General features: G+C 45.5%; 1 protein-coding gene across 1 annotated transcript; it reads left to right on the top strand.

The window, feature by feature from the left end:
* Window positions 1-29,625: 29,625 nt before the first annotated feature.
* MSX2 (msh homeobox 2) lies at window positions 29,626-35,419 on the top strand. The gene is made up of 2 exons (XM_037397941.1): window positions 29,626-30,076; window positions 33,572-35,419. Exons 1-2 carry the CDS (start codon window positions 29,722-29,724, stop codon window positions 33,994-33,996), a joined length of 780 nt encoding a protein of 259 aa, XP_037253838.1. The 5' UTR covers window positions 29,626-29,721; the 3' UTR covers window positions 33,997-35,419.
* Window positions 35,420-71,887: the final 36,468 nt, after the last annotated feature.

The following is a 71,887-nucleotide window of genomic DNA, read 5'->3' as shown; positions in this document are numbered from 1 at the left end:
ATTATAGCATCCCTGGTAGCTCCTAGTCATTGCAAAATAATTGTTGTGAATTTTTATAGAAGTCTTTTGTGGGCTTTTTTTCACTCCTTCTTGATCTGTGCAGCTGACTCATGAAGCTGGAAGAGGAGACGAAGCAGCTAATTGCTGCGGGAACTTACATCACTGAGCTCCTGGGCTGAGCACCCAAAGCTGGTTTCGTTTCACTGAAACCATGACACTGAAACTACTGTTCTGCCGTTCTGCAGAGCAGTGGCTGGATGTCCCTTACTGAGATTGGAAACAAGCAAACAGCAACAGCAAATGAAAGATAAAATGAACAGAAAGGGTCTTTGTGTTATACAGACAGCCTTTTTAAATTTACAAAATTTCTAAGAGCTTCTTTTAAAAAAGGTCCAGTTAGTCCTTGCTGGCCTTTTATTGTCTTGGCTTTGGTCATTTCAATCAAATTTTATAGCTGCCGACACTGAAAAAAAGCTATCCATGACATCCTTCTTTCAAATGCCAGAAATTATCCCAAAGAAATAATTAATTCCAGGGTTGGATCTTCAGAGATGACAAGGGGACCACTATTAACACGATTGCATCAATATGTGCTTCGTGTACAACCACATGAGAAAGAACCATTTACCTAATTGTGTAGCCTCCTTCACTATCTTTCTCCCTGCCTCCTTTAACAGAACAGCAGCATCCAGATTTCATTCCTTCACATGCTGATGTGACTCTTCCAGATCGAGCTGATGCCTAAATGGCAGGAGAATCACCTAGGCTGTCTTGCTTGCCCACGTACTAAGAGGATTTCTGTCTGCAGAAGTCTCATCGGGACAGGTTTGCAGATGCTACCATCATCCTTTGATTTTGAAGGAAGAGAGATGTGTCACTGATGCCAGTGAATTTATTTTAGCACGTGATTAGGAGTGCTGTTGTGTCGCAGCAAGGCAGGACCTTTCCACCTCTCTAACAGAACACTTAATCACACCCTTGCTTCCACCGGGCTTTCTCACCCGGTGTGCACACGCGCTGCTCCCGGTGGTAAAAGCTGAGTGCCAAAAATCCACTGTGCCTTTATAGTCAAGTGAAGCCGTGGGACAACTGCTCGTGGCCGGGCACCCCGTGCTCTGCTCGTTCACAAGGGCGCTGTTTCTAGAAGCCAGCTTACTGCAGAGCTGGCAGCTATGGCGCTGCTGCAAAGAGGGAGTATTTTACAAATCCCAGACATTAATCCAAGCTCTCTGGCATGAGCTCCTGGAGATTCTAAAGAAGTCTGGATCCCCACTGGGCTCTGAACACCCACTGCAGCGCTAACACCACTTGAAACGTTGCTCTACTGCAGCACTGCCTCTCCCATAGGCAGCTCAATTGTGGAAAGGGAGTATTTCTGCTCAGGGAAGCAGAACTTGTACTACAAATTGCATCATAAGCACAGGTTTTCTCAGAGAACATGCCTAATTGAACAGCAGTGAAATGAATCTCTAATTCCTCGTCGGTCCTGGCCACCCACCCATTCAGCTGGATGAATCAGTTTTCTCCTGGCAGCCACAGGGGAATCAGACGTGACAATATGGTGAGAACATGCCTCACTGAAGATGCTGTTTTCTTTTCTACAGATCCCCTGTACCATTCCCTTCTCTACTCCAGGCTACATACGGGTAATACAGGCCCTTATTGATAAAAGCCAGCCAGAAGTCTGGGTATCATTATAAGGACTGGTTTCTTTGTTTAATGTTTTAACCATAGACTTGTGCTTGCACATGGCTTCCCCCATCCTGTGTTAAAAAGCATCCTATGTAGCCAAAGAATTAAAAGCTCATCTGTCCCCTGTTTTATTCTGGTTTGATTTATGATGCATGTTGATTCCATTTTCTGTCTACAACCTGTTAAATCACTCTAAGTAGGTGTAATGATAATACCTGAAGAAAGCCAGGACCTGGTGAAGCATTTTTGTAAAAAATTGCTGGGGCCAGCCCTCTTTAGGATTAGACACTGGCAGGTGGGTGGATGTTAGCTTGGTCTTCTCTATGTTATTTTAATTAAACAATACCAAAGGCACTGTGAGCAGCAAGCAGGCACTTTTAAATGTTATGCACTGCAATAAATACATGTAGTTCAATAAATTCTCTCTGATGCTTTCTGTCCCCTGCCTAGGCTAATATCCCACAAACCTATTGAAACCACTTTTCTCAGCTTTAATGGGCACTGGTTATGGCCATGTCTACCAACTCTTCATTACTCTCTTTATCATGTTTATCATTCATTTTGCCGGTAGAATGTGACTGCCTTTCCCTACACCCAGCAGCAGGGCCAGCAGTTTCACTGGAGAAATGAAAAACCAGCCTACATTCAGTCTGCTTTCGTGCCCATCATGATGGCTCATGATGAATGCACAACTTTTTCAGTTTTGAATAGGACAATATATTTTTTTAAAATGTGTTGCGCTGTCCCAGCTTTCTTGCCTCAATATACCAAAGACAGATCATACTTTGGTACGGGCAATGTTCAGTAACCTGAGGAAAGGAAAGAGGCAGTAACCTTGATAATACAAAGTATATGTAAATTAGGGTAAAAGAAATGCTTTGTTTAATATATTGGCCTTTGATGAATGAAGTCAAGACCTACGATGAGTCATAAATGTAATAAAAAATGAGTAAGTGTGCTTGGGTTTTAAGTGTGGCAGACTGAAGGCACAGTTCTGATAAACCACCAGTGGAAGATAAAGAACCAAGCTTCTGAAATTTCAACGCCTTCATATGCTGACCTGTCCAAATGACCCACAGCTTCACAGCGGGCTGGAGCAGGAACGCCAGATCCTGAGCTTCGTCCCTGTACATCTCTGGAAACCAAACCTCTTTCTAGACTTTGCATTCCTCCTTTTTAACACAGAAAAGTTGTAAATAATCCCGTTACTTTGCTGGAACTTTGACTTAATTTTCCTCCTTTTTCCTGTAGCTCTTTAACAGAGAGACCGGATAATTTTATGATCACTGAACGCTTGTGTTGCTGTTCAGGCCTGGGCACTTACAAAGGCAGAGCTTTCATGATGTAATGCGGTATTTCCCTAGGGAAAGAGGAAAGTATGTCTCCTGTTTGATGTGATATTGTACATTTTGTTTGCACTTGTTATAGGAGAATTGGGACCTGATTCTTATTCCTCTTAGATTTGATTTTTCTGGTACCACCTGTGATACTTGTATCATGAAACGTGAGCTATCTTTCATAACAGACCTGCTTATTTGATCTGAGGGTTGCATAAAAAGGGTTAGATTTCTCTCAGGAAGAAAGACAGGAATTTCTTTTAAAAAATACTGGCAAAAGGGAGTTTGAAACCCTAATTCGTATGTGTCCATGTGGCTCAGGAATTATTTTTAAACCCATTAATGAATCTTTGATTGGTGCTGAGAGTGTCTCAATGTGTTGAGAGGGCAACATGACACTTTGCCATTTTGTGATGATGCCACATCACCGTTTTACTTGAATACAAATAACGTTCAAAATTATCACTGGCTGTAGAGTCTGTCAGTGCCACCAGGCTGCAAAAGCCAGCTTGTCACCAGCAGAGCAGAGGCAGCAGCCTGAGAGCCAAGACCAGCCAGCCATGGGGAGAGCCCTCTTGGATTCTGTAGCCAGCGTAGCTCATGTCGCTTTACACCACACTCCTCGGTGCCATCCAGTGTACCCTCCAGGCTTTTCTTCACCCTCCATGATGGCAACCAAGAAGCTTTCATTGCTTCCAGCAGGAGTGGGCTCTGATCCCATTCCCACAAAAGGCAGTTGATTGTTATAGGTGGACTGCTGGTCTGAACCGGTACGTCAAATCCCACGTTAACTTAAAAAACATTAAAATGATAACTTCATCTCGAGTTACTTTCCTATTCATCTATAGAATTTCTCAATTATGTATGACTAATTTTGCACAAAGTCATTATTTGGAGCAATTTGTCTAAGTATGAGAGGCAACACCTTCAACCTTCCTGGATGGTGGGTGGGGAAAATGTCATAATCAGTTCTGCTTTGGCATGAGTTATTAAGCGGTCACAGGAGTTCAAAGGAGAGAAATAATGAACAGGTAAGTCATTACATGCAAAAATTCTTCTTCTATATTATCAAAATACAAATTAATTACAGATAAGATCAGATGAATTTTCTTTAATGTCAGTTTTTTCCCAGAGATGGTAATGAAAGCATACAGTATGTGGGAGGAAAGGAGTGGAGATGTATGGAAGGGATGTTTTATTAATGTTGGCTTGATTTCACTGGGAAGACGTTGCCTGTGAAAGCAGCAAAGGAATCAGGAAAGGCTCTGGGACATGCAAATAAAATCATTTTTATTGCACTTAGTGTGCTAACTCATGCATGATCTCATTCAGACTCTCAAAGCAATCATAAAACTATCTCCATGCAACAATTACTCCATCAGCCAATGCAATCAGCAGGTAGGGCAGCTGGCAGCCCTCGCCACAGGATCCTCCTGAATTCATTAGCTTGTGGTCGGGATACCTTGACAAGGTTTCCATTCTTGATTATTAAGGGGACAACCGTAACTAAAGTGAGCATGTGACTCAGACCCATCATCGTCAAGAAATAAAAGAGCCCACCCCACTCCCCTCCCCCCTTTTACATGCCATACTAACATTCACATGACAACAAACATTTTCAAAATAATAGTCCTATATACTTAAGACTAATCAGAGCGGGCGCCATCCAACTTGCAAAGGTAGCAATTTTCCTTCATTAAAGCCAAATCAGGAGAGAGAACTTCAGGATTCCTTAGGGCTAATTACAAGGTGTTAATAATAACAATATAATGGCAGCAATTTTCTAGCTTTGCCCAAACCCATAATCTGCCCTGAATGCCTTATAGGGTTGTCTCTGAGTTTATATAAAGCCAAGTGTTAGCCCAAAAATGTTTTAAGTAATTTAATTTTTACATCATGTCTCTTTTCAGTCTGTTTGCAGCGATGCGGTAATTGTTAGTGGAGAGCATATTTGTTGGGGAAGAGGACAAGTAGCAGCACGACAGCTCACAATAACCCTCTCCCATCTTCCCGGAGCACATGTTGTACACCAGAAACGCAGGACAGCCAGGTCAGGCACCTCTGAGCTGAAGCCCAGCCTGCCCAGAGGGACCACAGCCACATTTCCCTGGCCCCTCCTGCCCACAGCGGAAGGGAGGGAGGTAACTGATTATAGAAGAGCTGGAGACAAACAACAAACAGACAAACGTACAAATTATTTTCACATCCACCTCCTAATTGCTTTCTAAAAACCCTCTAGGACTCTGTGATCAAATGTAACACATTGCTGGAGCGGTGATGAGTCACTTGTCAAAAATTTTCAGCCTCAATAGCAAATCAGCAGCTCTGGCACAGTGAGACACGTTCAAAATACAAGAGAAGGAATTGTGTAGCTTCTCCAGGGTGAAGCCAGCAAGATCTCCCCAGGAACACATTTCACCAATGTCTGGAGGGTTTTCAAGGTCAGGTCGTAATCCCAAAACTCCTGTAGCATCACATGCACAAAGCTGAGAAGGATAGACAGCTTGATACAGGCACAAAGCAAAAAATCTGAATTGAAAATTCATCCCTTACCAGATTTGGAAGTTGTCCCACTATTGATCTGGCTGCAGTTCTCAAACTTGTGGTGATCACTTACCTTGACAATGTAATAATACAGTGTAATGTAATTTGGAGAAAATTGGTTTTAGTCATAAACTGGAGACATCAGAGACTCTGTTCTAAAGAGGAAAAATGGTAATAATATATTTGTCATTTTTTCCCGAGAAAATGTGTTTACCTACAGCATGTCAAATTTTAGCCTGAAGCAAAATGGTTTATGAACAAATTCTAAGCTTCTTCACAGATGACAAGTTAATTCTCACAGGGAAAAAAAAAAAAAAAAAAAAAGAGGAATTATGACAACACTAAAGAATGTTAACATGGTACATATTCTAATTGAATAAAAAACACCTTACAGAGCTACAGTGCAAGCCCTCATTAATTTCAAAGCTACTTACCAGCTGAGAAGCTTAAAAAAATTTGGTATTACAGATACTGGAATCAAATTTCTGTGAGCTGGGAAGCTTATCCCCTTCAGACCTTCAAAACTGAACTGTGAAACCTCACATAAACAGTTTTGTCTAGAAAATTTCTGGTGCTTCTCAGGTGACAGTGTTCGGTTTTCAGGTGAAAGCTGGAAGAAACAAGAAAGGAAGCAAACTGAGTCACTGTAAGGGGGGGTTGCCCCACAAAAGCAGGGAGGGAGGGGGACATGAGACAAATATGTCAGGGGGAGGTGAGTAGGAAATACCTTAATTTTTCCTCTTCCCAGGCTCACCTCTAATTAGGAAAGGGAGAAAAACAGTAGTAAGGGATTAAGCACAGGGCTGGAGTCAAGTCAGATGAGTTCAAGTGGAGGTTCTTTGTCTATCTGAGACGATAACCCTGAGAGAAACAAACAGCTCTTCATTTCGGTGCTGTGTCTGCCTCCTCTTTTCAAAAGCCCCACCAGCATTTATTCAAAAGTACTGCATACTTTGATGTCTAGAGATGAAAAGCGGTTTTTGAGGTAAGAAATCACAGTTTAGTCCTAATCTAGAAGAATCAGTGGCTACTAATGATGAGTAATTTAATTCCATGCAAGTAATTTTTGTCTCTTTATGGCTCTGTTTTATGAGACACTTATCAGGTCAAACAGTGCTAAGTGAATAAATGAAGACTATTTATTGTGGATAATCTGAGTAAAAAACACACTTTTTTTTTTTTCTTCCCTCACCTCCTCCCAGTTTACAATCATAAAGGTAATGGTGAGCAGGAATCATTTTCCCCTACTTGTAGTCAGATGCAATCCTAACACTAAATAAATTGAACACTGCACACCCGTTCACTCAAGTAAATTTATTCTGATTTATCTTATATACTTGTCAAGAGCTGCGCCAAGATGTATACACAAACCATTTTCTGGGATTGTTTCAAACTAATCATATTAACATATTTGCTTTATTGGCTTTGGGAGATTTCCAAGTGGAAATGATTGAAGTAGGGTCCAAAAGCAGCTTTGTTTCGTTGCCAGTTGTGGTGCTAATGTGTGCTCCTTGGACTTCCACTGTCCATCTCAATGGGCCTGAATTTCCCTATCAGGACGCTTTCAGTGGCAGCTCATCATCAGTTTATTTCTGCAAAATGCTGTGCTTAGTAAGTCAGTTATTTAGGATGTGAAAGAACAGGAAAGGGTGACGTTGAGTCTGCAAAAAGCGGTGCTCATCCACTGCAGCCAGAGGAGCTCAGGGGATTCCTGCAGGCTGAGAAACAAGTTATCTGCATAAATGTATAGGAAATGCTGCATGCAGTGAAGCAACAAATTCAGCATATCCAAGGGGAAGAAAAGATGGCATTAAAGAGTGAAGAAGTGCATTCCGTACCACAGACATCTACTTTATCAACACCCTGAAGAAGGGAAATACTAGCCTAGAGGGGTTGTCCATCAAGGCAAAACTCACAGCTTTGCCCAAGTGCAAAAGCTAAATGGGCAGAGGACAAGCACAAAATGCAAAAGTTACTGTGACAAAGATATTCTTTATTCTGCTGGTCCAACACTTTACAGCCATTTGAAAATCTAGGCTATTGGGCTTCCTTGGACTACTCTGAGCCTTCCCAGAATCAGATTTGTTGCAATCCTAGAGCAGCGGGATCAAGCAGGCCAGGCTCACAGAGACCACGCTTTGGGATGGAACACAACATCTAAACAACCCATTGGCTTATTGATGCAAGTCACAGCTTGTAGCAAACACAGTTCTAATTATGGTGAAGCACTGGAGGTGCAATTCAAAGACAACGTTAAGAAGGGCACAGATCTCTTGCTGGAGCACTGCTGAGGGTGGGAAAAACAAACAAGACATCAGTACGAAGGCAGGAGTCCATCTGCATAGACCAGAGACATCAAGCAATACTGCTGCCAAGCTTTTCTATGGAAGTTTTTGCTGCCAGGTCTCCGGGTGCTTTGCAGAGGGTTTCGGTTATCGTTGGCCCTGGTTTACAGCTAGCATCACTGTGGGCCCATGCGGTGGTGCTACTCAGCCTAGATTGCCCAGCGGCAGGATCCAGAACCCAGCTGTTCTGGACCCAGACCAGCACTCAGAGCTGCTGATACCTCTTTCCTCTGTGGGACCCTTTTTTATATTTTTTTGATTTTGAGAAGAGAGTTTGACAGATACCACCAATCGTGTGCATCAAAAAGTGCTCGTATCCTGGGAAACAAGTGAAAACAAAACAACACATGGATGATTTTTATAGAAAACAGTTTCAGCCAGCTCTGCATGTGTGGCTCCGCATCCCTGCGTGCCTGATTCCTGATAACTTACAGTGGAGAATGCTTCAGGGAAAGGGGTTTTGAACTGTGTAAGCCACCAGCACGTACACATATGCAAAATAATAACAACAGTCTTAAAAGGGTGAATCCAGTGACCTGTCCTTCCCTTGTCATTCCCTTCAGATGTGTCTCCCTTCTTTCTGCAAACCAATTTCCTATTCTTTTCTCATGGAGGTGACCGAGATTAAAGGTTTACTGTGGCTGATTATTCAGGAAAGTCCCACTTTCTAAATCTGCTTCTAATTAAAAAGGGGTGGGAGGGGAAGAAGGGAAAAAACCCTCCTTACTGTACACACAGACAGCCTAATCCATCCTGCTGACTTTCATAGGCATGAGCTTCTATCGTTGTATTAATAAACTATTTTCCAAGATTTATGTTTCTTAACCCTCTTCACCCCAGAGATTTTTTCGGATGTGATCTGTAGATGTCACTTCAAGAAAAGATGGGCATCTGACTTCAGCCTGGACATCAGTTTATTTATGAGGGAGGGGGCCAGGAGTTCAACCCTTGTGTTCGTAACAGGGCTAAGCAAACAGCTCCGACCCAGCTCTAAGCCATTCCAAATAGACGGAGAGCTGGTAACCCAACTCCCAACCATCGCTGGAGTTCACGTTTAGGTTGTGATTTTACTCCATTCCCAAATGTCACTTTATCCCTGCTTTTCAGGAGCTTATTTTCAAGGATTTATGAAATGTGAGATGACAAACCTGGTGCAATAATGTTGTGGAAATTTTGCCCTTAACTCACCCTAGAAAATACTCTGCACGAATGGTGTGGAGGTAGCGTCCGAGAACAGTCTTATTTCCCCTAGGAAAAAGAAACTCTGAGCTGTGTGCCATTAAAATGAAAAACTCAAAGAGGGTGGGAAGGGACTGAGAAGGGCATTAATCAGAACTTGTAAAAAAAAATAAAATGCAAGATTTCTCTTGCCTGGGAAAAAAAAGATGCAAAGATGTAAAAAGAAAGGAATTTCCAGGAGGACAGAATAGCTCTATCAGGATTTGCCTATAGGTTGCATAGCAGACAGCTGCCTCCACACAATTTGCCTTTACCATAGAGACAAAAAAGTTCCCATTACTTCTTTTTTGTCATTATTATTATTTGTTACTAATAGCACTGAAGACCTGAACTGTATGTACAGATTATCTCAGCCACACGAAGGATGCCAATGGCTCTTCTGTGCAGATACTGTGAACTTCAGATCAGGGGTAAGTCAAAGGTGTTGCTCATCTCTACATAACTATGTTGAAGTGGTGTGGTTTGATGAAGCTTTTTGGAGAGAGATTCCATATGAAAATGAAGCAGTTTCTCCCTCGAAATCCCCAGCTGCCCTCCCACAGCAGTTTCCCAGTATGCTGCCCATTTTCATTTCTGCAGCCTGACTCCCCTTGCTGTGTTACCAGCTGCCCCAGAGCAGAGGCCCCCAGAGAGAGCAGAGGAGGTCCCCACATATGTAACTATTAACAAAGAAAAATCACAATCAAGGAAAGAGGTGGAAGGGAGAAAATGTATTATTTTTTTCCAAGGTAATAGCTTCTTTTCCCGAGTCATTTGCAGAGACAAATAACCCAAAATAAAGCAGTCATATGAATTGCCAAATCTAATGAAATTGAGGAAAATACAAGGAAAAGTTGATCACAGCCACATTCCCAAGAGAACCCCATCTCACAGATTTTTGATGTTTTCCATCAAGGCAGGTATGTAACATCCATCACTGCTGCCCAGCTGCAGGAAATCTGCAATGCACCAACACCAGCGAGGCTGTGGGTAACAAGCTGGCAGGTAACGGGGGCATTTTCTATCTAGGTTTCTTTCTACACCCTCTCTAAATCTACTACATGACTCAGAAAAGCACTTTTAGAAGAGCGAGTAAAGGGGGCTGGATGTGTACCACCTGCAGCCACCCTGTCCTGCAGCCAACCCATAAAGTCCTCAGAACAGACTCAGCCTGTGAGCCCAAGAACTGTCCAGAAAAGCAACAAATAAATATTGTTCGCTGCAGCAAGCAGCAAAAAATAAAGTATCATCACGTATTGTGTCCTACCTAGCCAACAGAGAAACACAAAAAGAGGAGGGAGGTGGGGCTTCTGGCCCACTGGGTATCTGCTTCGAGGACACAGTAGAAAAGGAAAATGATGAAAGTGTTCATGCAGGTGTGTAATCTCCAGGCAATAGTTCCTCTTCCTTACAGACAGCAGCAGCTTGAGACAGAGAGGAGCTTTCAGGAATGCCAATATCTCAAATCCGGGGCCACAAAATTTCTTTTTAAATCAGTCTTAATCACGTGTCCAAGGTCTCTTCTCTTCTTGGCTCTTGCTATGCATATATCAGCCTGGGTTTTGGTAGCTCGTCTGTTTCTTTGAGTCTCAGCTGCATGGCAGGAGGGGTAGCCATTGGCAGCAGCAGGATGCCGATGCCCTGTGCTGCCTGAGATACCTGCAGCGGGAGAGAGCAGCTGCAATCAGGAGGGGAAACCTTCGGCTACTGGAATTCCTTACAGAGCTCCATGCTCAGAACACTGGATTGGAAAACCTATGAAAAAATGAAAAACTACTGTGAATTATCCCTAGAGTCAAGCCAAGGGAACACAGAGTACAAACAGTTGAGCTCTTTCTGAATACATGGCAGGAAAAAAAAAAGAAAAAGAGAAAATACTTCACCAGTAAGAACGTTATCAGCATCTTGGTTTCACATGTGCTTTATACATCTGATGCTTTGCTTATGTAGAGCACACCTTCTTTCCTAGCACAGTTACAGGGGAAAAAAAAAATCTGCAAAAAATCCCTTTGCTATTACTCGAATGTTTGCATAGTAGTAGTATTGTACAGCCTCTGAGGTCAAGTGGGTGAAGACATCAGTGTAGAGGCATGACAGTTGGTGGTTGCATTAAACAACGTTGGACATGTTCATATAAAAACAACCATTGGGATGTTTTCATGCCACATATGTTTGCATAAATACCTGTATATATTTATATCCCACCTCTTCTCATAAAGATACAAAGTTATCTCTCCGGTGATTTACAATGTGTATCAGTAATCTGCTGCAAGGTCAAAGCAACTGAACTGAGGTCTGTGGAGCTACTCCAGATTTACACTAGTCTAATAAAGATCAAAATCTGGCCCTGAATATTACCCTTCCTATTCACAAGTGTATTTTCATGTTGCTGTTATCTTCTGCCTTCTTACATTCCTGAAGAGTTTTCCTGCTAACATACTAGGACTACAAGATTTTTTCTCATCTGATCTTGGCTCTTTTTTAAGAGAAGGGAAAGCTGATGGAATAGCTGGGTTAAATCACAAAAATGACAGTGCTGTAATGACTATCTGTATCAGTATCTAAAAATCAATCTGAGTATCAGCTGCTGCTGAGCATCTAATTATATTAATGAAATACTATAAAAGTTTGACTTGCTTCAAAAATTTTACTGTGAAGCTAAAATTGAAAATTATTCAGAGGACAGGAGGAAATTAGTTCTAGCCACAAAATGCACTTCCAGCAGCAGCATTGACGTGTGTATGTGAGATGAAGTTGGCATTAACTTTCAAAAAATAATAAAACTCCAAAATCTTAGTGGTGAGTTCTTTATTTTTAAAAAAAATACATCATAGTTGTTGAGGTTGGTTTGGGGGGGGGGGGGGGGTTGTGAGGTTTTGGTTGTTTGGTTGTTTTTTTGTTAAAGATGATGCAGAGATCAGCTCATTGATTCTTCAAGTGCGCTCTTAGGCAACATGATTTGCAAACTTTCTGCAATAATTTTTCCTTGAAATCTGGAAGATATCGATCACACAAACATCGTCCATAAAGGAGAAAGTAATCAAATCAAGATTTTCGATCTGCCCATTAGCAAACACACCTCTCTGTTACAGATGATAGCCAAGCAACACAAGTGACCTGCCCAAGGCTCACAGGAAATTGGTTTCAGTGGCAGGTTGAGATTGCAAAAGATCCCAGAAACTGTGCACTCATCCCTTCACTCACCCATTGCACCATTTAATTCAGTCTGAAAAAAACACGTATTCATACTCTAAATGTTATTGGAAGCCTATAACGCACCTGCTTTTTATAGTTCTTGGAAAGGTTTTAAAGAAAAATTTTGACAAATTAACTGCCATACATTATATAAGAATATTCTGTTCTCTCCTGGCACAGGATGTTCCTTGCATTTCACTTTTGCATTCTGCCAATCTGTACATATGTAAGTTAAATAGCTGTGAAAAAGCTAGTTCCAGCTATAGCCCCTCTTGCCACCAGTACCTTAGCCATAGCCCAATCTATCTCATTTCCTTCAATGTAAGTGCTTGTGTTCCAAAGCCCTACCGTGAATGCCAGCTAGCTTGAGATGTAAAAATTACCAAAGAAGAAGGAATATAAAAGTTGCACAAGCATTTTTAAAAAGGATTCCACCCACCTGATTCCTAGTGAAAGATGTATCATAAATACTGGATGAGCTTTTGAACTACGTGACCTCAGGGATTCAGTACCAAAAAAAAGGAGGAGGGGGAAGCGAGTCGATTACTAAAGATGGGTAGAGTTCCACAGCCAAAGTGGCTAGAACCTTACAGGCTAATGTTCTCCGAGACACAATGAAATAAAAGTGTTATCTCTCTTTTAGCTGTAATCTCTGATTAGAACGTTTAATCAATTAGCATTGCTGTTGTCAAAACTTGCTCCCAACAAAGGATGAGAAAACCTGCCGGAGGGTTTTCCAGATCCCAGCGGCTGGCCAATTCCAAACCATGCGATGGGGTGGGAGACTCGTCCCTGCAAGAAACGTCATGTTTTACTAGGGTGCAACACTGGCTCTTGTGTCATGAGATGAGAACACTTATCTCGTATTATTCATCTCAGAAGCACTAGCAGAATGTCAAATAACCCCCAAAAAAGAAGGAAAGCTTAATGCCAAGAATTGTAAGAGTCAGATTACACCGAGGAGGGTGTCTTTTTCTTTTCCGCTTTCAGAAAGCAGGGAACCTGTGAGCTTTGGAAAGTGGGCTGCTGCTGCTGTTTAAAAAAAAAAAACACAACATGTTTGGAAGCCAACTGTGAAAAACTTGCTGCATGTTTTCCTTGTTCTATGAGTCACCTGGGGTTTAGTCGCTCAGAGCTGGTCATTGTTGGAATTCCAACAAAAATGACAAGAATTCTTTTTTTTTTTCCAGTGAGGTTTATTATCTCTCTCGTTAACCTGACCTTTGTGTTAGAGTTCTCTGAGGGCTCGGACAAGAACAGGATCTCATTGTGCTAAGTACTGTACAAACATGTAATGGCTAAAATAAACAGGCAAGGGATCAGGAGCAGAAGGAAGAAAATAGGATTGTTCCTATTTCATACATGGCAACCCCTGGCCCAGCGAGGTCATCAAACTTACTTCAAGCAAGGGACAATGTCCAGGGCTTAAAAATTCACCCATGTCTTCTGTTGGAGAGGGCGCGATAACCACAAAATTACCTTTCCCTTCCACCTACCTACCTGCTTATGAATGCACAGCCTGTCGTGAAACCCTTGATTGTTTCCTGAAACACTGCAGGGTTTCTTGTTTGTCTCTGGCCACCCATCAAAGCCCTCCTCAGAGCCCCCTGCTCTGCAGCTCCTGAGCCATCGGCAGAGCCTGCCCATCCTCTGCGCTCTGCCCCTGCAGCAAACACCGTGACTGCACCGCCTGTGCCAGGGATCGACCTGAACCGTGGACATAGCTTCAATGTGGTGTAGTCTTGGTACCTGGCCAGATGGGTGTATTAACTATGAATATCTCTTCATGAGAAATTCAAATCTAGGTCATGGTAAACAAATGTATTTGAATGGAGATCATTTATTTGGGGCCAGAGAGGCGTTTGGTGGGTTTTCAGAAGACTTTATATAAGGCTTCGTCGTAGCTACCGTAGCTAGCTATAGAAAATAAATCCCCATTTTGGGACAAGGGAGAAAGTATCTTCCTGCCTTAAAACTGCCAAGTAGCAGCCGTACACTGTAACCCCCAGAGCAAAGGAAAGACAAACCCAGGGATTGTTCTCATGTCAGAGCTGCAGAGCAGCGAGATTTAATGTGTTGGTTTTTTTAATGAGTTGCAGAAAGAAGTGGACAGTGAGGTGATGAAATTTCCTGAAGTGCTGACAGACTAAGACATTCTTACTTAGTTATGGGAAATGCTGGAATATGCATGTTAATTGGTATGACTGTTTAGGGTTGTATTCAAGCATGCAGCGTTCTTGGAAAGAACTGTATTGGTTTCATGTGCACCTTTTTGATGTGGTGTTCATTCCTGAGCCACGACTCCATTTCTTAAGGATTGGAAAAGACAAACAACCATGGCAAATATGACAAGAGCAATGCTGGAGAGGCCCATGCTGGATTAAGAGGGGTCCAAAGGGAGCTTTTATGCTTGTAGGGGGTCCTAGAAAAAAACAAGAGCAGAGCAAAAGCCACCAGGAGCAGGACTCTGAACCCCTCACCAGGGCGAGTTGACAGCTGTCATGCTCCTCTTTGCTTAAGTTCATAATTATGAAATAATTATGCACAACCCAAATTTCATGCTCAAAATCGCAGCCTGAAAGCTATGGACAGAGATCCACATGATTTCCTACCATCATATCACTCAACTCAGAAATTCTTCCATACTAGAAAAAAATTAATTAAAGCCGTCAGCATATCTATCAGTAAGATGGGATGAAATACTAGCACCACGCTCTTAGCTATTGCGGTGCAACGGCACAACTGGGACAGCCGGAGTTCCAGCTTGGATGGGCAAGCTTGAGATATCACTAAATGAGAGATCAGCTGCACGGTAGCATTCCCTAAATGTACTTGAAAAGTGACAGCCGCGCAAAATTAACCAGAACATGACAGATTAATGCAGGCTGCGGAGAGTACAGTGGGGTCATTCAGCTGCTCCAAACGCTTCACAACAACAGTTTGTGAAATCGCTGGCTGGTTCCTGAAAACAAATTGAAAACATAACCAAAAGGCTATGAGAAATGGTGACATTCACAGCAGAAATACGCACTAGAAAAATGGTTGGCTTGGTTACGACCTATTTACTATTTTGTTTGTCAGGGTTTGTTTGTTTGTTTTTTTATTTTAGGACATTTTATTCATTCACAGTCCTCCTCCAGTTTCAGCTTGTTGATATCCAAATGGGCAAAGCAACGCCTTGAATTGAAGATATTTTTGTAGCATTTGCAAATTGAAAGTTAGGATGTCTCAGACTGGCTGACAGTGCTAGAGAAAGCTTTTTCAGAATTAGGAACTCACAGCAGTTTTCAGAAGTGAATCATACTCTTAATTTTTGCAGATTTCTAGGAGAGAGACAACAATCTATTCCTGAAAATCCAGCGTGGCCCCATCCTCATTTTATTTCAGGACTTAATCTGTGCAAATCTGGACTTACTGACATGTAACAAAAGTTGAAGTACTAAAGAAATAAACTGAATTAGAGCATTTCTGCTGTCAGAGCTGGCAATGGATTAATAAAAGAGCCATATTCAAACCTCAGTCCCATGCCTTACTCATTCCTCTAATAGCTGAGAGACTGTTGTGTTAGAAAAGGGTGTAATAAGGACACATTGTCCTAGACATTGTGTTGCCTAACATTTTGTTAACTGGACACATTTTTGTGGGTTAATAACCTTGCTTGTTTTCTGATGCTTACATTCAATTGCAAAAGCAGCTGAGAGGAAAAAAAATGCAAAGAAAGACTAGAATAAAAGCCAAGAAAACCTTCTGTGGAAGTGTAGGTGTTTGGACATGATAGCCTTTTGGCAACTTCAGATGTTGGGTTTTTTGTTTTTCTAGGTGTTTAAAGAAAAGCAATTACCTCTGTGATGACACTTAATATGCCAAGACTCAGCCCTGAGCAATTTTTTATGACTGTGTTATAAACTCCAGAAACTACAGAGTACACTGGATCCACTGAAAGATGTTTCAGTGTAGCAGTCCTGACAGGAAAACTGTGGTTACACTGGCATCTGAAAATTCTTCAAAAAAGACAAATAAGCAAGCAAAAAAACAGTGGTTTGAGGGGGTGGAAATGCTGCATCATTGGCTGGAGAGGTATAATAAATTGGCTGAGATTCTTTGCCTTTCTGAAGCTTATCTTTCAATTTCGAAGCAGATTTTACCCCCTTTGCATTTGTTTCTTTGAACAGTAAACTTGATCTTCACCGAGAGGATGGAAGGAGCAAGAGAGATACTGATACAGTCAGAAAGGGTCGTGCCTTGAGGTTTGCAGACCCTGGGCAATAGCTGCAACACACAGCAGTGATTTATTCCTGTTCCCGTGCCCAGCTGAGGAACAGAGCTTTCACTCCCGGTCCCCAAACCTGCAGCATGGACACCTGATACATCCTAGAGAAAATGCTGACCACTGCAAGGCTGGATCCCAAATTAATACTGGCTAAGATGCCACTGGAAAAATACAAGTGGCTTGTGCTTCCTCAACTCCAGAGGTATATGGGACGGGTTTCATTATCGGCACAAGCTGCTGGCCGAGGTGACACCCAGCAGCAGCCAGGACAGGAGCTTTTGCAAAGCAGGAATCACCCAGACACAAACCCCAGCTACTGCCACTTCTGCTTTCAGGGACTCCTGGTGCTTTGAGCAGGGACTAAGTGTGGCTGTAAGGGCACCGGTGGGTTCCCGGTGTAAAGTAAAAAAAGCAAAACTCAGAGTTAAACAGTATAAGATCATGCGGTGGTTTCCTTTGTAACAGGTATATGGCATCAGGAAGTTTTTTGTATTAATGAATTAAATAACAGAAATATTAGTTCAAGATGGTATATCGATAAGGAAATATTTTTTCTGTGTTATGAAATTTGGGTTATGTGCCAGGGCGAAGCAGGAGATACCGGGGAGTTTCCCTGTGTTCTGACACTTACCCCTCCTGGGCTGTAAACCAGGGAAAGGGGATAATTGTGCAAAATCAGGGTTAGAACAGAAATTCCTTCATCATCCAGTCATGACCCTGACTTTCCCACGTATGTTCCCTGCATGTTTTGATCAGTATTTTCTCTGGTATTTCAATAACTGTAAACTGTCATTCTAAGAACCCACAAGTTACAACATTAAATAATGTTTTCAGATATGCTTATGTTGTTTATTTTAAGGATATGTCTAAATGGATCCTTCTAATTGCTCCATGGAAAAACAAGTTTACTTTATGGTTTGAGGGTGTAAGACTGGCTGTCATATTACTTCTGTATTTGTATGAGTGACTATTCAAATGGTTGTGATAAGCTACCGAGCCTGAAGAGCTACAATTAGATGTTTCCAGAAGCTTGTGCCCTGTCAGTCAGCACAAGGTGCTACAGATTTTGTAAAAACACTGCACTGAGCTACTTGGAAAATTTCAAAATGAAATATTTGTTAAAATAATGCCCATTTTCCCAGCATCAGAATAGCAGGTTTTGTGTTTGGTTGGGTAGGGGTTTTTTTCCAAAACTTTTTGGATGTTTTAATCTCAGGTTTTAATAAAACTGTTTAGAAATGTGCTGGAAAGTCACCTTTGTTACTTAAAAAAAAAAGTAAAAAAACACAGTGTGTGTTAAATTGTGTGTTTGAATCCATCTCTATAACTTATTTGATGAAAAACACTTCTTTCGAAAGAACAGACTCAATGAAGTGAATAGACATATGGGTACTGACTGATTTTGTTGTTAAAAGAAATGCAAAATCCAAAATGAAACCTTGTTTTCAGCACTTCCAGAATTGGAAGAAGACAGAAGTAGCTCTCCTTCCTGAAACCAACCTGCTTCATCAAGGTGCTCTCCCAGCAGTGCAAATGAAGGTGCTTATTCAAACTTGCAAACAAAATCCAGGAAGATCCTTCTGGTGTTTGGTATAAAGCCATTATGCAGGTGATTAACCCATTAATTTTCAAATGTGTACGTTGTCAAACATGACAAAACAAACGAGAGGAGGATGAAAGCAAAGTTACCAATTACGACGTTGTACGAAGGAGTCAGCCCGGATTTAAGTGACAGACCTTTCTCTTCCCTTTAGGTTAATATTGCTTAAATTGCACCGAGCAATTTGCCACATATGATGCAAGTTAAATACCACTCCTGCAAACTCCGTGGAGAATTCTGCTGGCTCAAAGCACTTACAAGTGGCAAGACTGAATCAACCAACTTCAATTGAAATGTATATTTGACTGGATATTGCATTTCCTTTGACTTAAAATGCAAATTGCAACTGACTCAGATCTAGCTCTGGATGTGGGAAATGTGATTCAAAAGTCATTCAATCAAATGGAAGTCAGGACTCCACAGCTTAGTTTCTGTTTCAACCACTGACTTTTAAAACTAAGGTTAGACAATAATCTTTTTATGCCCTTGTCTTTGTGTTAACCAGCTTTTAATTTAAGACTATAATTTTAGGAATAATTTGAGATCTCAGCAACAGAGATTCTCTTCTATGCAGTTGCTATAAATGCAGAGTGAGAGATGTACACACACACACTTTAAAAAAACTGTTTGGGAGCAGATCTCGAGGGTTAGTATGCTATTGTTTGATGAAGATACAATTTGGAGAACATAAGGAGTTTGTTTGGAGGTAACCAAAGAAACCCTGGCACTATCCACCTTACAACTTGTCAGATATCTTGAACATATATAATAAAACAAACATTTTCAGAGAGCAGCAAATAATTTTCAAGGCATCAATCTAGAGATACCAAACACCCATTACTCTGGATATCCAGATTAAATTTTAAGGCTGAAAAAGCTGTCTGGTGTTCCCCTTTAAACACAATTATGTTTTTCCCATTTAACTGGTGATCAGATTTTTTCAGATCTCCATATTATCAGTCAAGAAACTTCAGTGGAACAATAACCTAAAAACTACAAACATTTTCTCCTACACTATTACTAACACTTGCATGAGAAAGCAGAAATTTCAATCAAAAAAGTAGAATTTCAATCATCATTACTTTTTTATTTTTCTAATTTTTTTTTTTTGTACCAAGCCATTCATTTCACTTGGATCATGGAAGTAAAAAAGTTACTGTCGTTGGCATTTATACTTTTTTCTGTTCCTGGCACTACTGAATTTGGGAGGTGGTAGTGGGGATTTTAATTATGTAAGATAATTCTTTTAATTGGAAAACTTAATATCCCCCTGTTTATACTTTCTTACATTCTTGATTTCAAAAACGATGCTGTTTGTTTGTTTTACAAAATCCAAGTTTGGCCTGAACAAGCCCATAGAAGAGCCAGTTAATAAAATTACTCAGTATTTATGCTTCTCGCTACAGATTGCACAGAGCTAGCAGGAGAATACACACATGAAGGAGTGTCTGTCTCTCTCACATCCAACACGGGATGATCTCATGTTTCTCGTGCCTTTTATATTGTTGCTGGAAACGTTTACCTGGAAAAAAAAAAAAAGAAAAAAAAAGGAAAAAGGAGACAAGAGTTGATTTGCCCTCCTGACAGAGACATATACTCTGTGGCGGTTAGAAAATTCTGTTCTTCCCTCGTCTCTGTAGGTTCTGTGCTAGTGCCATCCCTCTGTTTCCAACAGTGCTCAGCCTCTGCTGCTTGTATGCTACGCAAGAGCCAGCCTGTAGCCTGGTAGAAGGACTGAAGAAAAAACACTGGAGGGAAAAGAAGTGGAATTGGGTCTGAAGACTTGGAACCCTTCTGCTCCTTGCATTGTAAAGCCCTTCCATGGGAGTTAGAGCAACCTAGCACGAGCTAGGAAAGCAGGCTGCAGCGAGGGCAGGAGGAGACAAAGGGGGGCAGAGGCTTCCCTTGGGAGCAGCAGGGAAGGCACCCTCAGCGAGGCGAGATGGGAGCTCACAACCAACCCTTCCACATCTGGGCAGCACTCCAGCGTCTGCTGAATCAAGCCCAGGGCTGGAGGCAGCGTTTAAAGCCAAAGTGGGGGCAACAGAGGTGAGTGGGGAGACAGCCGGCTCCCTGGCCATGGGCTGCTTGGAAGAGATCCTGAGTGCTCGGGAGAGAGGGAGCAAATGCCCTTCTTCCAAGCGTGGCTGCTGCTCCGCATGCCGTCCCATTCCTCCTTCTCCCTTGCCCACCTTGCGGGCATGTCGCCAGGCTGAGGAAGGCACACCTCTGCGTACAGGACCATGCTGCAGTCAAGGGTGGCCAGGGAAAAACATGTGGCAGTCACAGACCATTTTCAGCAGCCTCCTGGGGTCACCAACAAAGATCTGAAGGAAGGGGCAGCAGGCGCCGCTTCATCCAAGTGTTGTTCCATGTGGGCATTTACTACCTTATTCTCACCCACTATCCTTCCCATGCCAAGGCCAATGCAAAGCCAAGCCTGACCCCTCTGTATCCTTTAGGACCCTCTGGCCCCTGCAGCACACGCTATGCTTGCAGTGAGGTTCTGCATTAGAATCCAAGCACCAGTGGGCACTGTGAAGGTAAATCGAGGACACCTATGCCCCGTGATTTGCTCTGTGCAGTTTGTAGCCTGCAGAAGCTGCTTTTCTTGGCATCCGCCACCTTGAAAGAGAACAGTTTGCATTTGGCTGCAAACTGATCTGCAGAAGGAAAATACACACACACACCCCAAAATCTGATGTTATATGCTAGCCTTTTTGCTAGTAAAGAAAAGCAAAGGGATAATCACTAACAATAATATTACCCTTGCAATAAAGACTTACTATGAGGAAAAGCTTCTAGTGTTTCCCAGAAGGCATCAGCAACTTTCATATTTATTGAGTATAATCTGCCTTTTGCATTATCCTCTTTGAATTCTACCACACCAATAATAACTCTAATCGTACCATTAGCAATTACCTCCAAGGTTTTTTGCCAGTTTCACCTTTATTACCAACTGGTAGATGTTCACAGGAAGGCATTTCTCTCTTTTCCTGTAATCATGGGTATAATTAATCTTGACCTATTTGAAACATGACCAAAGAAATCAAAATGTTACTGATAAACTAAGAATTTGTGCTTGTGAATGATGACAGAAAAAAATATGATTTAAAGCACAAATGGAAGTGCGAAAGAGGCAAAGGGTACTTTATCTTTCTGTTGTCTATGGCAGCATAGAGATGTGTTGCAAATTTAGGTGGTACTGGTCACGCTCCAGTAGATCTGGTAGGAATTTTGGATCATGCAAAGCCTTTGTTAACATATTAGACCTTGGGCTGATTAAGCCAGTGGTAATTGAATTGAAGTAGAGTTAGGTCATAACGAGGCTGGCTTTGTTGGACCTACACCGATAATGATGGAGAAGCAGAGCCAATACTGTCACTGCAGACCAAGGCTGACTAAACTATTCTGATTACTGTTCATTTGGGATTTATCCCTTTCCAACGTAGAAAACTGTTAACATAATTTTAAGATTATTTTCTTGGCGTACATAGATCTGGCTTTTGCTGTGCTGTAAAAAGCAGCAGCCCCCTCCCTCATCCCTCTCCTCCTCCCCCTGTGCAGTGCATGTCTCTGGAATCCAAACTTCTAGAGATCCAAGTGTTGCCCAAGCTGTTATCTGTTGTGGGCCAAATGAAAATTCATTACTCAGATACTCCTGCATGCTGGAGCTCTGGTTGCTGTCTAAAAGTCTCTGTGTTGTGGCTGAGAACCATCTGGAGTAAATCAAATGAAATAAAACCTCTATTAACTGAACCTTAAATATCCAGAGCTCACCATTATCACGGTCAAACAGCCTGACATTGCAAAAATGTCTTTGCTCAGTACAAATCTCTGTTTCCCACGTTTTTTCACCATTGTCACTGCTGCTCAGGAAATCGAGACAGAGCTGGTTGCCTGCATCCTGAAATATTTTGAACCACATTGTTACGTAGCCCGGTTGTGGAAGCTGACCAGTGCCAAGCCACTGAGAGGATCAGGGTCCAGCTACAAACCAAATCCTTAAACAGGGAGAGCATCTCTGAGCATCGCGGTCTTGTTAGCACCACTTTGAAATAAAAAAAACAAGTGTTGAAAAAACAATTTGATTTGACTGTAGAGTAACTGAGATTTTTTCAGATGAGGAAATGTGGGGAGCTACTATCCAAGAATTTTCCAGTGGAACAAAGTGGTGTTGTGCAGTCAGAAGAAAATGCAGATTTTTAATAAAAAGCACACAAAACTTGACTCAGTCTATTACATGAAGCAAAAACCCACGTAACCTACTGCAGTGTTCCGATGGCAAACCCTCTCTGAAAGTGCTCCCTCCCCACAACCACTGCAAGTAGCCACCTCGAGTTAAACTTAAAGAATTTTCACTTTTTTTTTTTTTTTTTAACCTTGGAGTCTATAAACAAAGTCATTTAAAACGCGTTTTGTAAGTGCATAAGCAAAGATAGTGCTCATATTGGAAAGAGGATTGTTTTCCAGAGGGAAATTATGGAAACAAGACAGTGTGGGATATTTCTAACTACCTTACTACATGAGCAGCAATATATGTAGAGAAAGAGGAAAAGCTATACTAACAGGGATCGAAGGACTGCAAACTGGCTGTTAGTGATTCTTGTCTCTCGTTTCTGAGAGGCTGTGCAAAATAAAGCTGTAAAAAATTGCTGCATGGATTTAATTTCATCATTTGCTAAATGAACATCCTTCCAGCATCTGTTATATTCGGATTTGCTTTGCTTATTACAACTTTTCGTGCAAATATGCATATATATGTATATACACACAAATAAAAATTATTACCCTTCTTAAAAACGCTTGGAGCCGATACAATCTACAGTGGAATTAGGAGCATCCAAATAAATTCCCCACCCCTGCGTAACATTGCTGGGACCCTGACGGCATTCTCTGCAGAGCAAATATCATCTCGAAATGCAATCAGAATAATTGCGAACCCCGTGAAACAACCCTGAATGTAATTAAATAAAGGAAAAGGGGGGAGGGGGGGCGCGGGAGGGGGAATATCCCTGTAACCTTGGAGGGCTGGCTGGAATCCGGGGTGGAATGTGCTCTCTCCGGCGCTCGCTGCCCACCCCGCTCACATCCCGCGCCCGGGGTAGGAAGCGCCGGGAACGAGCTGGACAGGGCTGGGAGCACCAGCACGTTGGGAATGGGGGTTGAGCTGGTCCCAGGTCCTGCGAGGAGCGCAGCTCCGAGCTCGCACCCGGCGAGGGTCCCTCAACCACCGGGCAGAGCCGACCCCAGACCCAAAACACGGATCAGTCCCCCCGTCCTTCATTCTACCCAGTAACAATTTTAAAAGTTCTTGATCTTATGTCATTTTTTTTTTCCGGGGGGGGGGGTGGTGGGGGAATAGAAAGAAAAAAGGATGAAAATTTAAGTTTTCTGTACAGAAATGATGCTTGAGAAGCGAATAAATCAGCCGGCTGATCTCACAGACTCGGGTGCTCTCGCAGTCAATTTGTACCGAATCTAAGCCTGTACCCCAAAAGCGTTTCTCGATTTTTCTCGATGGGTTTATTATATCAGCCAGGGTGGTCAGGGAGGTGGGCAGCTGCGGGAGACCAGCGGTACATGGCAAAGCTGCCACCGTTCGGGGGGCTGGGGACAGGTTTTGAAAATAACGCCGGGGGGCTGAATGAGGAAAAACAACCGACAGCAGGTAACTGTAATTCGGGAATTGCATCCAGCGTGGGACCCATCTCCACACCGCGAATGTACTGCACAGATAATAGGATTTTCATAGCAGCTCCGTTTGGGCACGGGATAATTCAACATGTTTCCCAGCTCACAGCTCCTCTGCCTTTCCCAGATGGGTGGAGGGAAGTAGGCAAAACATCGAAAACGAATGTGTATGAAAACTGACAAATACAAGTAAAACCGGTGTATAAAAATAAACTCAGTTGCTTGTTTGTATGGGGAGGTGGGTGTGCGCAGGCAGTGTCCGGGAATAATCGGGTGCTCGAATCTGTCAGTGCAGGAGCTTTCAGTTTATAACTCTCCACACATTATTTTGCACGCTGGGGTGACTCATTTTGATGTGTTCATAACGCAGACAAGCAGGAAGGTGTGCGCGATAATTAAGATTCACTGAAGCAAGGTCGATGAACACCGTTTGCGAACGGAAAGACGGCGCGCAGGGAAAAAAGTTGGGAGGTCATGGATGGGCATTTTTTCCTCCTTTTGCTCCCTCTTAAAAAAAAAAAAAAAAAAAAAAAAAGAAGGAAGAGTGATGTGCGGAGCGGCGGGGGTGCCGCTCGCCGAGGCGGGGGGCGGCTGGCCGGGCGCCAGCAGGTGCCCGGGGTGTCTGCCCTCGGGGCCCGATCCTGCGCTCTCGGGAGGCAGCGCCGGCTGCACCCGCGTCCCGGGCAGCAGGGGCCGGCCCTGGCCTCCGGGACAGAGCGGGACCCTCTGGGCTCCGGGATCGCCTGAGGGACCCCCCCGGCACCGCAATCGGCAACCGGCACCCCCGGAGTCCCGCTGTTCGTCGCAGCGAGGGGTCGCCTATCGCCTCCGCAAACCAAGTCTCCATCCGATCCTCTTGATCGCGAGTTTCCTGCACGTACATACAACCTCCCTACCAGCGCTCTCCTCCTCCGAAGCTCTCCCGTGTATTTATTTTAAAAGTTGGTACCTCGGAGGGGGTGGGGTGGGGTAATAATTTTCAATCCTTCAGGGCAAAACTGTTCGCTGCTTTGAGCAAAAAGCCACCTGATCTCTCACAACTATCCCCTGGCTCCTGCCAAGCAGAATAAAAACCTGCTCCTAAGTGAAACCCCTGAGCAGAAAGAGGGAGAGAGCAACCCTCGGCGGGTGGGAGAGGAGACGCTCGCCTTACGCAATGATCACGGCTCACTGTGCACTCGCCGTCTCAACGAGCGGATGGCACCGGTGCGACACACAGGAACCACCGTCGGGTGACACAGAGGACAATTATAACGCGTGATTGCGCTGGCCGCGCATTCCCGCACCGAGCGCCGGGCGGCTTTGCCCCGTGGCACCCACCTCCCCCGCACCGGCACCGCGGGACGGGCCCCCCCGGGCGGCCGGGGGATGCTCCGGGGAAGGGACCCCCCCGCCAGCCGCCCGGCAGCTGGCCCCGCAAACAGCGATCGGCCAAAACGGCTTCGGAAACGGAGCCCAGCGGACTCCAGAGGAGGATCTAGGTGGAAGCGTCGGTAGCCAGAGCTGATCCCTCGGAAGCTCTGATATTCGGCTCGTTTTAATTCCTCTCTAGCGTCTGGAGATAAATGCATAATATCTATTATTACAACGCCTTTCTCTTGGCTCCAGGTCTCATCTGGAGCAAGGTGATGAGACAAAAGCCTCCCAACCTCTGACACATCAAATATCACCTCGGCGCACACCTCCTTTCGGCGTAAAACTTAAACATGATGCACATTCTGATTCCATTTTCCTGCCTTTCTCTCTAGTCAAATCGGGAGGCTTATGTTCCTTTCCTAAGGGACTTCCACACGCCAGCTTCACGGTGGCTCGTTAAAAAACCTCTGTGTAGAAAACGGCTTTATTAACCAAATCGGTGTAAAAGGAGGGGGAAATGCTTGTGGGGTTGTCCCTCCCGAAGAATAAACGCGCTCCCACTGCCCGCGGGCGTTTCGTCCCCACGAGGAGTCTGTAAAGGACATGAGCTGCTGCTCAGTGGACTGGACTGGGCATCGCTCGTCTAACGATCCGGATGGGCTCCCTCCTGATTTACACCGATAAGGGGAGTGGGGCGAGGGGACTGGAGGAATTGGACAGCCCTCCCGCCCGGCAATGCACCAGCACCGGCTACCGCACACTAATTGTGCTGTGGCAATTGGCGGTGGGGATGCTGCCCACGGCCCGACGGGTACCGGAGCGAGGATGCTGCGGCAGCGCCTGCCCGCCGCCTCCCTCCGCCCCCGGGCTGGGAAAGGCGAAGCGGAGGTGGGCCGGGGGGTGGGGGGCTGGGGGGTGGGCAGGGGGAAGGCGGAGCTGGCCGGGACGGGCCGTCGCTGCTGCTGCTGCTGGAGCCGGTCAAACTGCACAGCCACTTCCCCCAGGAGCTTCCCTTTCATCTCCCCGCTCCTGGCGCCTGCAAAACAGCCTCAGTTTGTCTGCAACGTCTCTCCTCCCCCTGCGCTCCCCCCTCCCCGTCCCACTCCAGCTGAGAGCCCCAGGACCGGGGCGCCCAGGGCCCGCCCCGCCTCACAGGGGCTGGTGCTGCCAGAGGCGGCGGGGGGGGGGGCTGGGGGGCGAGGGGAGTTAGGGGCTTTCTGGGCATCCTTGGGATCCGGCCGTGCTCCGGGCGACGGCTCCTGACGGCGGCCCGGTAGTGGGGAGCACTCGGGCGTCGAGCTGGGACACAGCCCCGAGGAGGGGCCGCCCCGAGAGCCAGGCGGCTCCCGCCGAGCCCCGACGGCAGAGCCCCGACGGCAGAGCCCTCGGGACCGCCCTCCCTGGGAGCGGGGTCTCACCGGGGACACGAGGGGGGAGCCCGACGCAGGGGAAAGCCCCCGGACTCACGTCGGTTCCCCGGGCCGGGAGAATTCCCTGCTGGTCTGAGGCTGGGCGGCCGCTCTGAGATCCTGGGCAGGGGGGAAGCCTTAATTCCTCCAAACCCGATCTCGGTGAGGTTTCCGTCCCGGCTTTCAGTGCCGTGTGGGGCTTCATCCTGCTATGTTTAACTGATAGGAGGAGGATGAAGGAGGGGAGGGGTGAGGGAGGAGAGAAACCTCCAAGTTCAGACTTTAGACAGAAAATGCTCCAACCTGGTGGTGGGCTAATGCTGGGGAGGGCAAACGCCATGAGCAAACGCTGTGATGCTCTGCCATCCCAGGCGCCCCTGTGGCACCCAAAAGCCAGTCAAACCAGGCAGGATGAGCCACCTTCTGCTCTACGCTCCACAGTGCCGAGAGAAGCTTGTCCCTTGGTCCCCCTCCGTCCTCCAGCCTCCCAAAGGATGGCAGCGCAGACAAGCCTCCCCAAGCCCACGGGGACAGTGTGGGAGCTTGCCCACCCAGACCACAGCCAGCACCCAGGGATAGAACCTGCACCCAAGGGACGTGATCAGTGTCACCATGACCTGCCCTCCTGCGAGCTCTCCTTCCCCAGGCGCCCTTCCAGCAGGCATTGACTTTGGGAGCGTGGTATAATTATCTGTAGCATTTTCAGCAGCCCCACAATGGTTTTCCACAGGCAGTGCATTGTTCTTGACACACAGGCATTGTTTCTGCATGTCCATCAATTCTCATTTACTTGTCACAGTGCAGGAAGCATGGAGAAGGGAAGGGAAGGGGAGGGGGGGAGGAGAGGGGCAAACACAACCCCACTACAGCAGCAGGGCTGGCAAGGCCGGGGCTGGCTGACTGCAGTCCTGCGTCTCTCTCAGATCTTCCAGCAAAGAGATGAGTTCTGTGGAGAAGGAGAAGCAACAAACTGAAGATAGCAAGAGCAGCTGGAAAGTCATCAGGTTGTAGGATCAGCTACTATTTTCACCCCTGGAGTAAAGCCCAAGTCAGGGCTCTGCTGTCTGAAACGTTGCAGGCTGCCTCAGCCAGATTAGTTGGGCTGAGGCAGTGAAAGGCATCACTTCTCTTTGCAGATCTTGCTTGGCTTAAATCCTTAACCCGTCGAGGTCTGCAGCAACACTGCTAGCAATAAGTAATGAGTGTGCAAACCCTACTATTAGTCCCACTGATGAGTGGGGTTTTGTAACACAGCTTCTCATACATGTCCTCCCACACTCCTCACACCTCAATCGCATGCCCCAGTCCCAATTTGACATCCGTGGCACCAGGCGAGATGCTATCAGAGTTAGGACAGGACGGGCTCAGATACTTGTTGGCTGACTGGGGTGGGGGTGAGGGGGGTAGGGGGGTTGATTGACCAGGGTTATAAGGGGTTGGGGGACCCCCGGGCCCAGTGCAGCGCACCCAGTACAGCCCCATCCTTGAGATGCTCTCTGGTTTGGCCTAGGTAGAGGAGCACAGCCCAAAGAAAATCGGCACTGGAGCAGTTCCTCTCCCAAAAGCAGCTCCCAAACTGTCCTCTAGGAAAAGGTATCATCAGCAGGCTGCAGAGGGAGTGGGAAGTCATGATTTGTGTTAACAGGACTGGGGGCTTCCAAGACTGCCACATGGGCTGACAGGAAAGTCAGGAGTCCAAATCAAGCACAAGAAGAGCTAGTGAAATCCTGCATGTTTTGTGGAAGTGAGAGAAGGAAACGTGCTCAGGGAGCAGAGTCCTGCTGCTGCCGAGGATCAAGCTGTGTCCCAGCTGGCCCTGAGGCCAGGGCTTGGGGTGAGGAGCTGTGCCACGCAACCCCTCACCTGGGCAGAGGCACTGCTGCCTTCCTGCAGTATTTTGCTTTTTAGAGCCCCAGTTATAACTTATTACACCAAAACAGTTCCCCAACTCTGCATTTCCTGGATGTTAAAAAACAACAACAACAACAAAAACCCAAAAACCCAGAGAAAGTTGCGGGCACAGCATGAAATAACGCTCGCCATAAGATTAAAATAATTATGAAAAGAACAATATGCATTTGCTTTTATCTGCGCGGTAATTAGAAACGCTTTTTAAAGGATACTCTTTATTCATACCACTGGTAGGAAGTCAAAAAGTGAGAGAATCTCTTTCACAGTACAGGTTTGATATGCCTCTTAATTAAGGGCTGCGTGCCCCTAATTTATTAAAGCTCATCCATTCATCACGTGTGTAATTGACGCTGGAAAAAAATAATAATTACAGATCTAACCTCTGCAGGGTGGTTTTGCCCGACTTGGGTCCTGATGCCGAGGGAACGCAAACAAAAAAAAAAAACCTTTTGGGATGAAAAACGAGCGGGGGGGAGCAGGGGCCCGCGTCCCCCCGCGGGGGCGTCGGGCTGAGCGGGGTCCGGCACCCCGCAGCCCCTAACCAGTGACAGCAGAAAGGATCCCCATTCCGGGGGGGGGGCCGCTCCGGGGGGGGCGTTCCGGGGGGCGGGGGCGCGTCGGTACTCGACGGGGCGGCAGAGGGGGCCGGGGGGGCCGGGAGGAGCCGGGCCGGCGGCGGGAGGAGGCAGAGCCGCGCTCTTCTGAAGTTTCTTCTTCGCCTAATCATCAGCCTTAATTACCCCGGCGGCTTTTTCTCTTGCTTCGCTATGATTATAGCCCTGGACGGCTCCTTAATGGCACAGCCCCGCTGGCTGCCCGTGTCATTAACTCCTAATTCATTTCGGAGCGGCGGGGGCCCCCCCGACGGCATCGGCCCGACAAAAAAAAAAAAAAAAAGGTTTCCGCCCTCCGCGGCCCTCCGAGCCAATGGCATGAGTCACCCCGCGACGTCAGGCCCAGCGCGGGCTCTGATTGGCCGGCGCGGCGTTTACTCCACTTCCCAAAGGAGGAAAGAGCCGGGAGCCCCCAGAGGGGGGAAAAAGGGGGGCGGCCCCGCAGCGCCTCACTCGCGCAGTCCCCGCGCAGGGCCGGGCAGAGGCGCAGCGCAGCTCCCCGGGCGGCCCCGCTCCAGCCTCCCTCCGCACCCGCGATGGCTTCTCCTTCCAAGGCGAAGGAGGTTTTCTCCTCCGACGAGGAGGGCCCGGCGGCCGGCGCCGAGGAGCACCACAAAGTCAAGGTGTCCAGCTTGCCGTTCAGCGTGGAAGCCCTCATGTCCGACAAGAAACCCCCCAAAGAGCTGCCGCTGGCCGCGGCGGGGGGCAGCGCCGACGGGGCGGCCGTGGGCACCTCCAGGAACCTGCTGCTGCCTGGTCACGGCTCCCGGGACGCGCACAGCCCCCCCGGGGCGCTTACAAAAACCTTCGACACCGCCTCGGTCAAATCGGAGAACTCGGAGGACGGCACGTCCTGGATCCAGGAGGCCGGGAGATATTCCCCGCCGCCAAGTGAGTGGCCGGGGGAGCGGCGCCGGGGGCTGCGCCGGCGGCCGGGGGGCGAGGGCGGGCGGGCGCAGAGCCCCGGCCCCGAGCTGCGCTGCTCGCCGGGCGCCGGGATGCGCGCAGCGCGCTGAATATGTGCAGTACATTTTATATATGTATTTCCATCTACATGTGTGTGAGTGGTATGTGTGCGTTACGGATTTCTTCATATGTATGTTATATCTCTGCGTTCATACAGTTACAGATTGTTATACGCAGGTATATAAAAATACATATTTTTTTAAAAAACATAGAAAGATCAGGAGCTGCCTTTCCCGACACACGTCTCGCCGGCTGCCAGTTCGTCCGTTTATGTTATCTCGATGCAAGGAGAACTGGGAATTCTCCCGGTTCCTTTCTCCCTGACACCATGCGTGGCAAAGCCATCCTGTGAGGTCGGGAGGTGTCCCCGCCAGTCCCCGCCAGCCCGGCGCGGTCTCCCGCCGGGTCTCTCCCGGCGCGGTGCTTGTCTCTCTCCTGCGTTGCCTGCAGCCTGCCAGGGTTCCCCGGGCTGGGCATGACCCCTTCAGCCCCTGCCATCCCTCCCGACCCCGTCCCCACCGCCTTAGGGACACGCCAGCCGGAGGTGACAGGTCACTTCTTCAACCCTTTTTGCTGTTCGAGCTGCGCTGCTGTGTCTGCGTTGAATTGCATTTCGCTTTTGGGGACATCCCTTAAAAAAAAAAAATCAATTGCTTCTAAAAAATAAAAAAAACAACAGTACCTTCAGGAGAAGGTGACAGCCGCAGCCCGACAGCGCTAGGCTTTCTGTCGGCACCTGCGTTAGCAGATCGATCCGCTCTCCCCGCGCATCCCCGACGTGCCTGATGCACATGTAACGCTCGGCTTTACTGAAGTTAGTGACTTTACAGACGCGGACTGTCCCGCCGGACAGCCTCGCAGAATTTGTTCCTGTAACCTAATATTGCAAGAAGGAAGTTTAGTGCTATTACAGCTCCTTTTTTTTTTTTTTTACAATCATTTCGATTTGGCTTTCAGTCGCTTCCTTTCCTTTGCGATAATCCCCAATTAATTTGATTTCTAACGTGCTGGGAGGAGAGCAGCCTGCCCGTGTCATTCCCTGCGTAGCTCCCGTTTGCGATTTCCATGTATCCCCAACTATGCTGGAAAAGCGTGAAAAACAGCGTGTGCTCCTACTCGAACCCCTTCTCGAAAACTGCCCAAACCCCAGACACAAGGCCTAATCTTTTCCCGGTGCATTTTTTTCCACTTCTAAATTCTTTCTCTATTAAAATCGGCGGTTCGTGAGATCTGCAAAACAGCGTTGCAAGGGCTTCAGTCGCCAGGGACTGCAGTGGGTGATGGCAGCGGGATTTGGGGTGAAAAGTGATGGTCAGGGAAGGGAAGGTCCTTCGGCCTCGTTCATCTTCCCGATTTCCCGGCGCTCGGTCCCTGGGAGCCGGTGTGACAGCAAGGGGCGATGGCCGGTTCCCCCCGGGAAGCCCGTCCGTCACGGGCGGTGGAGCGGGGAGGATGTGTGACGTTAGAAACAGCTCCTCGATTTACGATCATTAATAATCCGGGTGGGATGAACTGGGGGAAGAGCTGTACAAGTTGGATTTTTGAACAACGCGAAAAGGCAGCTGTCTCCGGGTGATGCTTTTTGTCCGGCGTTGGCCAGAAAACGGAGGACAAATAGAAAAAAAACCAGCGAAACAAATGCCTGCAGCCAGGGCTTGAGGACTGTCACGGGATAAGCGCAATGACAGGGTCAGCGATGGCGACGGTCCCCGCCGCTTATCAGGGCTGGGGGATGGGGAGGGAAGAAGCCTTTGACCGCTTGGGTGTATTCCGGGGAAATACTTACCCGGGATTTAATTTGAAAGCATGTGTTTGCCGTTTCCCCCTGCGCGTAGAAGTCGGGACAGGTCGGGCTAAGCCAGCCCGCCCGTCGCGACAGTAGCCCCGTGGAGGCTGTCCCTGCCGGGCGGCCCCTCCGCGCCCCGGGGGACAGGAACGGGCTGCCTTTAAAGAGAGACTGGGATAACGGGGTGACCGGTAGGGAATTTAGGGTCCATTCAGTGTCGTTTGAATTTAATGCTAGTTTTGGAGCGAACCGACTGTCACGGTGAGCACCGTAATTAGTAAAATGCCCTCGTGTGATCATAAGACGGTATCTGACAAGTTGTTTTCTAAGAGGGTTTTATTTTTCGCTTTCGTTATCTAGAAGAAGAGTAAGAAGAGAAGTTTTAACTTTTTCTGCTTAGCTGTTCTCTCCCTCCCCTCTCTCAACTTTTGAACGTTTTCCTCGTGGGATTTTTTTAATTGCCCGATATGCACTTAAACAGCTTCGGGGTTCACTTTATTTTAAAAAATAAAAGGAAAGTGAAATGGGTCCAGAAAACACGACGTGCAAATACTAACAAGCGTTTGAAGCAGACACTGCAGCAAGTACAAAATTTAGCAGCCTCTTAAGAGCAGCCTGGGTGTCCTTTTCTGTATCAGGCTGGGGAGCCAGGGGAGCTGGTCGTATGCCCCGGGAGCAATCCAAAACACAGCCAAATCGCTGAGCTTTTGAAGTCAGCCACAGGGTTTTTAATCGTTCTTGAGATTGCAAAATTATTAGTGAAATGCAAAATGAGTCTAAAGACAAGTCAGCGATGTGCTGTCCCGGGCACATGTGCCTAACCTGGTTAGGGTTACAAGGCAAGCACAAAAGGTAGTAGATTTCCTGACTTTTATTGGCTACGGATGCTTGTAGCTATGTCTTCATTTTTTTAGATGGGCAAATGTCATAAAAACTAAATGTTGAATGAAATGTACACTGCTTTTTTTTTTTTTTTATACTTGTTCAAAACCAGAAAATACTCCTTGAAAAGTTATAAAGCAGAAGAGAAGGTTGCTCTTGAAGAAGAAATAGTAAGAAAAATGCCCAGTTATCTAAATGACAAAAATTATCATACCCACTTCTTCAGCTGTCAGAAAAAAAAGATAGGGTTGACTTGTTGCATTTGGTGGAGAAACCCTGGCGCAGGGCTGGGCTGGGCTTGTCTCTTGCAGCACTGTTCTTTTGTGGGTCTCTTACTTTTGCCTGTATGCTCGTCCCGTGCGTTGCTGCAGTTATTCATCCAGTTCTGCAGCTACCAAGATGCTGTTCTGTGTGTTCTAGACCCCTGTGATGTGACTCCTAAAGCAATCTGCTGTGTGTGTGCCTGTGAATCCTTCGTGCCCTGATTGCCTACAGGCTGTCCCTTTGAAATCACTGAGGCAAAATTTCACATTTCCAGGACGTCTGCTGAAGTCCTGTGAACATAAGTTTGGCCAGAAAAATATTTCCAGAACCACTTGCAAAAGGATCCCCTGTTTTGAGGGTATTGCCTGGTGGGACACTCCCTTAACCCCCCCCGCTCCCTTCCCACCCCAGCCCTCTCAAACGCGGCATCTCTCCAGAGCACTCAGGTCCCCCTGCGTTGTGATAACTGGCCTTTCCCTTCCTTGCAGGACACCTGAGCCCCACTGCCTGCACCCTGAGGAAGCACAAGACGAATAGGAAGCCCCGAACCCCATTCACCACTTCCCAGCTGCTGGCTCTGGAGCGCAAGTTCCGCCAGAAGCAGTATCTGTCCATCGCCGAGAGAGCCGAGTTCTCCAGCTCCCTCAACCTCACAGAGACCCAGGTCAAAATCTGGTTCCAGAATCGGAGGGCCAAGGCCAAGAGACTGCAGGAGGCTGAACTAGAGAAGCTCAAAATGGCAGCGAAGCCCATGTTGCCGTCGGGATTCAGCCTCCCTTTCCCCATCAACTCTCCCATCCAGGCTGCCTCACTGTATGGAACATCCTACCCTTTTCACAGACCTGTGCTGCCTATCCCGCCCGTTGGACTCTATGCTACTCCTGTTGGATATAGCATGTACCACTTATCCTAAGAAGATCAGAAAGACAAAGCGACAGTGAGACAGACTTCCTGGTGGATCATGTCCGACCCTGAGAAGGCAGTACCCCAGCCAGTACTGGCTGTTCTTTCTGCACGCTTCTATCTGCCATCCTGAGTGTACGGGAGTTTGCGTTAGCAAAGCAAGACATCCTGTACGCTATGGGTTGGGTGTCTTCTGAGCGTGCTCTGAGCGCTGAGAGTCTGATCCTCAAAGAAAAAAAATGTAAAAACAAACAAACAAAAAGAAAAAAACATTTGAGCAAATTTAGGGGTTTTATACAGTGCACGTGAAACTAGAATAAAAAAGAACAGGTGAAAAAGCAATCTCATCTTAAAAAGGCAGAGATTTCCTGATGCCTTCCTGATGGGGCCCAACACATGTTTAAAGTAAGAGGGGTGCATGCCCTAAACCCACACTCTTGTTTCCATCAGTTAATTTGGTGGCAGGGGGGAGGGAAATAAAAAGGTGTAATCAAGGTTTTGTTGTTTGTTTTTTGTTGTTTTGTTTTTGTTTTTTTTTTTTTAAAGAAAGCAGAGCCCTTAGCTAGAGACACCGTGTAAATAGAAACTAGACCCAGTAGAGTCTGAGTGAAGTTCAGAGCCAGCAAGTTCCTGCATTTCTGGGGGTAGGGAATATTTTTGCAGTCCGAACCTCGACAGATGTTTGCAAGGAGATGAACAGTGGGGCTCCTAAATGTAGAGCGTGGTTTTCTCCACCGTAGGCTCCTGTAATGCCTTTATCTGTATAAATAGCTTCAGCATTTGTAAAGCACTGTGAGGGGAGGTAACATGCAAGGGAGGGTTATTAGGCAGGCTGGTCGTTATCTCTTCCTATTGGCATGCTTAGAAATTTTTGGCTACAGCCAGGTAGTCTTGGCTCTGCAATGTTCATTGAAAATGAGAAAAGAGGGAAGGAAGCTTTCTGGGGAAAGAAGATGTGGGTTGTTTCCACAGTGGTGGTGAGCAAAGGATTATTGAACACTTCTGGGACATGTCTGGTTTTTTGGGGTTTTTTTATTACTATTTGCAACAGTCTCGGTTAAATAGAAGAACCCCCCGAGTCTTCCTCTTCTTCCCTTGCTAAGGATGCCAATGTAAGTGACTCATGCTTCAAGCCCTTCTTAAGAGAGATCCAGGTATCACAAACAACCCTACTAGTAGGACGGTGGGGTGCCAAGAGACTGCGTAACCTGTCTGTCCCCGTGGGAGCTCCCCGAGCGCTGGCAGTATCTTCTCCAGGCTTCTCCTTGTAACTATTGTATTATGTGTATTACTCTTGCTAAACTTTGTGAGAAAGTTAGTCCGAAGGCTGTGGAGCACTGAAGGCAGAGCTTCTCCTGGATTTACTTTCTTAGCATGTTGTTGTGGAAGAAAAAAACAGACAAAAAAGCAGAAAAACGAGAAAAAAAAAAAGCCACGAGGTTTTGCTGGTTTTGGTTTGTTTTGACCCAGGCACTGTTGCTGCCTGGGACCCACTATAGATGAACTTTCCCTCTCCTTTCCCCTTACCCCCAATCTTCCATTATAGGAAAGTCCCTTTGAAAGGGATGCCTTGTACAATTTTATATATTTTATTGAAGATTTATTATTTCTTATCTTTTATTTCGAATTAAATTAAAAAAGAAAAAACATGTTTAATCGCGTGTGGGTCTCTTGAGTGTTTGGAGTTCTTTAAAAGGTAACTTCTCTCCGTGTGTGTTTTGCAAGGCTGGGTCAAGTTCAAAGGAATGTTTGGGTTGCCTTTATGATTACTTCCCTTTTCTGAATCTGAATTAAAGCCAAATTTGCAGCACATGAAGGTGAATTGCAAGTCAACAATTCAAAGTCGAAAGCCAAACCTTTTATGAGGTTTCCTTGTTTTTAACAACCGCTTTTAGGCGCCTCTGTTCTTTACAACATCATACTCCGGTGATGTTTCCATCACTTTTCTTAGCCCGTGCGCTTTTTTTTGCTCGGGACTCTCCCTTCGACTCGCCTTCCCATTGACCTCAAATCCATGCTTTGGTGGGAGACTAGTCTCGACCCCCGCATAGTGGGGGGTAATTTTGGACAGGTAAGACCTGTCAGGGACCCTGCTGTCCCCCAGTACAGCCGCATTCCGGGGGTCCCGGTTGCCGTCGGCGCTGCCCCAGGGTTTTCAGGACAGCCTGCCTCAAGGGATGCTCCCCTGGGGAGCAGGGGCTGGACCGCTCGCCCCGGGCCCTTTTGGCGAGGGGGGAGAGGGGGTGCTCAGGTACGAGGGGCACCCGGGGGGCAGGGGTATGTACCGCCTCATGCCCAGGCGCCGTGCGGGCACAATGTACGTTTTTGTTGCAGGAGGCTCGTGCGGGTCAGGAGTGACCTTCGGGATCCCAGATGGAGAAAAGGGGGAATTCGCCTCTGTCGAAAGCGCCGAGCGATTTAACCGGGCTGGGCAGAGGAGAGCTCGCCCCGGCTCCAGCGCTCGCCCCGCAGCTCGCCCCGCACCGGTACCGGGGCAGCGCTCCCCGGCGGGCACAGCCCGCCCGCCCCCCGCGCCGGCGGCGCTCAGCACCACGCCGGATCCGGCCTCTGCCGTGCGAGAGGGAGCGGGCCGGGGGGTGAAAGCCGCGGGGGCTGCGAGGGAGCGGCTGCGGGCGGGGGCAGCGGCTCGGGGAGCTGCGGGCATCGCGGATCCCGCCCCGCTCGCCCCGCTCCCGACTCCGAAACGCTCCCGAACGCTGTTAACCTTCCCGCTTGGCAACTGCAGGGAACAAAGCTGGGGGAACATAATCTCCGTGCAGACTTTTCAAATTAGTATTTACTGCCGCATAAAAACCGGAGACAACCGCTTCTTTCTCGGGCTCCCTCTTTCTGAAGTGTTCTCCCCCTGAGTCCCGGGCAGGGTAAAGCCCCCTCGCCCCTCTCCCTCCCCGCCCGGCTGTCCCGAGTGCTCTCCTAGCTGGGCCGGGCCGGTTATAAATAAACCAGCGGTATTTTTTAACCTTCGGTATAAATCAGCTGTGTCAGGGATTACAGCTAAATCTTTTCGCTGGATATTCTTTGAGCGCAGGAGCTTTGTGTGTGTTATGATAGATCCTTAAATGGATACAGATTTATTGCAGAACACAAGGGTGTTGAAGGAAAAGCTTCCAAATCTCGGTTACAACCTCTGCTGCATGGGAAAGGCAGGACGGATCCGTGACACCTTCCCCGAGCTTGCGGATGGCATGACAATTCACCCTGCGCCCATTATTAGCTTGTTCCAATTAAGGCCTTCAGAAAGGCCGAGTTAATTGAGTATTATATTTTATTAGGAGGGAGGTGTCAAGCTTTACTCATGAGACTTCATCATCGGCCTAATGGGAGCTGCCCCGCAGGCAGATCTGTAACTGAATAAATTACAGCGAGGCAGGGAAATCAGAATGCTATCATTAAAAGCGATGCACTTACTGAAATTCCTCCTCCACTTTCGCAAGAGGCTGTGGAGGTGTGGCTTTAATTAGTTATTTTAATGCAAAGTTAAATTGTTCCCAAAGTATTTTCTGACACAAAGCAGATGCGATGATTAGAAGTTGAGTGAGACTGAAAGGAGTTGGCATCTGTTCCAGGTACATCTATATATTTTAAATTCCCAATAGAAAGTGAAAAATAATTAGAGTAATAAATAATAAACATTAAAAACAGCGCGATAAATTATCCCGATCCTTAAAGTCCCGACTTGCTGAATGGCGGCTTAGGCCAGCCGGGCACAGCGCGGCTCTCCCGGGACCTTAATTCCCAAGGGATGGATTTGTTGACATAAACAGTTAGGAATGGGCTTTCTGAGTCTCTACGGCCAAGCGTTCATTACCTAAAGCCACGGGCGCTCGGAGCCTACATTTCATGTTGTCACGTTGCCTTGTCAAAGCCCGGAATTCCTGCATTTTATGGGGAAGGAGGAAAACGCGCTGGCTGCGGCGTGCCCGAGGGCGCCGGGTTTGATCTCTGCCGGGAGCCTCGCTGCGCGGCCGGGGGCTGCGGGCACCCAGCGCGGCGGGGCGGCAGCGGCGACCCGGGGGGACCCCGGGCCCTCGCCGGCCCTACCGTCAGGGATGGAGCCTCTCCCGGCTGGGCACCGGCTCCGGGCAGCGGGGGCTCGGCTCAGGAGCGAACACCTGCTCCGCGGATGCCAGCGCGGGGAGGGGGGGTCCGGGGTGCGCAGCTGACCTCCATGCTGAGCAGGTCCGGGGGGCAAGCGGGGTCCTGCAGCAGCATGCCCCGCTCCGCGCCCCTGTGCGGTCTCCTTGGCGCGGGCATCGCCGTACCGCGGATTTACACGCACTCATACACCGCACGGGTACGCGCGTGTGCGCGCGCACACGTGTCTCCATAGTGGTGAGCTGTACATTGCCATATAGCGCCCGCGCCTCGCCGCGCGAGTGCCATAGGCGCCAGAGTGCCTGATTTGCGCACACGCGGGGCTTTGCAGGATTTTTGGGGGTGAGCGCTGGACACTCGCGGCAGGAGGAGTGGGCCCCACGGAAGGCAGGACCCCCCACCTCCCCGCTCCCCCCTGCCTCCCCGCAGCTGCGGAAGGGGGCTCCACGCCCCGCGCTGGTCCCCCAGGGGGTGGCCAGAGCCCGCGGAGCAGCTGCGGGGCACCCAGCTCCCACCGCCCCCGGGGATGCTCGGGCGGGGAAGTCACCGTTTTGCTTTCTCCAGAGTTTATTCCCCCCCACCCCCGTTTATCCCCGGTTTGGTATCCCCGCAGGCTAACGTGTATCTCTGCAGTAAAACAATAAAGAAATAATAATAAAAAAATTATTAAACAGGACCAAACAAAAAAATAATCTCCACAAACACCCCAAATCCAACGCTCCCCAGCGGTCCGCGTTTCTCCCGTGCCTGCAGTCAATAGCCACCACGGAGATTTAAAAAGCCTTTTCCGGGGGGTCATTTCCCGACGTTAACCCCCTTTCGGCAGCACCCACATTCTTTGCCCAGGAAGTCTCTCTCGCAAAACAAACCCAAAGTGGTTATTCCCTTTTTTTTTTTTTTTTTTTTCATTCCAGAGCAAAGGGGTATATTTTCCAGCGAAAAGCTTTCGGGATCTCGGGGCAACTGCCGAGCTCATCCCCGCGGTGGGAAACCCGGGAACGAACCGCTGACGGGTCGCGCTCCGTTTAGGTGCCGGGCTCCAGAGCGGGGGTGGTGATGTGTGTGGGGGTGACTTTGGGGTGGTTTTTTGTTGTTGAGCTTTTTTGTTTTGTTTTGGGTTTGATTTCCTTAGTCCCTCGATGCGTGTTTCCCACCGTAATCCATGAGGCATTTGGCGGGTGCTACCAGCAGTTCCCAACTAGTTGCACTAAAGGAATAAAAATCTTTCCATCCATTATATTTCAGTCTTTTAACACCAGAGCAATTCTGTCCCTGCTGTTTTAGTGGAAATACCGGTCTATAAAGCTGCAACTGCAGTATATTTTGAAATGCTACCATTTCTTTTTTTTTTCTTTTCTTTTTTTTTTTTTTTTCTAAGGGGATTGGAATAATTCTGCTTTGCTTGGGAAGGAAAAAGTCTCAAGCGATGTATGTACGGTTAATGTTTTATAACACTGTTCAAGGAAATTAAAAACATTCTGTGATATTCTTACTGTAAAGGCAAGTCGGTTTTGGCAAAATGTTCTGTATATGTATTTCTTAGATTGCTGTGTTTTGAATAAGCAAGAATCTCGTAAAGAAAAAAACATGTTCCTTAAAAGTATGCGCTACCCGTTTTATTAAACTGATTATGCCGGCGTTCGACTCGAAGTTTGTTTTAAGTAGGAATATTTTCCCAGACGTGTAATGGATTGCTTGAAAACAGAATTCTTTGCTTTTTAATGACCTGTAATGGCCAATTCATTTCAACTGCGCTTATCAAGGTGCTGTGTTAAATAACAAACCGGTTCTTGAAAACAAAAAAGTCATAATGAAAAATAAGCACTCAGAATAATCTCCCATCTCCGAGCCAAAAAAATGCAATAAAATTAATTTAAGACTGTCAAAACATCAAAGCTGAGAAAAGGAGCTGCTAAAATAACGTCTCTTGATAAGGAAATAATAAAAACACACCAAAAAATGTCTACTCAATAAACTCCACTGGATTTGGGGGTCTGTGCTATATTTTATTTGGTGATGAAAGCACTTTGATGTCACTGTATTCCAAACAATTATTATTATAATTTTAAACAACCTGGTGTTTTCCATTACTAACGGCTTACGCTTTGAAGTTACACCTCATAATTTCTTAAATTAAATAAATCATTTTAAGTTTGCACTGGGAGCCTTTTAATAGCAGAGAAAGGAATATCATTATCTTATTGAGAGGCAATTGCAGTGGCTCCAGTTTGGCTGTAGCTGGGGGCAAAGTGGTGCACTATAACAGACATACTTTATTAGCCTCCCATAACTCTTGAAAGAACATTTTTATATTTTCTTTGATTCCCCCCCTCCCCCTCTTGTTTTAAAGCTGTCCCAACCTTTAATTACTGCCTAATATGAAAAGCATTATTTTTTAATGCTGTGTAATTTACCAGAGGCAATAGGCCAAGTTAACAATTGTTTATTAGGGTTGCTGTTTCACACAGGGCAAAGAATGCTGTTCCAAACCCAACTTTTCATGGGTGGTTGCACTAATTAATACAGTGTCTGAGACTCCTAGGGGGTTTTTAATATTAAAGCCTATGGGGCGGAACGGTTTTTAGAAGTCCAGCTCCTGCTGACGTCCTCCTCCCCTCCCAGTGATTTCTGCTGCTTTCAAGCTGGTTTGATCCGAGGGAGAAGGAGGGGAGCCCCGGCCCCGCCGCCCCGGCCCCGCCGCCCCGGCCCCGCCGCCCCGGCCCCGCCGCCCCGGCCCCGCCGCCCCGGCCCCGCCGCCCCGGCCCCGCCGCCCCGGCCCCGCCGCCCCGGCCCCGCCGCCCCGGCCCCGCCGCCCCGGCCCCGCCGCCCCGGCCCCGCCGCCCCGGCCCCGCCGCCCCGGCCCCGCCGCCCCGGCCCCGCCGCCCCGGCCCCGCCGCCCCGGCCCCGCCGCCCCGGCCCCGCCGCCCCGGCGGGTGGCAGCCCGCGTCCTGCCCGGCCCGGGGCGCTGCCCCGCGGGCTCCGTGCCGCCCCCCGCCCCCCCCCGGCTTTGATTTCTCCCGTCGAGCCGCCTCCGCTGTGATGCGGGATGAGGCGGGCGGTGCCGGCGCGGTGCCCCCGCGCGTCAGGCGGGAGCCCTGCGGTCTGGCACGGCGGGGGCTCGGCCGACCCGGGAGCTGCCTGCACCCCCCCCCTCCCCAGTGTCGAGCAGAAAGCCAGGCTGCCGGGAGTGCTTCCCCAGAGCGGCTCCCGAGAGCGTGGCAGGGCTGAGTCGGTAGCCCTTCGCGCAGCACCAGCCAGCGCAGCGGCCGGGAGGAGCGCTGCGACCTCTCCCAGGGCGGTGACTTGAACCTCGGAGCATCCGTGTCCCCCAGGCCGCCGGCGGGTGCCGCCTCACCCGGGGAGCAGGGGCAGGGACACGCTGCGGGGGCAGGGACATCCCTCTCCCCGCGTCGGAGCCCTGTCCCCCCCGCCAAAGGGAGACCCGGGACATCCATCAGCTTGATAAATGGGGGTTACTCACTCCTGTTCTCCCTCCTAGTTTATTTTCTTAAACTACCGGGCAAAAAGTGTAATGACGGAGCGGACAAACAGACGACAGCTTTATGGATGGAGCTCAGCTCCGAGGGCTGAGGAGTGTTAAAATCCGAGCTCCGCTGCCTTTACCCGTTTTCGCTCTAGTTCGGGTCACTTTAGCCTCTTAAAGAAGAAGGGAGGGGAAAAAAAAAAAAAAAAAAAAAAAGGCAGCCTTGGCTGAGTTTTAAAGGAGGAGACACTTACGGATTTATTTTATGGGCTGACCAGGACTGTTTTCCCTGCTCCCCTCGCCGTTAGCTCAGCTCCTTTGCAAATCTAATCTGCTCGGCTCCTTTGCTATTTTTCATGTTGGACCCATGCGTTTCTCCTCTAAGCCTTTCTCCTTTTTGATGTAGCGAGTCAATTGAAGAATGTTGGTCTCGGTTATCAATCACCCAGCTGGGGCTTAAAGGGCTCGGGCTAATCAGATTTAATTGCTCATGTAGCGCCACTCCTGCCCTGGGCCACGACCGACTTGCTCAATTAAACCCCAAATACCTGCAATCAATAAATAAGGAATGACAACACGTTTAAGGGATTTATCCAGCAAAGGAATTGAACTGGAAACAGATTACAACAGAAAAAGGCCCTTTTGTAATTAAACGTACACCTCTTACAGTGGGAAAAGCTATGTTTAAAACTAATAATAATAAAAAGTAAGAACAAGGAAAAGAAATATAAAGAAGAGAGATCTTGTTCCCTTTGCCTGGGGAAAGGAGAGATGCAGGCTCTGCCTTCGGAGGGCCCATCCCCATCACTTTTTTATTTTATCTATAGCCCGGTGTGGTGCCGGGGTCTCTGCTGCCCCCGTTCCCCCCTTCCCCATGTGGCCGCTCACCCCTCAAAAGCGTTTTCTGTGTAAACGCCCTGGCCAGCGGAGCGAGGCGGCATCGCTTCTGACAACGTGAAAATGTTAGTCCCTATCTCCTTAAAAAAAAAAAAAAAGGGGGGGGGGGGGGGTTGGAGAGGGGAAAGATTTGCTTTTCCAGCCTCTTCTTTGGGACATAGTAGTAACTGACCGAGATCAAATAACGCTGAACGTGCATAAATAATCGCTTTTGGCATATTTGCCATTCCATTATTATTATTTTTTGTTAAGAACCACTTTGAAAGTGGCAGATACAAAAAGGGTTTGTAATTAATACCAAAACACATTACTTTGGGCCATCCAGGCATGCTCTTGCCCAGGGTTTCTGCACCAGCAGCTGCTGTCTTTTATTGGGATTAGGTTGTAAAAGTGCCCCTTCAGCAGATCTGCTGTCAGTGCTCATGGAAAGAGCAACGAGAAAAGAAAGCAGCGGGAGGAGAAGCTTGCCTAACCCGGAGGAATCCGAGCGAGGCGCTCCAGCACTGCAGTCACACTGCACCGAGGTGGATGTCTCAAAGCTCACGATTTGCAGAGATTTTTGCTCAGCTCTGCTCCAGAGCCTGAATTGGGGGCCCTCAGTGACTGAGAGAGCTCCCTGCACCCCCTGGGGCAAGCAACCCCACCAAACTGGCCAGGAAACCAGCTGAGACCACGGCTGGGTGTCGCTTCTTATCCCTAGTCCCAGGCTCTTGGGATGGAGCTGGTATCCCTGCACCACTCAGCCCAGCAGTTCTGGGCAAGGTATGAGCTGGGTGGACGGGTCAGAGGGCATTGTCCATCTGGGGAACTCTTCTCCCTCTGCATGTGCCATCCACTGAACAGCTCAACTCTGAGCTTTGCTCGTTAAACATGTCTGCTAACATCTTCTGTGCTAGGTGTATGGGGTGGTGCTGGCAGGACACCTGGATCCCATTGTGGGTTTCCCATGGCTCCCACTGGGATACAAACCTGTTGCAAACCTGCTTGTAACAGTGCCATTCCAGAGCCACTTCTGCACATTCGGTGGCTGATCTGTAAGACAATCTTTGTGGGAAGTGAAGGTAAAAACCTTCATAGAAGTCAAGGTGTTGATTAAAAAAAACCCTCAGCTGTCAAGGGAGTATTTCTGTAAGGACTTCTGTTTGTTTGTTCCTTAGCTTGGTTTCCTAAGGAAGCCAGGATTATATGATCAAACTCTTACAGCCTTTTGAACTCCTGGGCCAACTCCAATCAAAATTGACAAGGGGGCAGAGGTCTCAGAAATAATCAGGTTGCTGTGATTTTCGCAAAAATAGACTGCTGGATAGCAGAGAGACAGATCCTGTTAAATCCCCACTAAGGCTGTAACCAGAGCTCAACGCTTAAAAAACATCGGAAAAGCTAAATGGGAGTGAGCACAACATTACAAATACCCCAGCAGCTTCTACCTTGGCTACTAGAGACAGTAGCGATGAGGTACAACTACTGAAAAGTAGGCTTCATTTTGCTGCTTGAGGAAATACTTACTGGTTGTATTCATCAGTCTTTGCCACTTTCTGGACCAAACTGCCCATTGACTTGGAGAGCTGCAGAACATCAAAGGGCAGATCTAGGCACTGGCAGAGTCTTCTGGGACAGTTCCCATTCTGTGGTTAACAGCATCATCCAGGGCAGCAAACTGCAGAAATGCCTCCCTGGGCTGCCTTGGAGGAAGCCTGAAGCTCAGTGGTGGCCCAGGAAGTCAGGAGATGAGTGGTCCATTAGTTTGTACAACAGAGGCTTTGCCCTCATTGTTGTCTGTGTTCTCTCTTTCAGAGCCACGTGGAAAGCCACATTGCCTTTTTAACAGGTTGATCCAAATCCTGTCAAGTAGCAAGGACAAGAGAAGGAGTGAAAATTCTCTCAGCTGCTTTGATGAGCCCTTAAGCAGGCTCTTGACAATTTTTTTTTCTTTAACTAGTGAAATAGATCTAGGAACAAACAGTTTTATTTAGACTATGAAACTCAGGCTGATACCTTTGCCTGTAAAGAAGGAATCTTTGCTGCTTGTACTCTCAGTCTAGCCTGAAAAGCAGTTCTATGAATTAATGTTTGATACAATGAATACTCAGCCGGCTGCTACTTGGTGGGTGCTTGCTTTTGAGGTTGGTGTGTGCTGCCATGCTTCCAGGTTTAGGTAGATGATGCCAGTAGCAAGTTGGGTGGTACTATAGACGGGCAAATAGACCCATTCATAGAAGACACTTGACTTCAAGTCCATAGAGAACACAATTCGTAACTCCACAGCAAAGGGCAGCAGCCAGTCATTCTATGCTGCTACAAAAGCAATGAGACCTTCTCTGGCAAGCTGAGTGCAGAATGAGACATTTCCTCCTTGCTGATGCCAAGTCAAACTGGGCCAGATTGGAACAGCTCAGCTAGCCAGGTTGCCAGCTCATGGCTGTCTCAGAATTTGAGCTGTCATTTACAGAAATAAAAGCACAAATGTTTTTGTTGTCATTGAAAATACTCCCAGTGCTAACAGTTCTGAAAATTAATATAATGTGAACAAGGTGCAAGAGATTTGCTGAGCCTGTAGAAAAGCCAGGTCTTGCAGTTCCCTGGGGAGAGAGAGTTATTTTACTCTATGTCATTGGATTATTAACTCTGAAGCCTAACGAAGGCAGTCAAGCTAGCAAGCATTTTGCCATCCATAGGCATTGCAGATTTGAAGAATCTCATTGAATGGCATCTGACTTCAGCATCAGACACAGCCAAATTGGGGATAAACTAAAGGAAAGCTTAGGAAAAATAGAACAAGGCAAACAAATATGACCAGATTCCTTCCAGAGCACACAGCTGCCTACGCATACTCCAGCTAATCCCTTCTGGCAGATTTCCGTTTTTTCTCAGATCTGACCATTTCCCTTCTTCTAAGACTTTTTGCTCTTTGAGGTGAGGGGGGAAGGGAAGAAGAAGGAATGAAAACAGGGAATTCCATGAAAGTCTGTTGTATGCAAGGCTGGAATAACCTAAAAGCTTTACAAATGCAGAGCAATGCATGGGAAGGGATAGGCGGAAATGCCACATGGAGCCAGCCAAGGGCTGGCCTCACTAGGACGTACACAAATTGGAGTGGGAACCAGTTTGTGAAGGCGGAGCAAGGCCAGGGATCAAATCACACAGCACAAAGTGGAATCATCAAAGAATTTAAAACACAAAAATCCCCCTAAATATCTGAAGTAGTCTGTTCAATACTTGATTTCTGTCCTCCAAGCCACGCAAGCAAAAATCCTGAACATATTAGAATCAGTATTGTTATGCTCTAACTTGGACTTCACATGTGTTCACACATGATGGAGGCCCATCCTCCTTCTGGTCTTGATCTTAAACAGGGAACAGTGAGAGTGCGATATCTGCATGGTGCTGGTTTTATGTAGTATGCTCTTTGACGGAAAGATTGTGTGTGTTGTAGGTGACAAGAAACTGTCTATAAGGCTACTCCCCAGCAAGCATTTTTCTGTCCAGAACAGCCAGAACATAAAGAAGAGCACTACAACATGGGATGCTGCCATAGAGGGAAAACCCATCTGCTCAGAAATCCCAATCCACTGTCCTTAAGGGATGTAATTCACCTCTGGAATCTGGGAGTTAGCTTTCAGATCTCTAGGAAGGCAAGTCCTGGTCCCTGCCTCTTTGCTGCTCCTGGAATAAAGTCAGGAGGAATAAGGCTCTTGTATTGCTCTAAGCTTGTGGGATATTACTTATTGGTAGTCTGTCTGAGGGACCAGGAGGTTCTTTCCCATCTAGTGTGGCTGGAATAACAACAAGGTGGATAGCGTTCATCACTAGAGAGAGGCAGAAACATTGGGTTTATTTTCACCGTAGTCTTAGCCTCACCCTACCCTCATTTCTGCCCTGATAGCACCCCGGCTCTGCACGATGGAGGTGATTGAAGACGTTACTGCCTCCAGCTGTCTGCCTCGCCCCGCAACCAAGAGTTGGCAGAAAGCAACGTGTCTGTGCTTCAGCTGCTCCAGTTCATGGTCTGGCTTATTAGCTTATACTGTTGAGAAGACCAAAAGTTGATTATGCATTGCCTCTAGGGAGGAAAGCACCAAAGGGGGAATCTAGTTGTCTACTTTGGTGCTTTTAAGAGAATAGGCCTGTATATATATATTTGCTTTGCTCTTTGTAAATTAAAATACATTAACCTTGAGAAATGCAAAGTAATTTTCACCCTTGCAGTTCTTCAACTGGCTCTTCTGAGCTTGCTTTTTTGTCATATCACGAGACCATAAGAGTCACTAGGGGCTGCTAAGCTCACATTGGCATAGTCACATTAGATATTCCCTGGACTGATGTGTGTCACCGTGTTTTATGGTTGGACTGAGAAACTCAGACATAACTTGTAACAGCAGAGAAGAAATGATAGAAATGACTAGTGGATCACTGATTTCTCTTTGTTATTGCTTGGAGAGCATCCTCATACACCAAACAGAGTTCTTTTGGACTAGATTTTAAGATATGATCAGGCAAGTGGCATAGATAAGTGCAGCAGAAAGGAAATAATATCTTCTTTTTCCAGAAGGCAGCTCAGGCACAAAAAGAATAAGGAATTCACCCCAGTGACACAGAAATCTCTGGCAGAGTCCCATCAGCTAAATCCTTGCTGGGCCAAACTTTCTGATGGCCAAACAGACATACAGTGACTCTCACTGTGCAAGTTCCTGCACTCTACTAACTGGGAAGAAAATCTCATCTGTTTGCTTTAATTTCTTTTCTACAGAGTTTTAGTAGCTGAAAAGCTGTTGTGAGCTATTACCTTAATTAGAGTTCATCGCTCTTGCTGTAGTACGTACCAGCATAACACTAAATTCTAATAATCCAAACAAAAATCAGTCTATTTCATAAAACATAATCTCTTTCTGGTGTCTGAGGAGAGCTATCAATTCAGAGACTCAATGTGGTTCTGCCTGAAGTCAATGGCAAAGCTATTAATAATGGCAGAATCAAGTCTGTTCACTAATTTGCCAAATTCCCCATCATTAGTGTGAATTAATGAGATCCTACTGGAGCTGCCTTTTGGCTGTGGGTGAAGCGGAACATGCCTGGCAGCACATCAGCATTAGAAGGGAGGCAGGAGAGAAGCAGGGAGGGGGAGGGAGATGAGCAAATGGAAGACGCTTAATTCAGTCCAGATGGAAAAAATTGACCCTGACTTCACCAGTCAGGCAATGGCCATAGCCAAGCTGTTTCCTAGTGAGGAGAAAAACTAGAGGCTCAAGTAGCAGATGAGAAGTCAGCTCACATAAAATAAGACAACCATTCCCTTTGCCCCCTAGCTGATCTTTTGCCCAAAATGTGAAGAAAACTCATGTTTTTCTGCCTCTTCTCAAAGTTGTCCAGTGGTTTTCCTCTTCTTGCTTGCTTTAAAGCTTCTAGAAGTAGGAGTGCTGGTGCATGAAGTGGAAGGCTGTGCTCACTCTCACATCCAGCTCCATCCAGAACTAAAATTATAATAAAAATTTCATGAAGAAAACCACTTCTGTGAGATTTACGGTGCCAAGAGGGTCATATAAAGTTTGGAGAAGCATCCAAAGAGATGTCAAATGGAATTTAATTGAACTTGGCTGTCATCACTAAATAGGACACGTCACTTGGAGCTTAATGGATCCTGCCAAGCCTAACAACAGATATTGTTGCTCTGTTCCTTGAGATGGTGATGGCAGTTTAACTGTCCGTGAGTCACTGAGATAATAGCTATTGCTTTAAAAGAATGTGTGGTGAGGAAAGGATGTTCTTGTCTGACGCATGTGTCTGCTTCTGGTGCCATCACAAAGACAATGCCAGGCTAATGCCTGAGTGTGATCTTTTAATGGTGGCAGCCCTAACAGCTTTGTAGAAGTAATTGAGTAAAGCAGAATATTTCCTTTTCTTTGTTTTGTTTGTTCTGGCTACGGAGCTGAATGCATACACCTCCATTTGGGGCAGTCAGGAAGCCTGAAATTAATAGTTCAAATTAAAGGCATAAAGCACAGGAAAAAAACTGTTTTGCTTCACTTTGTGGTGTGATGACAGCTATCCAGGAGCTTTGATAACAACCTTACTGCATTCAGAAAAGACCTTGGGAGAAATGCATGGGAGCAGACAGTTCTGAGATGGGAACTCAGAACTGCCCAGTAAAATCCCAGTGATTATTTTTACAGACTCTGTTGGCCAGGCATTTACTGTTTCAGACTACTGACCACAAATCTCCTCCTGAGCCATGCCTTACATCAAACCAACTTCCAACTGTGTGGGAACTGTGGGCTCCCTGAGCGGTGGGTATGGAGGCGACCTTCGCAATCTCCAAAGGTAGTTCAGCCCCCTCAACAGTTACCACTAGTGACATTAGAGCCATGACTGTAGTGAGCTGAAAGGGAAACAGCACATTAGAATATTTCATGATGGCAAACTACCAATAAAAAATGGACTGCCATAATCCGCTTCTAACTAAATACTGACTGCCTGTGCTGTGCTCAGCAAGAGCAAACCTTAATAAATACGATCCAGACCCTGCCATTCCTCTCCCCAAAAGAAAAGGCAAGCCACCAGATCTTCAAATACTCACTGTATTCCCTTGAAAGTCCCAGAGTTTAATCTAGTTTGCCGATTATAAGCAAACACACTCTTCTCCAGTTGTCCCACAACATGTAGCATTGATTTTCTTACAGTAAAAGTGTGGAGCAGGATGAGATACTTGATTTGGAATCTCACCTATTATTTTAAGCATCTAATTTGTACATCTGTGCCTGTACCCATCAGATAACCATTGTTTAAAGTGTTAGTCAATCTTCTTGTAGCAGGGAGAAAATAAAACATGCTAATTTTATCAGAGTTTTAAAAGGTATCATTAAATATCCTCTACTTTTTTTTTTAAAAAAAAGCCTCTGCAGGCGATGTATTGCACTCACAGAGATAAGAAATGCTTCCCGTATACAATCCATTTACTTTGTAGTTCACTTCTAATGGGCAGTTTGGTGAAAGGTACTTTCCAACATACATTTAAAGTGATCCATTCAAAAGATAAGTAAATTGCAGCTGTTCATTAAACCCAGCACTTCATGTTGTGCCGCAAACATATATTTAACCAGGAAATGCTACTGTAGGCTTTTACTGTTGGTTTTTTTTTTTTTTCCCTCTGAGATCTAGAAAACGTTATGATTCATCATCATTTCCAAAAGTGTCTGAAAATTACAGGCCAGCCACGACAGCAAAACACTAGGGGCTTGACGAAGTGAATGCACCAAAGAGCATTGCAAACATTTTCAATACAGCTCCTCTTGCTTCCTGGTTCCTTTTGATCATTGTTTACAACACGAGCTTTCTTTAGGAGGAGACAACGCTTTTTGTACTGATGCTATTGTACAGTCCATGTGCTATAGCAAAATTACTAACTCTCTAGGAAGGGTTAAAGTAGAGGCCAAACACTAAAGTGCATTGTAGTGGAGCTTTAAGCTTGCATGCACATATGCACAGAAAGCCAGAACTTATTACTGTTTTTTCAAATGTCACGGTCTTGTCTATATAAGGCAGCATGTTAAAACTGCAAGAGCTAATTCACACAAGCAGAATTCTGCAGTCATTTTTGTTTTCCTTCCCATTTTCAGATTCATGGATACTCCACCCGTATTTCTCTGAATGGAGATGCTCAGCTGCCAGACAGGGGTTTTGGTGCAAACTGGTCAAATTCTTTGGATAGGCCAAGAAAGAGCATCAGCATTCTCAGAGCTCACGTAACATGTCTGGGAATATGGTGATGAGGGAATGGAAACATTTTTCAAGTTACTCCAACTGGAAATCTTGTCCTTTACAATGATGGAGACCAGTGTTGTCCCACCAGAAGAATTAGGCTCCCTGCTCCGCCTTGGAAGCAGGCTGCACACTACCCAGTCTCTTTAGGATGTGTGAATCACAACCCCTTGGCAGAAAACTGACTTTATGGCATAAATGCCCTTTAAGAGAGGTGCACTCATGCTGTGTATTCCCCAGTGGAGGACTGGGATTCTGCATGGCCCCTATGCAAGTGGAGAAAAATTGTGTGGGCTCTAAATAGAAGCCAGGAAGGATCTTGGCCCCCCCAAACACTGAAACTGCACAATTTCTTCAGTACTTCTTTCACCTCCTAACAAAATTAAGAGCAGACATTTTTGTTTTTGTGGAGAGTCCATTCTCTTCATCTCTTCTTCCCAAAGCAGAGTGATGCCACATTCTGGGAGGTGCAAATACTGATTTAACTGTGACAGCTGTGGGTTTATTCTGTGCCTGAACCCATACTCTGGGGCTTCTGTTCAGAGCTTCAATCAAACCTGGGCATTTCATAGACTATTGAACATTTTGGAAACCCCACATTTTTCATGTTGCTAGGAGTTAAACCATACTCATAGTGTGGATACCTCTGAGGAAGAAGTGGGTTTTTGTCTTGTCTTGTCAGCTTCTTGTAAAGTTTTCAGTATTTTTGCTTCTTGTTGAGCTTTAAATGCCTTAACAATCAAAGCAAAACAAAGCCTTTCTGAGGATACTTCAGCATTTCCATTTTTATTTCCCGTTAAAGTGAGGATATGCAGAGACATAATAAATATTGGAAGTCAGCAAGAGAAAAACAAAACCAAAACAAGCAAAAAAATCAACCAAATTCTTATGGAAACTTCAAGAGGTGCTTGGTGCCAATTCTGGGTAAAGATGGCTCCAGCCCAAAACATTACGTACGGACTGCTCTGAATGAGGTTTTCATAAATCAGACTTTGGCTTGGGATCTGTATTTCACAGCTGCCCTGTGTTATGTGTAGCTTCTATCACAGGCCAAAACAAGAACCCAAGCTTTGAATGACCCTTGGGCTGGTGGGGGAAGGGTGCAAGGTCAGGTGAAGACCTCAGGTTTGCGGTTTCAGTCAGGGTCTGTCAGGAGGTGTCTGATAAAACATGAAGGTCCACAATGAGTCCCTACTTCATCCTAGCTGATTCACCCATTTCCTTAATAATAATGAATCAGTGAAAAGAAAACTTGCTGAGGAGAAAGCCCTTCATGTACGCTGTTCAATCATTAATGCTGCTCTCTGGAGAGCAACCTCGAGAACTTCTGCAGCCACCAGGTCTGTATGACTTTCTTACTAAGAATGAATTCTTCTGTGTGAAGACATTGTGTCTGCATATATCTTACTTTTTTTTGCCCCAGTTTTGAATGTTGGAGGACGTGTAGAGCCGGAGAAGACATACTACATCACATTGGGGTTGTATTTTAACTCAGCCTGAGGCAGCAGCGGTGGAGACCGGCACAGAGGGGGCAGAGCCCACAGCTAACATTTATGGGAATAATTTGCCTTTTAGAAAATGGGATTAGCAATGCAAGGCCCAGAATTGGAGAGGCATGTATGAACCCACAATGTTAGTGGCAAGGAAAATCCTTTTCATTCATCTGCGGTTCTCAGAATGATGAAGCAGTTTAAGAAAACAGCTGGATGATGCAAGAACAGATCCTGGGAAGTTTCCTGGGGGAAAGGAGAGAGGGGTGGCAAAGGCTTGTTCCTCAGGAACACCCTGCTGCTGCATGCTTTGGCTCATAGTTTGGCCAGGGAGATGGGGAGAGGGGGCATTTCACAGTAACTGGAGCTGTAAGAAACTTCTTTGCCTAAGAAATTAATAATGTGAAACTCAACTGGCGTTGGGGTTTTGTTGTAAATTTTAAGTAACCCTGTGCTGGTTGATAGGTTCACTGTCATCTGCTGAGTCTGGCTGATGGTTCTGTGGTTTTGGTGGGAAGTCACTGAGTTTTGGTCTCAACGTGGAAGGTGCGTCGTGAGGAGTGTACAGGTAAGGAAGAAAGAAGAGAAAGAAAAGACAGCTCCCAGTTACCCCTTGCTTGTATTGAAGAGATTTACACTGCCTTGCTCCATTTTGCTTTCCAGCTACTGCATCTTTTGCATGCCCATTGGTTCTTTGTGTAAGCACTTTGTTCTCCACCACAGTCCATCAGAAGTCCTACCAGTTACTATTGTATGGAGAAAAAAAATCACTTGAGGAGCAATGAAGAAGGAAAAAAATAGACTAGAAGTCAAAAGACTTCCTTTGGTTCCAATAAACCATGACTACCATGAGCCCTCGTGCCAATTAAAACATCAGGTAGAGTATCAGCCACACCTGAGCTGGAGGCATATAATGTTATTAACAATATTTATGCTATCATCTGTAGGTCGTGTTTAGTTTCTTTAGAACTGTTCACTGGTCTGCTCAGTTCAGGATAACCTGTAAAACCTTTGGCTCCATAAAATGCCAGTGAATAGAAATAGGTGATGAATAGACTGAACACTTGGTCACATACATGGTACCTTCCATCCATTCACGTTATGGGCCAAGTCTGCACCTGCATGTTTGCATCTGTAATTGATTGTGGGAGCTATTAATCACAGGTGCATGCGATAATGTTTAGACATTGCTTTGATTCAAGGATGTTATTAAGGAATTAGGCTGTAGTAGGGCAAGAGTTTGTCTCTGCAATTAATTGCTCCTGGGGTTTTGCAATCCATGATCAAGTAGTGGTGTAAAAATCAAAGACTGACTTCAAAAACCCAAACAACAACAACAACAACCCCAGCTCCGGAATTATGCATGCTATTCATAGTCTACATATTGATGACTGAATATTTCTGTTTCACACAGACAATTGGTGAGACAAATGCTCAGTGTCAGTTTCCGAGTGTTGCTGCTGGAGCTTACAGAAGATACGTTCAAAAATGGATCAGGTAACCAGAAGGACTGTGCCTCCTGGTAGCTAAAAAGATCCCCCTGTGAGTTACACTTCAACAAGGACTGAAGAGTGACTTCACTGTGAGCTTTGGTCCTGTTGTGCCTAGGGTCCTGACAAGTTCAAAATTACCTGATTCTGTTCAAATTCACTGTAAATTTGGGCTCTTGTTATCATCAAAAGGCGTCCTCATAGGCTTGGGAATTTCTCTTTTCTTAAGACCTAGTATTGAGGATGTTTAGGCTGAATCAGGTTTTGGGTAGAAAGCTGGGTGAAAAAAAATATCAGAAGAAAATATTTCCCCGTCTTTAGGGGTAACTTTTCTTCTGGAGTCAGTATCCAGGAAGAGGGCTGGGAGATGCTTTGGTTGTAAATGAAAGGTAAACCAAAACTCTTCTCTAGGTGTACTTGATTGTTTAAAGATCTTCTGAAGTTTGACGTGTGAAAGCATTAAATGCATTAAGCCAAGATGATTCTAATTGAGGCAATGACTTTTCACTTAACCCAAACTCCTCCCTGTTATTTAAAGTGACTTTTCAGACTAGAAGGTCTTGGGGGCAGGAGCTTGCAGCAATACTAGGAACAAATTTAATATTAGTTTTCTCACGTTCTGTGCTGATTCTTATACAAGGTTGCTGTCATTAACAAACCATTATCTTCCATCCCAGATGCATCCCAGCCCAAGATGAAATAATTTGCATTTTTTTTCAGGGTTCATTGAAATCAAATCCTAACACGTAGTAAGTTGTTGTTCTTGTTATGGGAAACGATCTTGCATTTTGCATGTCTTCTCCTTCCCTCTGGGGGCATTGCTATCAAGGTGACTGTACCTGCTTCCAGCACCAGATTAAGAGCAGTGGAGAAAAATGGAACAAAACAGAGGTTTTCAAATTCCATTCTGATGTCTAGCTGCCAAGAGAGCCTGCCGTGCCTAATTCAAGGGCTAATCCATGACCATCACTCTACTTCAATAATTGCAGAACATTAATGAGTCTGTTTCCTTATTACAGAGCTCAAAATAAGAGCATTGGCATTCGGATTTAGCAGGGAACTTTTAAAGTCTTAGCCCAAGGATTGTAAGAGGAATGGATTTTTTTTTTTTTTTAATTAACTTTGCATTCAAAACTTCTGTTAAACCATCTGTTCTCATGCAAGGGGTGAGGGAGGGGGAAGCTAGCCACAGATTTTCATCAGCGAGCTGTTAAATTAGTCCCTTTACTTCACAGGGCTTGTTTTATTCAATCTGCCTTTATTAAGAACACAGGTTTGATTCTGCAAGGAACAAATTCTTCTGGTTCTTTAAGGAAAATGGTTTTAAGCAGGGTTTTATTAGGTTGCATTACTGGATAAGCGATACAACATGTTACCAGCGTGAATCATCTGATTTAGAGTGACAAGAAAGGAACTTAAAAAATACCCAGAGCCAAAACATTGGCTGGCAAGGGCTAACAGGGCCAGATTTGATCTACTTTTGCAAAGTTTTTCTGTTGCAATTGGTAGTAACTGTCTAGGGGTTTTAGATATTTTGACTAAGTCTCTTTACCATCCCTAAATTAAGAAGCAGAGAAATTAGGGCCAGGCTGAATAGTCACAGTGAAGTCAGCAGGGCTGCTGATGGAATGAAGCGTGATCTGGGAGGAGGTCTAGCACTATTTCATCCTAGGAGGGAAGAGACCTACACAGGTCATCTTGCCTTCACAGCCAGGACTGCGCCTTACAGCATGCTGGTTTTTTCCCTGCCTCAGCCCTTCTAGCACAGCTTCTGGGAACCCCCTGTGCTTGTCTGTGAGCAAAGAGGCACTTACAGATCCCTGCTTTTTGGATAATAGTCTTCAGCCAGACCAGGTGACAACAACATACCTGAGAGGCAGGACTGAAAATCCTCAGCCTGTTTCCACTGTCTGCATTCAGATCCCATTTGCTTGCTGCACTCAGATATTCTGTCGAGTGATCTGGTAAGTGGGAGGAGGCACAGAGAATATTGATAGAAACAGAAATGTGATTTCCTATAAAGGAAATCTGACCCTAAGTCACATATTCAGCTATTGTGAGGCCAAAGTACGTCTTCTCCCTGCCAGCTGAGAGCACCTCTTGCATCGAAGACAGAGTGAAAGTGGTATGTGAAGATCTCAGGTTCAAAAATATCTCAGGCAACCCAAAAAGGGAAACCAAATATTTTCACTGAAAATGTCATAACAAAATATAATAGTTTCACTTGCCAAACTTGATAGCTTTCAGTCTAAGGGTATGTCTCTCACAGTCATGTTGACAGATCTCTATCAGTATTAGGATCTAGCCTAGAGTTACCTCCTTTCCTATATTGAGGTTCTGAGAGTGAAATGAGCTTTTAAACCTGAAACTTTAAACTTCTAAACAAAGTCATGAAATAGATGACTTTAGTAAAGTAATCTAATTTAGATTACTAAATCAAAATTCCCAGCTATCCAAGTTTTTAGGATGTAGCATACCTCTCTTGAATTTTCAAGCTGCCCTCCAGACTATGTTGGAAACCCCCATCTCACAATAACATCTATGTAGCTTCAGTCTTCTGACCAAACTGAGCTATGAAATTAGGAGGAAGGTGGCTTTCTGGAAATCAATTTACAGTCTTACTGCTGTCCCTCCAGCAGATTTTGCCTGGTTGGTTCCTCGGTCTGTCCCAACTAAGTCCTACTGCCAAGAACCAGTATTACAGACTGCTCTAGCTGCAAAGAAAACTCCATCAACGCATCGTCTCTCCTTAACTGCAATGAGAAGAATAAAAGGAGAAACAAGTTTTGCAGCTAGGCTGTCTCTTTGGGGTGCAATGATGGATGTTCATACCAGTCACAAGTGTCACCTGTTTAATCCTTTCATAACCTATACCACACTTTGAGGCTTGGATTTTATTTATGAAACCAGACCATGGTCAACCCATGGACTGAGAACTTGTCACTGAAACTATGTTGGGAGTCTTCTGGGGAAAATATAAGTCTCAGTATCCTCTCCTAGGTATCTGGAGAACTCACTGAATACATTGGTTCAAATTAAATAAAATATAGCACTTTGTATATGCTTCATTTTGCATTCCTGTAGAGAGAAGAGCATCCTTAGAATGAGTTTTTTATACTGATTTACATGCAGAAGATGACATGCATATTTCAAACTCTGTAAGGGGGAGGAGGGGGGGAAGCAAAAAATGCCAGAGAGCTCCCTATTGGTTTTGCACAGGGCTTGGATAGTAAGTTCAAGCTCAGAAAATCAGTTTTCTTATCATGCAGTGGAGTGATTGCTCTCTCGGTTTCATGACTAACCATCTAGTTTTCCTTTTTGGTGTGTGCTTAGTCATTTGGGATGCTTGAGTCTTCTGCATCCTTTCCCTCGGAGGGAACAGAAGAATCACATTACTGTGCTGCACTCTGTCTGTGCCAGCAGGCCAGGAGTGGCTTGGGAATGACAGTCTTGCCTTGCACACTATTATTAAAGGAATGATGACTACTAATTCTGAGAAGTCCTGGCTGTGTGGCCACACTTGGGAATGAACCTCCACCAATTTTCTTCAGAGTGTGTTGACCATTTCAGCATAGAGAAAAAACCTTAGTGCAGCAGAACTGAGCATCTTCAGTCTGAAATGGCAGGTTTGGCTGAAATGTTTATTTTGGTAGCTATGGGGTTGCAGGGAATTTGATGAGGTAGGGATCCTGTGTAAGACCACAAATCTATTCAAAATGCTCTCCCATTAACCTCTTTCTCTGCTCCATCCATATCCAATGCAATCTCCTTGTTACAATATATAATAATGAAGGCTATGAAACCCCTGATTTTTTTTAAACATCTATTTGTATGGAATTTGAACCTTGCTACAAATAAACCATAAAAATGACATTAATAAACACCGGAAAGCAGTAATGATGTGTTACTGCCATAGGAGGGCCAGTTAAACAAGTTAAAGGCTGACACAGTTTTCCAGATGCAGTGTTGCACAACGTGCTTGTTTACCTGGATCATTTACTCTTTCCCTTTCCCTCCTTAGACACACACATAGGGGTACCAAGGGAGAGCACTGAAGCGGATTCAGAAGTGCCAAATATAAGTTATGATCTCCCTCCTCTACAATTCTATCTGTAAATACCTTTTACTTGTAAAACTTTTTCCAACTACACAAATTTATCATCTTTTGATAAGTAACTTCTGATACTTGACAATGAAGATACGTCTAGCTCACCTAGAGTTCTAATCCCCTTGGTTTATCCTCTTTGTACAGTTTATTTCTCCATTCTAAGTCTCATTCCTGTACCTTTCACATGAATCATGCGAGTTGAAAACAAGTTTTCCTCTCCTTGGCTTTGCCGATCCATCCAGAACTCCTCTGTTCCTCTTCCCACTGAGTTGGTTTAGCCCTTTAAATTTAACCTTGGAAGCTTTCCTTTCCTCTTCATATTATGGTGATGACTTTTTCTCTTTACTTGTGTGTAATACAGTCCAATGCCGAAGGTTAGGAATGTCCTTAGAAATGCAGCTGGAATTAGGAATAAAGTTTAGGATGCCTGAAGAGGACAACAGCAGAGCTATTTATGTCTGACTGGTCTGACAATTCTTACTGATGTTAATTCCTACAGTGCTCTGGTATCAGCTGTTTGGACAAGAATTCTGTCACCATGCCCTGAATTTGCTCTGTGTTTAGGAAACAGATCCTACAGCATGCTAAAATCATAGAGATGAATTCAAGCTAAACTGATGTTCAACCTATTTTTGACAAATCTGAAATCTATATACTTCCTTTTTGGGAAAGGTTTTTCACCCTACTAGCACGGAGGTGGCAGAAATACTGAGTACTGCAGGAGTAAAGAAGTTGCACGGGCTCGTTGGCAATGGACTTACCCTGGCTATCACCTCACATGCTTATAACAAGACAATTCCCTGGAGAACCCGGTTAGGTGCAGATGCATCCGTACTTTCATATCTTGCCAGTTTCAATGAAATGAGGCTAATTTAGAAAAGTATAATTATATTTTAATAGATCAAAGATGCGTATATTAAGTTGAACTAATTGCAGTGAAGAATTTTGACCTATTTTCTTTGAAGTCTTACAAAAAGTAAATTAGGTGTGCCAACCCCATTTGCACGGGACAAGTTCAAGACTCCTGACAACACTATTGCTGCCAATTTATGATTTTGTTATAGCCACCAAATAAACTAATTTTTGTTCCAGGATCAGGCAATTATTCATACAGGGGACAGGAGTCCAAATAATGAGTATCTCCTACCGTCCTGATGATTACCTGAATCAAAGTACTACTTTCTGCTAGTTGCAGTCTTGCTTCTTGTTTTCTCCTGGTGAAATCTGAAGCTCTTGAGGTGGATGTAGATCAGCATCTCTGCACAGATTTACTTATTTACTTACTGGTTAGGATCACAAAAGACCTTTCCCCAGTGAAATAGTGTTTAAGAATATACTATAGCTTAGGAGATGCAATCGGTACCTGGGTGACAAATGTTAGCCTTCCCTGCACAGATTCAAATGCAAATGTGCTGAAAAGCATGGGTGATCCTCCCATCTCTGTGTCAAAAAATGAGCAGGAGGCTCAGAGGGGAAGGAGAGAAACAAGGTGATCAGTGTGGCTGTAGCATGGCTGGTTTCTGTCTTGTGGATTTGAAAGGAAACTGGATTTATCAATCTGAACTGTGTTCTCTGCTTTCATAGATGGTAGTCACTGAATACGGGAGTAATATTACGCTATTCAGTTCCTGAGTCCACCTTTGCTGTGCTTTTATGCCAGCTATTTTTAGAGTTGTCTTTCCTCCCTTCGCCAGTTCTTAACTTCTGTTAGGTACCTTAGGAGCAAAAATCAAGCTTCAGCACAGAAAATGCCTCCTTTGTACTGAGGCAGTATGGAAGTAGGAGAGGAGCGTGGGCAGTTTCAGATGTGATGACCTGTCTGGGTTGTACTTGGCCGTATCTCCACAGCGGCTCCATTCTTTGGCATTGTAGGTATGGAGAAAGGCAAGAGACATGGCCTGCATCTTAGCTCACATTTATACCAAGAGAGGATTTGCCTTTAGTCGTGAGCACAAACCATTAAAGTTACATGACTACAAATTGTGGTCCAGCTACAGAGAAAGGCTGCATCTCCCTCTCTGTTTCTACTTGGTCAAAAAGCCCATGAACCTTGCTCCTCCCATTTCCTTCTTCACCTTTCTTGTCTCCGTTCCCTTAGGGTCCTAGCTTCTACTGACTGACCTTTAAAAACGCAACAACAATAATTATCCTATAATTAGACACTCTAAGTCACGTTGTTGCTAAAGCTGTCAGTGTGGGAAGGAAGCAAGCCATGCTTAAGGTAAGAGTTCAAGGCTCCTTCTTCATTGTATCACCAGAGGTATTTGTGCCAAGTCCTTGGCATTTCATTAAGTGGTTGTTGGGGTTCCCTTCTAATTGCATCTCATAAGTTAGTGATTGCTGTTCGTGACTCAGTGGTTGTCTGTCTCCAGACCACATAGATAGAGAGTAAAGGACATTCAGGGTTTCAGCAGATTTCAAGTTCCTGCTGCCATTATGGCCATTGACAAATTAAACCGTCCAAGCTCATCACGCCACCCATATGGCATTAGAGGTGCACCTCAGCCTTCTGGTTTTCATCCCAGAGCCTGAAATGCAAAGGTTTGATTCAGGCAGGTGGCAAATATGTGCAGCTTATGTGAAATCTAGATACCTCTGAAACCATAATTTTCACTGTCCCATCAAAACTGGTGAGACGCTCTTGTAGAGGTGTCCCAGCTATGACAAGGTTTGGAAGCACAGCCCTGGACTAAATACGTAGGGCTCGTCTTATCCACCCTTCATGACATGGGCACTCCACTTAAATTTCTTAGCAAGGCATTGCATATAAATGCAAAGGAACACGTGAGTTCCTTTTAGATGGGATTAGTGATATTTTCACATTTTCTTTTTCTTTTTTTATTTTTTTTCCCCCTTGCCTTTAATGTTCCCTGTGGTCAGCCGTTGCAGTGTAACAAAATCCTCAACCACGTCTCTGACTTGAGATGTGTAGCAGGACTCACTCATTCCATGGCTGTTTCTTCTTCTTCCATTTACCTTGTAAAAAAGGTTGTTTCTTTTCCCCCCCTAGTTTAATTTTCCCTGGGCACAGAATACCAAGTGGTGTCTGCAGAAATACACAGGATGGAATATCTGACTTTATCTTTGTTGCCCACATTTCAGTGTCTTGCTGCTTGGATTGGTTATCCAAACTTCACAGTAATAATATTACTAATAAAATCACACATTCATATAATATTCTGCCTCAGTACCAAATTTCTTCTGGCTCTTACGCTTGCATTATTGATAAGCATCAGGCAGAAGAAGGGTCCCTAGGTTAAATCTATATTGCTTTGAATTTCCCTTCTATGCTTAACATCAGACGCCACCAACACATCTTGAACTGATTTAAGGCCCTGGGGTGTTACTCAGTGCCATTCAAAACACAGCAAGCCACTTTCCATGTGCTGGGGCCACTAGGGCTCGTTAGAATGGCATTTTTAATAAAACTTAAGTGTAACTACAACATTTTGCGGCTCCGCTCTCCAGATAAACCACTACGTACGTCATTCCCCGCTTCACCTCCCCATTTACACACCCACTAGACTTTTGACCAGCCGGCCAAATTCATTATGGGTGTAAATCTATTGCAATCAATAACATTCCTTCTGCTTGACACTTACTGTAGGCAAAAGTTTCCATAGGGTTGTTTGCGTGCGTGTCTTTTTTTAACTTCCTATAACAAATTAAGTCTTGAAACAAAGTCCTGAACGCTATTATTCAGGTGAGGCAATGCAGGAGCATTAAAAATACTTTGTTTTCAGATGCAGCTGTTCTATGTTAGAGTTGTTTTCTGGTCCAGAAAAGGCTGAGCTGTTAATAATACTTGAACATTTTCCCTTTCTTTGCCTAAAATAAAAAAAAAAATACAGTTATCCAGTGCAATTATTTTAGGCAAGAATATCTTCAGAGTTCACAAAAGAACATTCTGGCACTAGCTAGGATATGAGAGGCAAAAGAAGCATAAAGCCTATGCCAATGGATTCTTGCTCTCTGTGCTACTGGGCAAAATCACATTTTGAAAAGATCATCTTCAGCTCACACAGACAATCCTAACCAGCCAAGTCAGGACAATGTTACTTGTGACCTTTCTCCATGGGAATCGGAGGGGAAATGCAGGGGAACAACCCCACCAGGAATTGCAGTTGCTGGGCAGAAGCCTTTCCAGCGGAAAGGTTTGCATTGTTTTTTTGCAGATGGTAAAGCTCTGCATCTCCTCTGCAGGTTTGCTCCTCTGATGATGTCCCCTAATGAAGCAGATTTTGCTTCTGCTTTTAGTTTTCTGGCCTTGTTATTATACTCTGTGTGTCATGCATGGGACAAAAAAAATCAATATATGGATTCCCTGAAAGTGAATCACCATGTACCCCGTGGGATTTGGATAAATAGTCTGATTCACACTTTCTTCATGTCTCTAGACTCCCATTTGAAACACACTCCACAGCCCTCAGAGGACAAAATACTGCTGTTCCCAAGCGGTTTTGCACTGATCAGGAAAGACCTTTGCTATGATATTTTTCATACAAGTCACTGTCTTACGCTGCCTAATGGGCTCTTCCTTCACCTTCATCAACTCCTAGCAGATTCTGCGTAGTTTTGTTTTTTCGGCAAGGACCGCATCCTTGGGTATAGATAGTTACATACATACAGCTCCTAGCAGAGTTTTAAGTTACAGTAATAAATATATAAGACGGATTATGTGGTGGAGGCACTGTTCCCACCTCTTTTCCATTGCAAGCCTCTCCTCCGTTCTGCAACTCTCCCCGCTGCCCTGCCACAGCTGATGGGGAAAGGAGGTGTAAACTCCTGCGTGGCAGAGCATGCAACAAGTCAACAGCCGGCACCATTGCTCGGAGCTTACACAGTCGCCACGCAATGCTGTTTAAAACCAGACCAATGAGGTGAATAAAACCTACAAAAGTTTATAGTGTGTAAATTACTGTTGCACCCTGCCCTCTGCCTCCACGCTGAACTGCCTGCACCAGAGATGTATAAATGAAAACAGTCCCTTTCCATGCGATGGCAGAAGGACTTCCAGGAGCTGGAGAAATTACCGGGCGGTTATATTGGGATGGGAAACAGGAGAAAATGTCCCAGGCAGTTCTGGCTCTTGACATCTAATCCTTTGAGCATCCCACTCCTAGGCACCTTTGGAAAGAGACTGCTGGAGAGCCTTGGCTCAAGGCCAGGAGTCTCCTGACAAAGCCCCAGCACCAAGAGCCATAGGAGCAAGCAAAAGCATAGCCTTTGAGAGCGAGAGCGGAGGCAAAGCAGCGAGCAGGGGCAGCAAACAGCTAATGCAGGGCTTTGAGCAGAGTACAGAGGTGAGGAAACCAAAGGCACTTTGGCAGAGGGCTCTGCTGCAGGCTGTGCATGGCAAGGGCTGTTGTTTTGCCTCTTCTTGGCTTTCGAAAATGTCACTGTTGTGTAACCTGCATAGCTGCTGGCCATCCCCTATCTTACATATTTGAGAAGACTGGAAAATTCTGTTTCAGAGTATCTAAAACTACTGAGGAAACATGCCATTGTAGACAGGCATCTACAATTCAGCTCAGCACATGAGAAGCACTGGCAGCTGCCGTGTTATCTTTGGAGCCATTGCACAGTCTGTCAAATTGAAAACACGACAAAACGTTTTGAGTAAATGCTGAAACTTTTATGATCTCTTGGGGGAAAAAGAAGTTTCAGATAGTGTAATCTGATGAGTGTGGTACAGATGAAGAGATAGACAATGCCTGTTAGAAGATGCATATGCATGTTGTAAAATGAGAGGATATATCTGGCTCCATGCTTACAATAAGATCTGTGAGCACAGATTCCTTTAACTATTCAAAATCCTGTTGCTGTAAGTAGGACTCAAGCAACGGATGGAGGCGCTTTCTGAAGCAGCTGCTGGTACTCTATATGTTTGGAAAAACATGTCTTTTCAAAAGCTGGTGCTGATCCTGGGTGACCGGTCTGCTTTTAGTAGGTGATTGGCTTCGTATATGTTGTTTTGCTCTCTGTGCCTCAGTTTCCCCATTTGTAAGCCAAACAGTAAAACCATGTGCATCATCAAATGCTTTGATATTGAAAAAAATTTCTATCTAGGGAAAGGTTTTGCTGTTCTCATATTTCTTGATGCGTACTAGGAAGTTGTACCATACCACTGCAAGTCTGAGGAAGCTTAATGAGGTGTTAGGTAAAAATAGTTAAAGAAAATAACTCAGAAACATCCAGGGGCTATGTTTTAAAAACAAGGGAATACACAGCTATAGCAAGCAGCAACCTTTGCCAATACTCGCTGTAGTGTGGTATTTCAAGAGCTACGGTTCGGACTGGTCCTGCTGAATCCAAGGGAACTGCAAGTGCTCAGCGTATTTCAGGATCAGGCCCAGACCTCTCATTTTAGCGCAAAGGGAAGGAGTGACTCCCAGTATCACACCAGCTTCTGCAGATGTGGTCTGTGTAATGGTGACTGTGTGCAAATGCACATCTCGCACACAATCAAATGGTTGTTCTGCTGAAACTGGGCAAAGGCAGAGAAACATCAAGTTAAAGGTCATCTCTGAATCTCTCATTTTCCTCCTCTGTTCTGCCTTCCCCAGAGACGATGATTTTGTCTCAAGACTTTCTGGGAATCGTGCTGGCCCTGTGCTCCTGCTGGAGCTCTGGCTGCATTTTGCTTATGAGCAAAGAGATTCTCATGTACACACTTTGCACAGTCAATTAGTAAAGTAATTGAGTACTCTGGGATGAAAGGTGTAATATACACACAAGATTATTCACCATTTTCATTACATACCATATCCGGGAAGCTGCAGGAATGCAATGCATCTTCATGGTGAGGTAACTCTGAATGACCTGCTTTTCCTCATTTACATCTGACTCAGTATCATTTGAATACTGTGCTTTATGTGTGATATTGCTTTATTACTTTTACAACACCCAGAAGAAGACCAGAAGAGCCAGCAGGTCTCTGCCCTCAAGAGTTTGTTTTATCTGGGAGAAAATGAGTGGAAGGTAATACACAATAGGGAGGAGATGGGTGGAGAGCTTGCGATGGTTGGACTGCAGTATAATCATTATTATTAAAGTCCTTATGGATATCATGGGAGAAATTAGTCTTAGGTAAGGATTTGAATGGAATGAGACTAGCTGCTTAGCAGGCCAGAACTGGGAGGCTGTTTGAGCAGAGAAGGGTGGTGTAGGGAAGAGGTTGGATACACATATATACACACACACACACACACACTTAGATATGGCTATGTACAAATTTTATATATAAGGTTATATAGAAGATGATATCGCCCAGCCCAGTCTGTAAAGACAGAGCTAAAATGGATGTCACACCTTCTTTTTGGAAGCATCCTATCAAGTCTCATCTTCTTGAGGTTGCTCATAAACTTTTAAGATCAGGTCGTCAGAGGAACTTGTTCTGCTGGGCGAAAGGTGGCAGTTTCTGAGTGTCACAGGTTTGAAAACCTGCCTCTCAGGTGCTCGTGCTTCGGGACATGTGGACGTTGCCCGTACTGTGGAAAATGGGCAATTGTTTTTCTGTCTGTATCAGATGTTTTGCTTTGGGATCCTCATCATGCTTCAAAAGTGGCTGTTAAAAATACTGGGCTACTGGGCTGCCCGAATGCTCTGCCACAGCAGTGCGCGACATCCAACACTAAAGCTCTCTCTTGTGGTTGTGATATGCAAATACACGTACTTCATTAGCGGCAAGTGTGGTTCATAAACTACTTCAGCAAAACACAAAGCTCGTGAGGAGTTGAGAAATCACGTCTTAATTTTATGGTAACTAAGCTGACAGTTTCTACTCCTAGTTCTAAATGGAGGATGTTTATTATGTAAATTACTAGCATCTATTCACTCTTCTAATACCAAATCTGTTACTTGAAAAACTCCCTCCTTTCAAGTAAGACGTGTATTTTTTGCATCTATCGCTGAAATGTTGAAAAAGCCGATTCAGGTACTTACAATAACAACCTTCCCACTGTGCTTGAATATCCAGCTTCCACTTTCAAGAGTAATTTTGCCCTGGCTAGCTTTGATTTCCCTTGCTGAAACCTCGTTTGCATTTGGTGCTGAGGGCCGGGAGAGCCTGGGAACGGCGAGAAAGTGCTGCACGGCGCGATGAATATGGAAAACAACTGGACACCCATTAGTTTTGCAAAAGCAGAACCTGTTCCCCGCAGATGAAAGCTGATTCATACGACGTTTTTCTGACAGCGAGCACTGTCTCTGCTGATTAAGAAATGGTCTGATCAGATAGTGAAAGTCGTGGTGAGCTGCCATGTCATCTCCTGACGGTGCCGACGCTTTGTGCCGCTGGGAACCCGAGTTCATCTGAATCACTTTGTTCTGGCATCAAGCTGGGTTTGCGTTCGGTCTTTCCTCGGTCAGAGGGGAACGAGGAACGAAACTTTACAAACAAATCTGGATTAGTTTACAGATGCTCCCTAAATGCCTGGAGTTGGTCAGAGAGTCTCCAGGGGCCGGGAAGCTGGGGCTTCCCTACGCTCGGCAGTGTCAGAGGTGAAAGTACGGAGCTAGAAGAAGGCTGTCTGCCAGCTGCCCTACCAAATGCCTCTCCTGGCAAATGCCCGTTCTGAGCAGTGCTGGGACGCACGCTGTGGCATCCCCTTTCACTCCTGATAAGAAGAACAAAGGAGGAAAAAAATCTTCCAAAGGGACTGAGCCATGAAGATGTAAATGCTTCCTCGCAGTAACACAGCAGAGAGGATGTCGTAGCTGGGGGATGAGCTCAGAGATCTTAAAAGGCTTATAAGCCTGGCCAAGGGTGCAAGGAAAAGGTCACAAAGTGGCACAGGAGCCAGTCTTTTGGGTGAGGATCAGGCCCTGGAGATGGGTGGGGGAAAGCAGGGGATGTGTTTCTTGGCTGTTTGGCATATGGCTTCAAAACCCACCAGGCAAGTGTCTCCATCCCTCTCCCAGATCCCGGCTATACATCACCCCACTGACTCCAGTGACTGGTATAAAAAGCTGCATGCCCCAAATGGGCCCTAGTCCTGGACCAAGCAGCCGCTGTGATAACATTTTTTTCCCCTTTAGAAGAAAAATTCCACCTTTACGATGCATTCAAACACAGGTCTGTTTCTGAACGTGTAATCAATTACATGAAATTACATTAATATTATGATCCCAGCAGCTCTCAAACAGAAAATTTTATGGGAAGTTCTGAAATCCTAAAACTCCTTGTTTTCTGTGGAGTTCAGGAAAAAAAAATAATGTTTTCAATATTCCAAAAAGTTTTATGAGATTTGGAGTGCCATGGACTTATTGCTGCATCTTCTTTTGTCCTTTTCTTTTATTCCACATCACAAAAAGGATGATGTTAAGATAATTTTTCTTTTCCTGTTTCATGTTTGGTAAATGTTCCAAACCTGGCCAATTTTGGAAAGTTAAGAGAATGGCCAGGTAAATAAAATGCCCATAAATAAATAAGACTATTTTATCTCCTGAAAATTGTAATGCAAAATAATTGTGAAGATTCGATTTTGACACAGAAAACCCCAATCTTCTGAGGATATTTTGGTTGTTTTCCAAAGGGCCATTTTAAACAGAAATAAAGACATTTTAACCAGTGTTGCACATCTAAACTATTGAGGGTTCACTCACCCACTAACAGAGTTGATTTTTTTAATGCAAACCCAGGACTTGGATGGCAGGATCAGGCTGCAGTTCGCCTCGCTGCAAAGCTGCTTATTAAAACTCATTTGACTTTGAATTAGGCTTTTATTTTCCTCATTGTTTTGAAAGAAACAATAAATTTTCCTAGACAATTACAAAATGACAATTCCAAAGGACTGGAAGAACGGGTCTGTTGAATGAATCCAGGCATACCTGTGACTGCTTTGAATCACTCCGGCTTTGGTAGAAAGGAACAATTTAAAAGATCAACATGCTTGCAGGGCTTCATCTTCTGAATCATTGGCTGCTGTTAATGGCAGCTAACAGCTAAATTGGGCTGGAGAGTACTTATTAAGACTGAGGAAGCCCTGAGCCTCTGCCAGGGCTGGATCTTTTGTCTTGTGTTGATGCGAAATGCAGCACAGATGATTGGGAATGGCTTAACGCGCAGAAGCATGATAGTGGGGTTACAAAAACAAAGCTAACAGGCATGCAAAAGGAAAACTGGGAACGTTCCTGACTTCTTTTTAAAACTGAGACAAAATGAAGGGCTTTCCTGATTGAGTTTCTTTAGAAGTTAATTTACCAAAACATTCAGTTAAGAAAAGAAATGTGAAAAAACGTGATCATCCCCCGTTTTTGTGACAGGTTTTCCCCGCCCAGAGCTGCAAGTTAAGATCCTCAAAACAAAACTCATTGGGAAAGCATCACACCCAGTGCCGACAGAGTCCCTTCCAAACCCACGAACACCAGCAGGCAGTCCTATTCCTCAGCTCCATCATCCTCTGTGGACTTCAGACCAAGTTCTCCTGTTTAAAGCAGTGATTTTCAGGAAGTAAGGAAAAATGGGCTTTGACCTTCTCAAACACCAAAGCATGTTTGCGAGCTGGCTGGGTCTGAGCTGCTCCATCTGGCTGGAGACCTGGGGCTGAGACTGGCAGGCACACAGCAGCCAGAACTCAGCACAGCCCATAGCGCGTAGAAAGTCTGCGGAAAAGCTTCAAAACCAAACCAGCACATACCCAGGGCATGGAGAAATGATCAAGTTTATCTGCTGTTACTGGAGAAATGTGTTCTGGTCTTGATCTGTAGCTGGGGAAGTCAAATGAAGATACCTTCCAGTCCTCTCCCTGCAGTCACATTTTAATGACAAATACATGCTCTCAAAAAAACCCCCCAGCAAACACCCAAAAAACAAACCACCAAACCAAAAAGGAGCAAAGGAAAATCAAATCAGAAATCAAAACATGTTATTATAATAAAACCAGTTAACATTTATTTGCAAATATGCCATTATGCCCTGGCTTGAAACATTTTTAGATCATGATAGCAGAAAATCTCAAACCCCAGAGATCTGATTTTTACAGGAATCAAGGGATTCTTATATAAAGGTCTGAAATTTTTTTAAGTTGTCCCAAGACCTACTATACAATTTTCCTGATGTTGTTCTAACTTAGGGATGAAAATGGAAATTATTATGAATGGCAGAGTTAACAACAGAGTTTACAAAGAGATTATTATAGTTGTTATTAATGTATATGTTCAGCCAGACACGTGTTTGAATAGGAGACCTGGTTTTTCTTCTTTGTCCTGTAACACCCCATGAACAACTCACGTGTGTTGGTGGATTGTCATGCTTGCTCAGAAAAATCCATAGTTCATATTGAAAAACAAGCCCTTGTGTTTTGCCAGAAATGAAAGAAACTGCAGACAAACAGCTCTAAAGTTGAGGAATGGTGATTTAAATTTACCAGTAACACTGTCTTCATAACTGTTGACTTCTGAAAGTATGAGAGGAATGAAAGGGAACATTTCCTTGGTTTCATTCCCTGGTGTCATTCCCCACCATAATGTAATTTAATGCTGCATTTTATATTGTTGCTTTGCAGGTTGCCTGTTTTTAAAGGTACACTGTCACATAAAATCAAACAATGCTTTACCTCTGCAATGAATAACACTTCCAACTACTAAAACTGATTGTTAAAATGTCATGTTAGTTCATTCCATAAATCACTACTGAAATCCTGACCTTACTGCAATCAATGGAGGTTCGCAACCAGCTCCCATGGGGCCAGAAGTTAGCCTCCAGGCTTGATGAATATCCAGAGTGAACAATATCTCCAATTACTTTCTTCGGTTGGGCAAGTGCATTCCTCGTTCCCATTCCTTTTCTGCTTTCATAGCCCCTCACATCTTCAATGGGGCACTTGGGCTGTTGGGCCGTCAGCCTGATGAACTGCCAAGAGGGGGTCTGATACATGGGTGGTGAGGAGCTTCATCTTTCGAACACTTCAGCACGTACAAAGCTTTATCACATAGGTGATTCCACTGGAGCCATAGGCCAGCTTCGTCACAAGTGACATAGCTGTGGGTGAGGTTATTACCCATTTTACGTCTATGTGTCAGATGCAGAAGCAGAGCACAAAATGTTTTCTCTTTTCATTTACTAAGGGAATGAGTAATAGGCTTGGTACTTATTTATGTTGTCTTAGACAATGAAGGGAAAATATTTTGCTCTTTGTTTTTGCCCAAATCATTCTAATTGCCTCCTGGAAAGTTCACTTCATAAAAGGAAAACACATTTGAAAACATAGCTGGGAAGTTCATCACTTATAGATTGAAAAAGTAGCATTTGTTCCTCTAATCAAGCTTTCCGGTGCTGATACGTTCACTACAGTGTGCTTACTGATGCTTCATCTAATTTAGATTTAAATAGCAATCGCATGTCTATTTAAGACCATTATTTAAAAATTTAAAATGACCCTGAGAAAAATCCTCAGATCTGACCTCCCCAGAGCTCTTGCAAGTCTTGGCCCAAACTTGATGGTTCATACTCGATCACACACAAGCTTTAAGCGGGGGGAGTGGAAAAGGAGAAAGCTGCCTGTCACACCAGTGCATTAACCCTGGGTCTTCCCTTAGGACTGTCATCCCAGGAGCCGGGGAGCCAGGCCATTTGCCTCTCTGCCTACCTCTGCTGCTGTTTAAAACATGAGATGCGAGCAGCACCCTGCCTCAGAGCCATTTGGCAAGCAAGGTGCTGAGACACAGCATTGCCGGGACTCCTGCAGGTACGCGGCATAGAAGTGTTCACTTTAAAATGCCTTTCGACGCAAGTCCACGGGCTTATTTCATTGCCGTCTCAAAGCCTGGAATCAAACACAGAGTGTATCGGATGTCTCCAGCAGCAACTAAACTCGTGCACTCTTGTAAATCTCCCTCGTAATCCCCCTGCTGCTGACACTTTATTAGCCAGGCATTCCGGGCTGCGCTTTACTGGGGCACCTCTAAGTGATTGCAGATGCTATTGCTGTGCTAGGGTTCAGATGTGCTACCAAATAGCTGTCTTCATATTTTCCATGCTTTGCCTCATTTGTCAGATTGGTTTTAACCCTGTTGTGTTCAGGATGTTGCTTACCTCAAATGAGGAGCTGAAGGCGGACTAGACACCTAAGCAAATGCCAGGAATTTTCATGGCTCCAAGGCTGCTCCTCTTTACTGTACCAGAGAAACTCCTCAAACTTAAAAAGTTTACTGCATTGAGTCTCCAGCAAGAAGTGCTGAGCAGGGTGAGGAGTTTTCAAGGTGTCAGTTTTCAAGGGCACATGAGTGCTGGGAAGCTGGGAATTGCATGGAACTGCCCAAAGCAGCAGAGATAAGAGGTGATGAACTTGCACCACGTAGGTTCATTGGCTCAGCCGTAGCACAGCTCCAACACTCAGCAGGTCTCATTAGCACACAGGGAAAGATATTAGCTGAGCTAGAGGAAGTTTCTGGATTAATAGATCCTATTAATGCCATGTTAACCAAAATACATGTCATCCAGCCCTAAATCTGGCTCATAACACCCTGCGTGCCTAGGTCTCTGCTCTGAGCTGCCCCACGTGGGCTTTGGGATGGTGCTGGAGGATGCACTGTGGTTTTCCTGCAACCCCTCCTGCCAAGAGATCTGCAGCGAGGAGAGCACATACAACATGTTTCCCATCCAGTCCTAACCCAAGCATCTGCTGAGCATCTACAGTACAGGATACTGAAAAAAATAAAATCAACATTTTTATCTCTCTGTGCCTTTCAACAAGAAGGAGTTTTGATAGCTACCACTGCTGTTGAATACAGGCTGCAGTTCTGGACAGCCCATTTGGTCCTTAACCGTTATGCTGCAGATCCCACATAATGAGCACAAGGTCCATAGTGTTGGGCCGGATAAACCGTAATCCCCCACCTTTCCTAACAAAGCAGAGTTGGCAGCACCCGCAGTGTTAATTTCATTTTTCTGTCCAAGTTAAAACCAAATTAAAACTCTGCATTGCTTGTTTTTCTGAAATCGTAAATGTGACATGGAATGTGTTTTATCCATATATGATGACCTTACTCAACTAAGGCAATGGGAATTGCAGATGGTATCTGTAGGTACTTCGGAATTAACAGCTATTTATCTTTTGAATATCAGGTTGGAGAAGCAATGGCAGTTAAAGGAAGTGGTGTTAGAAATTTCCTGAAATGAGCATATATTCCTGGTAGTATCCAGGGAATCTGTTGTCTCAGCACTGTAATATTCAGCATATAAATAGCTTAAAGAAGGAATTTTAAAAATCAAGGCACAGCATCTGTATATTTAAAACCATTAATTTAATTAATTGTTTTGCCTGAGAAATGCTTGCTGCAAGCATTGAAATAATGTCAGGAAGGCTCATAATTGTTGAGTGAAATGTATACAAGTGTTTTTATAAGAGCTACTTTATAGAAGCTCTGATTTCTCTGGTTAAATTGAGTGTAATAAAGACAGCAAGAGTATGACAGACGAGTTGTGTCACCTGTGTTTCCAGATGGGACACAGTATGGGGAAGGCTTGCTCATCTTGACTATTAGTTTGGCTCTGTTAACCCACATTGCCCAGAGCAACTAGGTGCCTATCAAACGAGAGCTAGGGGAATTTCATTTATGAT

Source organism: Falco rusticolus, chromosome 8 (assembly GCF_015220075.1).
Source record: "Falco rusticolus isolate bFalRus1 chromosome 8, bFalRus1.pri, whole genome shotgun sequence".
NCBI lineage: Eukaryota > Metazoa > Chordata > Aves > Falconiformes > Falconidae > Falco > Falco rusticolus.
The sequence above is the reverse complement of the archived record's forward strand: the minus strand, read 5'-3'. Positions and strand labels throughout refer to the sequence as shown.

Excerpts from the sequence above, each read along its gene's own strand:
- MSX2 (XM_037397941.1), top strand. The coding sequence starts at position 29,722 with ATGGCTTCTCCTTCCAAGGCGAAGGAGGTTTTCTCCTCCGACGAGGAG. Across the intron at positions 30,077-33,571 it reads GAGATATTCCCCGCCGCCAA|GACACCTGAGCCCCACTGCC; the intron begins GTGAGTGGCCGG and ends CCTTCCTTGCAG.